Genomic DNA, 72,089 nt, shown 5'->3' with positions numbered 1-72,089 from the left:
TGGCTGAAAACCCCTCCATTGTTGATTGATAACATCTGTTTTATGGCAGAGGAAATTGGTAATTGACAATTGTAAAGGACACTTCAAACATTAGATAAACCTCTTAAGCCCTTTTTGCTTACATGTTACTGCAATTCAAACATGATTCTACATCTTGCATATATGTATCTCGTCCTGCAAAGTTTCATATTTATTCAAATGTTGGTAAAGATGTTCTAAGAACACGCATGTGCAGTTGTTCAGGTGCCTCTTCAGTTGGTTACATGCATGTGCAGCATTCTTCAATTCATCTAGATTTTGTCAGGTTAAGTTTGGGGTTTTTCCCCCACACACTCATTCTGAGTCTCTAAAGAAATAAAATGATACAGCACAATAAACCTTTTTGGGCAGCAGAAATTCTATACCTTTTGTGAAGCTAGATTAAATCAATACCAATCCCAAACCAATTATGTAAAGATTAATAGATTGCTGTATGGGTAACTGCAACAGTTTCAACAGACATAGCAATTATTTCTCTTACTGGGGATACTGAGCACATTTACAAATATGGTATGAGAAGTATGGCTTGCTATACATGTTGCTTTGGGGTTTTTTTAAATTATTTTATGCCCATAATAATGAAAAACTATTTAAGACAATTAATAGATAAACCAGAACTTGTTTAAAAAGTTAATAATTAACTACAAACCTCTGCATTAATTCTCCATTATATGTATGTGGAGACCGTTCTAATATGAAAATAATGACATCTATGTCATACATCAGATCCTTAAACACATTCTTTTTTAATTGCAGTATTTTTTTATTTCATGGTTAAAACTGTGAACAGTTCGTTACATAAATATTCCTCATAGAAAGCTATTTAAGAATGAAATTTATGGCAATATCATTTTCCCTCTGTATAGAGAAAATGTATGAGGGTGTAGATACACAAAAGAAATTCATCATTTGGAGTTATATCAACATTCATCACTGTACCAAATTAGTCTAAGACCAGTGAAATACTTAAGCCCAGCCTAAGAACAGATAATACAAGGTAAGTGGCTTTGGACACTCACACATTTGTAGATAAGGGCAAATTTCATGCACAAATCTAAATATACACTGATTTTGCCACACAGTCATTTAAAATGTATAATAAATAATCTTCAGAGAATACAGAAAAGAAAACAACTGCAGTGATTTATGAATGGAACGTAAGTCTTTACCAGCAATACAAAATTAGAGACAGAGGCACTCTGCAAGGGAATAGATAGCATAAAAATTCCAGAAATAGACAAATGAAATGATATAAACTAAACGATTCTTTCTTGCTTCCCATACAAAAATAAGAAAAAATGTTTTGAAATAAAAACCTGTTTTAGCTTTGGTTTTTTTGTTTATATAAAGGCTTTCAAACAGGCATGCAAGCAATCACTAGGTAAGGATTTAATAAATGTAAGTCTCACAGAGGGCACTTAAGTTTTAAAAATATATTTCTTATCACTTTTCTTTCCTACCCTAGAATCTGTTTAGTCATAGTCAAAGAAATACATAAAACGATGAAAGACTGCTTTTGTAAAATTGTCCAGTGTTGGGTATTGAATCATAGTATTTGTTATGTCTTTTAACCTTAGCCACAGCACATGAAGAGGCAAAGTAGATTCATGAAGGGAGATTTTTATATTAGTCCTTTCATTCTTCTAATGGAATGAATTAAGATTCCAATGATGTTTTGGTATATACTTCATTATTATAAAAAGGGCAAGAGGCAAAGTTTCATGGTTTGATTGTCCTCTCCAATCAAAATGTTCAATAACTGCAATGAGGTGAATTCTACTAACACTGCTCACCTTTGTTCATGGGACAATAAAAGCACCACAGATGATTGTATTGCTTATTAAGTCCAGTAGTGAAAGTAATGCAGTCTTTACACTTGGTGTCTAAACGGGTGAATTCCACCTGCAGGCAACTTTGGCCTTTTGTACTAGCAATTATATTATTATAAAATATGAATTTTAGAGATGAACTAAATCCCATCTAGAATCTTGACCCATAAAAACCAGCACTGCTGTGCCTTGGTCAAAATTTTTCTATTCCAGAGCTGGCATCCAGGTGTGTACTTGAAAAATATCTTTGATTTTATATTTACAATAAGCATAACACAATTTTAAAGCATAGATGCCACAGAGCTTAATTTAGAAACTGCTGCTTTTATTAAATTTAGCTACTTTCCCCCTGCAGCTTTACATCAATATTGACTTCAAAGTGCTAGTAGCTTTCATTAAATTGAATTACTTTCTCCTGTAATTTGAAAAGTAATGAGGCAGCTACTAAATGAAGCTGTTGACAAGACAAGAACAGAGGCTATAAAAAATTACATGGCAAAGTGTAAGTCATAAACAATGATGGTTAGTGTTCAAGGGTGGTTTCTGAATAAAATTACACAAAGTTCACAAAACAAGCAGTTCTTCTAAGTCATCTCCTCTGTGCATCTGCGAAATGTGATTAATTATTATATTTCTGTTCTGTTTCAAACAGGTTCTATAATGATGTCCTGGTCATTGTATCTGAGTATCTTCCAGTTGTGCATTAAGTGATACAACTGGTATCTGCTATGACTAATTTCTGGTTTGTGTCTGTACTAGTTTGAAAACAAACCAGTGGGAGGCACCAAGTCAGAATAACAATTTAATGGGGAAATTAAAGAAAAGGAAAAAAAACTAAAAGAAAAACACTGGTTCAAACTGACAGAGTCAAGATACAACCTGACACTCTGTTAGTCAGAGTGGTGGTAGCAGTGTGGTAGAAATGGTGGCTGCAGTCCTCTGAAGTGGTGATCCTGTAGAAAAAAAAAAAGGTCTGCTCTTCCTCCGGTCCAGTGGTGGCTGTGTAGCTCCTGTCCTCTGGAAATCCAGTAGAAGGGTTGTCTCTGGTGTTCAGACTCTCAGATTATATCCACGATGGGATGCTTGGTACCTCCCTCTGGGTGGAGCATCTCACAATGGGGTAATGAGTCATGAGGCCAAGTGTTGATTAGGCTCATTAACAGAGGATAGTCCGGAGGGAGTTATCTCTGAGTCAGGCGGCAGGACAATGATGGGCCATTAACAGAAAGATAGTCTGGGGGGAGGAGGCAAGGAAACACTGCCCCACCTGGTTTCAACAGCTCATGAGGATGGTAATAGAATACACTGCAACCCAGGACAGTGTCAATAGTTCTTTTACTAAAGGTTGGACTTGATGATCTTAGATGCCTTTTCCAACCTAATGATTCTACAGTTCTGTGATTCTCCCCAGAGAGAGAAGTGGAGTTTGTTACAGAAGCATTTTTTCTTTGGAATTGCCTTTCCCTTTTCCAAGGGAAAGTTTCTCAGATTTACAGACAAACATGTAAATATGATGTTCTATAAAACTGATTAAAAGTACTGCAAGAAATATAGGAAGAGGATGAAGTACAGTGTACCTTCTGTATTCTTCAATGATTTACACATAGCAGCATTCACAATAACTGGAGTTTTCCAAATCCTAAGACCTTCATGTCTGATGATTTTCTTGGATTCTGTAATACTTTCAAAGCTGCAAAAATGGGAAACTGAGTCCTGTTTTACCAGGTCACAAAGAATTGCCCACTCAAAAAGAAATAATCTGAGAAATAATCTTTGATCTTGAATCTTGAGCATATTCTCCTTTGATCTTACTTCTGTCTTGCTTTTTGGTTGCTAATTTAATGCAGAAATTGACTTTATCTTTGCAAGTGGTCACTTGATTGTAGTATAGCAGTCCAGTATGATGGAGCTTTGTACCAGGAGCTCATGATGAATTGAACCAAATGGAGAAATTCCCCGTCGGCACTTTGGATGTCTCCCTTTGCAAATGGTGCAGACAACAGGTTTGATTTCCTATGATCTGTAATGGTTTCAAGACCAAATGTCTATATCACATTTTTGCCAGCAGGGAAGTTTCTGTCAGTTCCCAGTTCTATTTCACACCATATATTAATAATGAGAAAACTGATGAAAAACTTTACGTACACATTGGAAGCAGGGCACTCTAGATAGCACTTAGGTAGATGGCTTCAACCTTGTTTCCATCAAAAGGTGCATCTTCAGGGCAATACACTTCAGAGTATTCAGAAAGATTCTAAGCCGATATACAAAGCAAATTCACACCAGACATAACCCTTCTCTGCACTCTGTCACTAATATAGGTATGCCTTTTGTGAACATTCCTTTCACAAAAGCTCAATTTTATCATAATATATTGTCTAAATGATTAATTCTGTTTCTGGAGACCCAGCATTCTTCTATAATCAACTCTATAATTAAGTGTGAAAAAGAGGTTTTAGAGATTAAGAGTAAATATTTGCCCTTTTTGCATGGATAAAAAATATATTTGTTGTGGTCAAGAACTACTGTCCCCTGGGCAGGAATTTTGTTTTTGTGAAATTCTAGTGCCTACTATTTCGGTGGCCAGAACTTAGTGGGAACCAATGGAGAATGCTCCTCATGCAAAGCAGGGCAAGGGCAGCAGTGGCCTGACCAGAGCTGGTTTTATTGCCCAATAACTTTAGTGCAACACATCACCTCTCCTGTCCCGAGTGATCAGCATAACTGATGGACCCCAAAGCAGTGAAAAAATTCCTCGTTTTGGTTTGCTTGTGTGGCTTTTGCTGTCCTTACTAAAATGTCTTTATCTCGACCCTCAAGTTGTCTCACTTCCACTTTTCTGATTCTGTCCCTTATTGCAATGCAGGGGAGTAAGTGGCTGTGTGGTTAAACACAACATATGCAAAACAAACACAAATTACAAAAATCAAAGAAAAATAAATGTTTATTTAGATTTGCTCCCTCTTTGTGTTTCCATAAAAATTTAAATTCACAAAGAACCCCCAGTGCTCAACAGCAGTGAATGTTGAGTTAATCACTCATTTGCCCAAGAATGCATTCAAACACCTCATTTTTGACATTTTCTTTAGAAAAGGTAAGATTCTGTATCTTGCCTTAAGAGTTTAAATTGAGGTCAATGTCTTGCTCAAAAGAAAGGACCAGCTGGTGCTTTTCCATTAACTAGTGCTAACTAAAATATCTAAGGGAATCAACTCCCCACAACTGCCCCCACCCCAAGTATTCACATTACTGTTTAAAGGCCCAGTTTAGTAATGTGACTCCCACCTCAGATCACTCAAAAATATTTGAACTAAAGGCAGTAAATGCTGTACTATTAACTAATGCTGAAGACCTTGTCTGTTAAACAAGAAACCAGTCCATGACTTCTAAATAAACTTATATCACAAAGGGGTCTTACTAGCAGGTATTGCATGCTTGGCATTTGTCTCTTAAAGTTCTCTGAAACGGGCACTGAACACAGTAGTCAGTAAGTATGCTTATTTGCTAGGCTGCATGGAGGAAATGAAAAATGGTTCTTAATTGTATGTTTCACGGGTGATAGCCAACCCCACTATAACTAAATGAATGTATATGATGATATTATTGACTCTTCTTTCCAAAAGACCATGTTAAATGCTTACTGTACAGCCCTGTACCTGTAAAGGGCTACGGATCTGACAGGAATTTCAATGATTTTTCAGTAGCTGGCTTGTTCTGAAGCACAAAGCAATAAAGCTGAACACAACTGGATGCCTGTTCAATGCATGCTCTACAACCTTAGGAAAAAAGTACCAAAGAGGGGAAAAGAAAATGAGTAGTAAAGTGTCTAATCTGTCTCCCAGTTACTTCACCACTTCAGTGTAATTTGATAGTTAGATTTATTTATTTACTGAGGTTTCGTCAGTATTAGAGGGGATTTTAAGTACCAGAACATAAAAGTTTTTTGAGCAACTTTACTAAGAAGAGAAGCTCTATATTCAGTGACAACTCAACAGGCATTTAAAAAACTCCACCTCTTCTGCTAGCTGAACGTGACATCGACAGTAACTGGTTCTCTTGAGGAAGGGCCTGGTTGAATACTTAACAATTTACATTCCGATAAGTAACTGCATCTCTCAGGGCATAATGCATTCTGCAAAACCTAACTCTTCGTCATATGTATCCTCCCTACTTTTTAATGTTACAAGTCATAGGACGCTAGAGTGTAGATAGAATGAAGAAAAGAGAAAGGAAGGAAGTGTAGCTTTATATACGAAAAAATTTTCTTAGTCTTGCATGAACTACAAGAAGATAGTAGAAGGTAAATATTAATAATATACTTGGTTCAGTTTCAGAACAAAAACACTTTTCAAGGGACTCTGTAGGAAAATGATAACCTGCAGAAGTTGTAGCAGATAGAATGGGAAAAGTCAATCTCCAAAAGCAAAGCACTTACTTTTACTGAGTAATTTTAGGAAATTCCTTATGGCAGAAAAAATAATTAATTCTGTTTTAGAATTGATGCATTTTGAAACTGCTGCAGCCACCCATCAGCTTGTTGCTTCTTTGTGGTCCTCCATCTTAGCATAGCTTTAGGGCACAGCTGAGATCCTTTTGTAGACAGCTTCAAGATCATTGCACCTGCGGTCTGATCACAGCAGATGAAATCTGGCATGGTGCAAGAAGCTGAAGCTTTGCAGCCTCACTGTGACCCTACCCAACAGTCTGAAAGACCAGAAGTTGATGATTTCCTGGTGGTCGGATAAAAGGGAGTGGTTAACATCAGTGGCAGCCTTTTGACCCACCACCAGTGTATGATACCTTTTCTAACTGGAGGAGTTAGGCTCCTATAAGGGAAGGTGTGTCCTCAAATGACACACCTGATGGACATACTTATCCCTGCCCAAGCTTCTTTGAAGGTATTGGTTTTGAAGTTATTGATGGTAATTTTAATTATGCCAAATTCAGGAATCTCATTCTCAGATAAGGGTGGGAAAAATACATTAAGATACTAGTAATTCAAATATATCAAGATAAATGTTTTGTTGTAGCCAATAAAACTTTGCCCAGGCAAGTTTCAGTCGAATGGTAATTTTCATTTCAATAACTTTTCTTCCTCAATAGCAAGTAGTGGTTTATGCAGGAACTGTAGATTTCTTTTCCTTCTGTGTAAAATTTAAGGGGTTTAAAGAGATTATTAAAAAGGCTAGTGTACTTCCTGGCCCCCCCCCAAACATTGTTAGAGATTCATCTTACCCCATTTACAAATGATTTTGCCTTCATTCAAATTTGCCTATTTGCTTTTACTTCTCCTATTAATACATCTGCTTTTGCTGTGCATGCAAACTTTGTAGCTCTGATTTTATTTTTACTGAGCCTGGCAACAACAAAGTCAAAATTATATTGGATTATTATGGATTGCTTATGCATTCAAATAAAAAGGAAACACTGCCAGTGGGGATAGAAATAATCACATGCAATTTAAACTACCCCTTCAGGACCCTCCAAATATTGAGGATGTTAATAATGTGTGGACAAAAGACTGTGTGAGTGATGACATTTCAGAAAAAGCAAATGTTGGCATGGGAGTATAGTCAGTAATGGAAAAGGAAATAAGTAAATTCTATTTCAAAGTTGATCATGAGCTCCCACTTATTTCTCAAGCAGGAGAATTTTCAGTTTTGCCCCTTGAAAGTGGTGGTGTGCTGCATATATTGTTTTCCATCGCATGTCTGCGTTAAATGATGGAGCACTGGCACAGGTTGCCCTCAGAAGTTGTGGAGTCTCCATACTTGGAAATATTCAAAAGCTGTCCTGGGCAACAGGCTCTAGATGGCCCTGCTTGAGCAGAGAACCAGAACACCTCCTGAGATTCCTTCTGAGCTCAGCCTTCTGTGATTCTGTGAAATGTGATGTTAATAGTGCTTATATGGATTACAGTATTCCATGTAAAAAGTTATTACTGAAATTTGATAACCATCTCAGCAGATAATAGTATAATATTTTTCCAGAGTTCAAATGGTTTGATTTCAAAGAAGTAAACGCCAGACCAATTTTTAGCACATTTTACTTACTGTCTGATTAGAAAATGGCTCTGCTTATGCATTCCAACAGAATGCAACAATTGTCACACCTATTTTAATACAGAAATAATTCTTCCAGACTATAAAAGATATATTTCCTGTTTTTCTCTTTTTCTCTTATTCTCTTCCTTTCCCTACTCCTTAATATTTTCTGCATATTTACATACGTATATATGTACACACACATACGCTGGTTTGCTAAAAAGCTGATGGAAAAAACCAAGAAAAATATGACTATCATATTGTTTCATAATGTAGTTTAAATATGTTCATGATTTAGTAGCTATTTTTCCCCAGAATTATGTACTGAAATGATTAGGTTTTCAAAATACCTCTGATCTGATCTAGTGCCTTCTACAACGGATAGATTTTCCAAAAGACTAGCTGCATTAAGTATTGATTTACTCTGATTTTATGTACCTACTTGTAGTTTCTAACCCTGTACTCCAGAAATCAGATTTTTAAGAAAATTTGTCCATAAATGTACAGGTTATATACCAACAAACACATATGAGTACCCCTATGTACCTATTAAATAAAAACCCACCATTGTTACTTCATTCAGTTTCACTTAGGACCCTTTGCATTATTAGATTTTTGCCCTGATAAAGAGAAAAAAAAGAGGTGCATATATTTTGCCCTCTGAGTGTTCCCTGAAGCAATGCTAAGGAGGAAAGGTTTTGGTTCTGCAATACCATACATATTCATAGGATGTAATCTATATTCCACCAAATAATACCAGACTAAATCCACACAACTAATTTAAAGAGGTTCTCATTCAGTCTCCCTGAGTATTCACTAGATGCAGAGAAAAAAAATGAGAGCACTCCCATGGGATTTGGCACATTTTGGTGCCAGGCAAAATATCATCTGGAACTGGCTCACCAGGACACACTTGTAAAAACAAGTACCTATTAGTTTGTATGAGACTGCTCTAAACACCTGGCTTTCTACATTACCTATTATTTTTACTGTGCTTAGCTTAAATTCTGGGTCTGAGTTCAGCTTGCATAAATAGGTTGTGTGCTGGGGGCTCTGCAGGGGTTGCCAAAGGAGCTTCTCTGTCAGTCAAAGGAAATTAGTGACAGTAAAATTACTTCATGGTGCAGGCTAGAGTTTCTGTCCCATCCATGCAGCAAATCCAATTGTCTCCTGCTTTATTTCCTGAAACCTTCATGCTGGAAGAGATATACTCCATTGTATAACTAGATATTTATGAAACATTTATTTCAACAGCAGTAATTTTTTAAAAATACCATCAATTTAAAGAGAGTTTTGTTTGCTTCCTGCATTACCATTTTGTGATGTTGACCAGGAAGTGAGCCTGGGAACAGGAAATCATGCATGCTCTGTTGTGTAAGTTTATGGAGGTGACAGACTAAGAAACCAATTTAGATGTCCTTTTAAAAAGCTTTGTCAAAGTTTATTTTCTGTTTGTTTTGAAGACTGTAGCTTTAGAATTCTAAACTATACCATTAGCTCAGGTAAATTTGCAAATTTTCCTTGAAGTCAAGATAGCTGGCCTTACTGACACCAGTTGAAAATTTGGCTTGAGATTTCAAAAATCACTGTGAAAAAATGTTGGTGTTGTTTTTCTTGACTAAGATTGTTTGCCAAAGTGGAAAATGAAGCAAAAGCTTCAGGGCTAGAAGAGTTTCAGCTATGCATCTCAAAGACAGCTGGGACAATGGGCCATTACTGGCAGTTGTTTCTTCCACATGACAGTAAAGTTAGTCGATCCTTTTTTTTTTACTAAATCTGTGTCCTTTAAACCAGTAAATCCTGCTCGTTATGCCAGGGCATTTACACCCTGGCAGAAAGAGATCAAGGGAGCTGTTAGCTGTTTCAAGCACAGAGATTGTCTGAAAGCCAAAAGAGCTGTAACTACATCTCCAAACTTGGCACGCCAAGTTTGAGACCAGCCCACATAAGAGAAGGCAGGGAAGCTCAAGGCTTATCCCGGGCAGACAGGCCTCTTGCAATGAGACCGTTCCCCTGCCTGTTTTATACCTTGGGTTGAAATAAATTGTACCTTGCTTGGAAGAAGATCTTCCTGTGTCTTTGTGTACTATTCTTATTCACAGTAGCAGAGGGTAACAACATTACTCAGCTTGCTGTGCAAAAAAGCTGGCATACAGAGAGATACACCCAACTGGATCATAGCATAGCACCCCAGAAAGACATACAGGGTCTTTAAGACTGTTGAGAAAATGTGTGTAGTGGAGAGAAAGGAGCAAGATCTAAGATTAAGCCTCCTCATGGAATTATAAACACTTCTACTCAAGCTGTTTGAAGTAAAATGAGAGTTAGTCATTCTCGTGCGATGGAGAAGCAAAGTATTTTGAATAATCTGTACATCTCTTTGTTAATATTTTTTTTCCTCTGAAATAATTTCTTACTGTTTTGAATGTTCTATAATTCATGCTACTTCCTCAAACATTTCTAAACCAAAGTACTTCACTTTCTCTGTTCCACATAGAGCTGTTCTGGTGAAATCAGATAAATAACATTTTTCTTAAATCAGTTCATTCATCACACTCAAATCTCTCTGCTTAATATATGGATATAATGTAGGAAAAACATTTGCTTTTTACAGAGTTTTGTCTTATCTCGTGGTACTGCAACACTTCCCACTTCTACATTGTCTTCTCTGTTGTGCCTTTAGCTGATGCAAATAGGCATGAATAGACTGACACAATGCTTCAAGTTTGAATACATCTGTCAGTGATTAAAAGACTGAGTAACAGCCCCCTGAAATAGCAAAACTGGTCATCACTTTCAGCCTATTGTTCCATTTTGTAAAGGACATGTCCTGAGGTGGGTATTTTGGGCTCCTGACAGTGGAAATCTGGGACACAGTTTAGAGCTAGATGAAGATCACAGACATACATCCACCTTGAAGAGTCATATGATGAGACTGAAAGGGTTTTTTAATGGAAAATGGTATGAAAATATGACTGCATGTGTATATATATAAATATAGTGCTTGCCAGTGTCTGTAGACTGCCCCCACCGAAAGAATGAAAAGCATCAACTAATCCCTACTAATCCCTGCATTAAGCTTCCTGATCCTGCAACCACTGGTTGAGCAGATTAATTGCAGACTAGTAAGAAGCACTAGAGGCAAGGCATAAAGAGGATATTTTCTGTCAATAGATCAACACTGCCTCCCTCAAGACCCTTGCAGAGAAGCTTAATGAATTACAGCCTTGATGAGCAGAGTGAGGTAGATTAAAAACTGGATGAATAGCAGCATCCAGAGAGTTATGATCGGCGGCACAAAGTCTCATTGGAGGTCAGTGTTCTCCAGGCATCTGTGCTGGGTCCAAGCCTGCTTAACATCTTTATTAATGATCTAGATGAAGAGGGACAGCATATTCTCAGCAAATTTGCTGATGACACAAACTGGGAGGAATGGCTGAAGTGCCAGGTCATACTTCATAGTCCTACACTGAAGTGGAACAACTCTATGCACCAATATATACTGGGGGACACCCAGTTGGAAAGCAGCTTTGAAGAAGAGAACCTGGGGGCTCTGGTGGACACCAAGTTGGACATGAGCCAGCAATATGGTAGCTAAGAAGGTGCATTAGGAGAAATGTTGCCAGCAGATGGAGGGATGTGATCCTGCCCCTCTACTCAGCCCTGGAGAAGCCACATATGCAGTGATGGGTCCAGTTCTGGGCTACTCATTATAGCAGAGACATGGACATACTAAAATACCCAACAAGAGGCCACACAGATAATTAAGGCACTGGAGCTTCTCTCCAATGAAGAACAGCTGAGAGACCTGGGACTCTTCAGCCTGGAGAAGAGAAGGCTCAGAAGGATCTTGTCAATATCTATGAATACCTGAAGGGAGAATGCAAAGAGGACAGAGCCAGGCTATTTTCAGTGGTGCCCAGTGACACACTGAAACACAAGAGGTTCCCTCTGAACATCAGGAAACAAATTTTTACTGTGAAGATGACTGAACACATGGGTGCCCAGGGAGGCTGTGGAGTCCCCATCCTTAGGGACACTCAAAAACTGTCCGGACATGGTTCTCGGCAACCAGCTCTAGGTGGCCCTGCTTGAGCAGGGGTCTGAACTGGATGACCTCAAGAGGTACCTTCCCACCACAGCCATTCCCTGATTCCATGATCATGCTGCACTTGAAGGTCCCAGTGAAATGGATTAGCTACCTTTCTATAAAGGTCTCTTCATATTAAAGCACCTATGTAGTGGTTTGGTCCAAAATACTCATTACTTACTTATTTACCTTCTGTGAGATAAGAATTAGGAGAAAGCAAAGCAGGCACAAAACTTAAAAGAATATAAAGAAGTTTCTTAACAGACCTAAAAGAAGAAAAAAATCAGACCACACCTTCAGAACACTTCTCCTGCCCCCACCTTTCTCCCTTCACCCACTGACAATGTAAAAAGACAACCCTTGAGATTTTCAGTCAGTTTACCACTTCTATAATAACCTTTTTTAGTTCACTTAGGGAGAGGAGTCTCTCTTGCTCATGCTTATGGAGACATCTCCACAAGAAATTCTCTCATGTCTTCAGTATCACAAGACAGCCGCCCATGTTGGTTCTCTGCTCGCATGTGAAAGTCCCTTCCCCCATCTTAGAAAGGTTTTCCCACAACTGTTTTCGAGGGTCCAATCTTGACCTATTGGGGTACCATTTTAAGGTTGAGCTGTTCAAAAACAAAAGTTCTCTTCACCCATCTCAGGGAGCATCTTCATCTCTAGGAATAGAGGCCCTCCCCCTTCCCTGGGAGCAAAAAGGTCCTCATCATCTTCATCTCTAGGAATAGAGGCCCTCCCCCTTCCCTGGGAGCAAAAAGGTCCTCATCATCTTCATCTCTAGGACTATCTCTGGGAGCATCTCTAGGAACAGAGGTCTTTCTTCTTCTGATTTGCAGCAAAAGGGTCCTCATCACTTCCATCTCTCCCTGTTCAAACTTCTCATCAAATTACAGCTGCTTCAGCATTTGCTTATTTCAGCACAGGTACTTTTGCTCACAAGTACAGTTTGAACGCTCCACCCTCCGTGCTTTCATGAAATTACAGCGGGTACTCTGATGTATCATAGTCCATCACCACCATAGCTTTACAACAGAATTTCAGCTTTAAGCATCTCCTCTTTCTCCTCCCTCAGGGTTTCAGCTCTTCTTTCTTTACTTAATGTCTGCAGGTTTCATCTGTTCTGGAGGCAGCTTACAGCACTAAAAGAGTTAATCTCACCCGGGCCTTGCAGCTGAAGTTCGCTTATCGCTGTTGGTCACAGGATCTTTGCCGGGCAGCGGGGCAGCTTCAGCTGAATCTTTGGCAGCACTGGAGGCGGGGGAGTGTGGAGCCGGGCTGCGCTGTCTGCATGTAACAGGGATGTGGGGGGGGGGGGGGGGGGGGGGCTGTGGATGGAATGGGGCCACACGGCTCCAGGATGGCTGTGTCCTGGCCCGCACCCGCTGGGCCCCACACGGGCCCAGCCCAGTTACCTGTCCCAAGGCCGGAAGCAAGAGAGCTTCCCGGGGTTTGTCCATTCTTATATGTGGACCACAGAAGCATGTCAAGCTTTTTAAGTGGCTTAAAAAATTGTCAATATTCAAACTAGCCAGTTGATAGGCTCTGTCAGATCATAGAGGAAGCTGTAAGCACCTCTTTGCAAGAAAATCACTTCCATAGCTATGCTAACCCATGACAACCTAGAACCAACATAAGACATCCTTCAGAAAAGGCAATGCTGACTCTTTTATTAAAGCGCTTGATCACTTCATAATACTTTTTGCTAAATTTCCTAGTGCACAAAAACTATCATTTTTATTACAGTGCTGAAGATACCTTTGTTATCATGCTTCCTTGTACATGTTCCTGCTATGGCAGGACTCCTTCCCTCCCTCCCTCTCTTCCTCTCCCTGTGATTTCTCATGAGCATTTCCAGTGACAGAGCCCTGCACGGAGTCTGCCATCCCTCCAGCCCTGCTGTGCAGAGTGATATCACTACAGACATCCATCCTCTCAAGATCTTCTCATCTTTTGAAACTCTCACCTTTGACTAGGAAGGAAAAGAGGCATTTATGCTCTTGCTGAGACACAAAGCAGCTGGGTTAGGTGGGAGGAGAGACACTGCATCTATGTCACAGTCACGTCTGTCACTAGGCATGAGTTATGAGAGTTGGGTAGCAACTTCAAATGTGCAGATACTTTTTGTAACTCTGGGGTCAACCCCACAAGTTTGACTAAGTAACAAGTCCTTCACTAGCACATATCAGTTAGTCAGTAGGTTGAAAGATTTACACTGGCTTTTGGGAGAAACCAACTCCATTCCCCAAAAGCAGATTACTTTCCTTGCACTGTGAGGATAACCCACATATTATTACAACTTTTGTAACTTTTTACCAATGCATATTCTCTGGATTTTCACTCCTAACACACTGCTGCCTAGAAATACCTATATCAGGAGAGTATTTCTGACCAAACTGGCAGATACACAGTGAACTAAAGTTGAGAAGAACAAGCAAAGCACAGAGTTTTGAGTTGAACAGACTACAGGAATATACATTCATTTTTAAGTTCTTGTGAATTATTTAAAATAAAATTATGGTTTGGCACCTTTATATCTACAAATTTAAATAATTAAATATATAACTCTAGAAATCATGGGATTGTTCAGTTTAGAAGACGTGGAGATGTACTTGCTAACTAAGCTAAGCAATTTGGGAAACCTATTATGGCAAAATTATAAAACAAACAATCCTCCATCTCATCTTTGGAATCCATCACTTCCTGACTCTTAGAATAGTTCTTAAAGGTGAAAGATCCACAATAGTCTTTATTTCATCAGAGAATACTGAGAGCTGTAGCTCTGTATTATAAGCAGTTTCAAGGCATAAAGAAATATTTCTGAAATACAATGAAGGATATTTCTTATTTCATCTTACAACTGTCACTAAATGACTTCAGACCCACATTTGTTAAAATTAATTGCAAATCAATTTCTTCTGCCAGTCCTACAAAACAGGGAAATGTAACTCAAATGGATACCCATTTAGGTGTTTTGTTGGCAGAAAGAATAAACCTCACAGGAAAACTGTTTTCAGAGAGTTTGGGTTCCTGTGAGTGAACTTGAAAATTTGCATCAGATTTTTGTGCATCAGTATACCTCACCAAGTTCTTATCCCCCTACCAGTCAAACTACAGAAAAGTTCTCATTCTCAGGCCCCCTGAACTCAGCATGTGCCTAATTTTACAAAAAAAAAAAAACCAAACCAATGAGCTTTGAGATGTTACTTAATGGTTATTTGGTTTGGAATAGTAAACAGACAGTTTTAAAGTATTGAGATCAATCTTTAGTAATATTTACTCGTTGTTTTGTAGTAGCATCTACCAGTTCTACTCATGGATCATGTGATACATGCACATAAGTTCATCTCCTAATACATCAAAGTGTCCTGCTTTCCTTAAGAGGCATTTGTCACATTCTCTGATATCTCAGCTATTCTAGCTTTCACTGCAAATTTGTCTCACCTTTCTTGTTAAACCTTTTTCCATGCCTTTGACTTAAGTAAGAAGCTGGGTTGGAATCTCAGCCTTCTCAGGTGTCATAGACTTGACATTTTTATAGGAGTGGTTCTGAGTTGCTGTTTTGGTGCTGTACCGATGTGAGATAAATAAGAGCTTACTGTCTTCTGAGAGACTTTGGCAGAGATGATGATTTTCCTCAAGGATATTTAGGTGTTTTGATTTGACTGTACTTCTCCAGGAATTGTAATGAAAACTACAAATAGAATTGAAGCATTAGCAGAAAAGAAAGAACAATACTTTTATTGTGCAGTAGATGCAACAGCACAGCTCAGTCAAGGTGTGACTTCCTTATTTCTACGACAAACCTTTACACATTACAAAACAGTATGTTCTAATTTGTAATTAGAAGTTAATTGCGTTTTAACTTTAGAAAACTGCTTTAAAATGCTTTAAAAGCTGCCAGAGAAGTGTCCAAATGTAAATCCTTTTAATACTAGTGCCAAGCAAAAAAAAACCACAGCATCTGCACCCTCTGCGTGTCACTGAACATGTTTGGTATAACATGCATAAACCCTCAATCACTTGCAGAAGAGCATGTCTTTATTTATAAGCCACCAAACACATCTGTCTAGCTATTTCTGTTGTTTAAAAAGGCAAACTGGTCTACTCTACCCCACAACTCTTATTGGATAGGAGAGAGGGGCTCAGAGTATTTCACAAAATTACTCCTTGGCTCAGTTTTATAGCTGTGCTGGAATAGGACTATCACCTCCTGTACAGTAAGTACTAAATCAATTCATACAATGCACTTCTTTGTGTACTGAACTGAGCTAAATCCAAAATCTGAGACTAAGTCCTTTTGCATAAAATGATTGCTCTGTTTCTTTGTTCAGTGCAGCCTGCAGCCCCAAAGGTCTTGGACTTGTTCTGACACAATGAAAGAAAAACTTATTCAGAGGACATGATCTTCAGTAAGCAAACAACCACCAACAAGAAACAGATGGATTTCAACGGATAAATACGGAACGAAGATTGAACTGACTACAGGGAAATTTATTTAGCAACTGTTTCCAATTTATCTTTGGGATGTACAGTAGCAGCAATTCATAAGAAGTCAGAGCCAGTGTGATATTTACATTGCATATAAACAAGCCTAAGTGAATAATTAAGCCACTGAAGTACCTGTTTTTCAAACTGTGTAGGTTGTTTGGAAGCCTTACTACCTCCTAGCACTTTTAATTCCTTGAGGATCCTAAAAATAATTAGCATTACTACAAAGTCTTATGAGTTTCTCAGCTTGCAGATATGTGAGCAAATCTAAATGCAAGCTCTTGTATTTATTCTAAGATAATACTCTTAATACAGATACTGTCATAGAAAATCATTCACTCAGAAATAACTGCAAACACATCAAAAAAAGTTTTTTATACTGCATAGCCAGACTCTATATTAAATAGATCTCAAGATTATTGCTAATATTGTTATAAATGCTTATGCTTTAAATTAAATTTGGAGATTTAAAAGCTCAAGAGTTCCTGATATTGGCAACTGAAGTCTTTTGTGTGCCTACTAAGACATAGTGTTGTTTGGCCAGCATATCTCAGTTTTTTAACCAACAGCTTTGCTGCCAGCCCTCAGACACTAACCCCGTTGTTAGCAAAGACAAAACCAATATTGGATAGAGCGCTGGGGGCAGATACTGAACTGAGTAACTGGGGTGCTTATTGCAGGAATCGATGCAGACAGTAACACAGAGGAGCATCGTGGCTGGCCATTTTTGTTGCATGTTCTTGACTTTCCTCCTTTGGTCTCTTATATTTTCCTGTGCTTTATCATACCAAGCTGGTCTGACTGGGGGTCTTTGCTACCTTCTGAATATTTAACAATCATTATTAGCACTTTTTACAAAACACTATGATGGTTTAATGATGTAGGCATCTGTCTCCTAGCAAGCAGGCTAAGATGAACAAAACAGTGCAGATCATTGAACAGCTGATGGCAAATTTCAGATGTCACATTATCATCCTATGCTAACATGGAACAGGAATCACATTTTATTGTATTTTCACTTGTCATGTCAAGGACTTCTGCTTTACTAACAATAATATCAATAATATAAATAATGACCGTACATAAAATACTATTTCCATTATTCATTTCTGACAGCAGAGACAGGTTAAAGCTAAGACTGACAGCATGGCTTCTTTTTCCATATTCACAGTGCATGTTTTTATAAAATCATATGCAATTTTCTGAATGTTAAACTGTGCTGTCATTTGTATATCTAAAGCTCTCTAAGATGCATGTTATACACTGAATGAAACAAAAATCTTCAGGCTTTTCACTCCTTGTATAATTCCCTAGAGTTCCACAGATGCTATAAAAACCCTTAAGCCATAGAAGTGCGACAGTACAGTATTTCATACAGTATTTATATACATTTCTGAACAGAATATTGCACTGTATGAATAATGTTTGCAACATATTCCAAATATTTATGTTTCTAAATCTTTCCCTTTGTATGACTACAGAAATTGCAGGAAATATACCCTCCCTTGTGTATTCACAGGAATCTGGGTTATCTGACTTTTAAGCCAAATTCAAAACATACTTCAAAAGCAATTGCCACACAGAAGACACTGTTAATGTAACTTAGTTACATCTCTGCCATGTGAAGTAAAGGCTCATGCATTTTCCTGAACATACATATCAATACATATAAAAAAAACTGATGTTATTTTCCTCTTTCAAATTCACTGAGAATCCATAGACAGCTGACACTCTTTACATTTACATAAAGCTTGAATCTATGTCTTCAGTTAAAAAACTGTGAACTTACACACAGGTTATCCCAACCTGTGTTTCAGGCTTGATTTCAAAATCATTTTATGTAAAATTTTTAGATCAGACTGTCCCCTATGCAGAAATCAGACAGAAGGAAGTCTGTGAACCCTTTAACAAAAAATCCTCAGCGTCCACATTTTAGGAAATGTTTTTTATGTCCAGCTAGTACTATGAGTCCCAAGTTCCCCAAAGCCAAAGTACCTCACATAGCTCTCAAAATGGTGAGCAACTGTTGAAAGAGTTGTCAGTTTGGGTCTGACCACTTTAGTTATGAAATCAGTTACTTTGGCTGGACGGGACGCAGCACAGCAGAACAATTCATCAACTGGTCCTTACTGAACAGCTCACCAGGCAAATGACCTATGCTTGACAAATGCTTGACTCCTCTCCAGATAATTCCTATGCACTTCTTTGGAAAAGATTCCTCATGAAGCAAGTCTTAATGGGAAATACCAGAAGACTGCAGGAAAAGGTTGATATGTACCCTTTGCTGCTCCATACATGCTTTTAAGCAGCTGCTCATATATGCTGCTCATATATGCTACTGTATTGACCAGGCTTACATTTCCTGGAATTTTAGCCCTTTCAAAAATTATAAATGGCAAATATTAGAGTATTAGTGTATTAACACATTAACAATTCGTATCAATGTATTAATACATTTTTGTTACATATAAGTTACATTCTTGTTGGCTATTTCTAGGTCTTCCCTGAGAGGAAAGCTAAATATTACGAATAGCATTAATTAAGCTTTACTCTCTTACTGATTATCCTTTTTATTTCAAGTTCAGACCACAATTTTGTAACCGCTCAGTTAGCCAAAAATTCTTCAGAATTTAAAAATTGACTTTCTTGTATGTTTTTTCATTAGGCAACAAATAAGATTTCCAGTATCGTTAGTTACTCTTTCAGGCTTTCTGTGAATTAGTTGTGAGCATTTGGCCTAAAATTGCTTCTGCTGCAGACAGAAATACCAAAGTGTAGCTCCCACTCTACAATTGTCTGGAAATGTCTACTCATTGACTAATTACTTACAGTAAATACAGAAGAATATTTCTCAAGAAGCCAGTGTTAGCTGAAATATTTAGATAAGAACAGGATAGTCATTGCATGTGGGAAAGCAACAGAACTCCAAAAATCTGGGCAACACAATATGTGAGGAGAAAGGGTGGTGAGTAACTTTCTTCATGTCACTCTGTTGATTAGTAGAGCTGCTCACAGCAATTATTCATACATGGAATGTTGCAGGTATCTCTCTTTCTCCTCACACCAAGCACAAATTTTATTGTTATGGCCCCAAGGGTTCACCCCCGCCTCATTGCACAGGAACTTCCAGGAAATGTAGGCTGGACTTAACAGATGACAGAAAAGAGGAAGCAAAGACACATAGAAGAACAAAAAATGCCACCAGAAAAAAATGGAGGAAAAAGACAGAAATTTGCAATGGCAATTGTGTTTCCATGTATGACTCCATTCACCCACCAACCCAAAGCAAGGAAGTTGTGGTTATGACTGAAGGCCTTGCTTTTTCCTCCCTGCAGGCTCGGCACTGCCCACAGGAAGGGAAATGCTCTCCTGCCTGGTGCATGGACCCAAACTTCACAGCACCCCACAGGCTTACCAGGGGTTCTGAGGAGACTGCTGGGCATCAGATGCCAGGCAGGAGACACGGAGAGCTGCTGGATGGCAAGGCCAGGTTGCAAAGAAGCATCCTGCCTTTTTGGAAAGGGACACTACTGTTGAAGTCAAAACGTTTTGTTCTGAATGCCTCCCTCAGTAGTTCTGTGTGTCCTTAATTTCAGGGGTGGCCTTACTGCATTTATGTACTGATAATCCCAACTGCAGGTACTGCAAGACCTTTCTGTGTTACTGCTTTGGTGCTTTTAAGAAAAGGTGGTGCAAGTCTATCACAAGCCTTTGACTGACTTGGAGATTCATCACAGTCGAAGTCTATTTGCACTTGGGTTTCAATCCTGAGAAATGGTTAATGCCAGTATTGCAAAATTTGTATGAAAGCTTCTTTCAGTGGCCACCATTTACAGAAAAAAAAGGGTTTTATATAAAAGACTCTTTGTCTCTCTCATCGATTTGATCCTGGTCAAAAAATGAGATTTATCCATAAGACTTCTGATGCAATTAGTGGAAGTTTTGTGTCTAAAATGCCTTTACAGCTTTTAGAACCTCAGACTATGGCTGCTTGCAATATTCAGGTCAGAAAACCAAAGAAAGACATACATTTTGGGTGGCTGTTAATTTTTTTCTCTTGAATCAGGACAAACAAAAAATAAAAGCCGTAAAAGGTATTCTTACAATGTAAATTAATTTTATTCAAAACAGATTAAAAAAACTAACAAAGCTTGCCTAACTACATGAGGTAGTACATGTAGCAAAATAGAAGGCAGAATATAGTATTCTGAAAAATGAAGAATATGAATAAGTTTACAAGTTGGAGTGAAATAAATTCAACAACAGAAACAAAATACATCAAAAATAAAGTTTAACAGCTTTTCAGTCTTAAAAGCACCAATATACTTTTCATAGAAAGAAACACAGTATCACCACTACATGTTCTTCATATACCATAATATGGTAAAATTAATGCACCAAGCTGTTCACCATAAATGAATTCTTTAAAATTGTGAAGCAACAAATGACGTAATTGTCATTTGGCTTCATACCACTATACTTCCTGGCCTGCAGGAGTATTTGCCAGGTCACAAGGAGCAAGGTTAGCCTTTGTTACCATTTTCTTTGGTTTTTTTGAACATTTACCTTCATATTAATGTGTAGTATTTTGATAACATTTATAGCTCAAGGCTACAAGCTTGCAAATTTTTATGTATGTGTACAATTCTACTTTTTTTCTGGACCCAAATTTAGGTAAATTGAAGTAATCACATGGCAAAAATAAAGCATGTGTATGTGCAGAACTGCAGGCTTATTCCTTAATTTCAGGTTACTGCACTTCTCAATACAACAATTTTATCAGATCCTTCAAGGTTATATATGTCTGTCTCTCACACACCCATCCCAAGACAGTGGAATATCTGTGAAGGACTGAACCATAATGAATTGTGGTTATTTGAACTAAAGAGCTTACCAGCATCCAATAAATATTTTATTAATCTATTTAAGAAATAATAGACATGAATGGCCCAGTCTCTTAAAAATATTTTTTGGAGGAAAACATGATAACATGAACCAGGGCTTCTTCCTATATTTTGTATTTCCCATTTTACTTCAAAATAGGTATTTTTACTTGTTATGGTTAGTGTGAAATTGAGAACAATCTAGATCTTCATTTATGCTTGCATGGCTAATGCTACTACAAATCATCAAAAAGTTATATATGTTTTTATTTTACTTTAAGGCATGATTTATTTTATCAAAATATTGGGATGACTTCTTTAATGTACATTGAAAATAAAAACTCAGGCCTCCCTAAGGCATAGTTTTAAGGTTACTGTTAGTGGCATATATAAAGCACCATATAATAATATATTCAGATGAAGAAAACAAGGAACATTTGTGAGCTTTGAATTAACTGTATAGGAGTAACTGCTAAGAAAATATAGCAATATTTAACACAGGATTCAAAGTATTCTTATATATCATTATAGATTTTCAAATGAATTTTTCTCCCATGTTTATTTTTACAGATTTTTTCCATTAAGATTTATACGTAATTTAAACTTTTTGGTGGAAAGCAGTATACATCTTCTGTACAATAATGTTACAGCTTTATACAAATTTTAGGAATTACAAGAAATGGCCTGTATTAATCTTTTCCAAGTGCTCTTGTTTCACTTGCCTGTTTTATGTTTTACTTGCTAGATTCAAACAACAGCAAATACTCTGAAAGCCTTGCTTCCTGGAGGATTCTGTAAACTGGAACATAAAAACATTGCTTACGTTATTTTTAAGACTGTAACACTCCAGTAACAACTTTTTTTAAATTTTAATTGTTAATTCTAGTATCCTGCAGCACTTCTTGTGACAACTCATAAATTTAGCTATCTAGGATTTCTTTAAAACCGCTGCAAATAAAAACTACATAAATTTCAGATTTTTTTTCCCTAACATCTTATTAGGAACAAATCACAATATAAAAAAAATTCAAATAATCCTTTGTGATGAGGGATTCTAGATTCTAGTGTAAGGAATTGAAGCAAAATGTAAAAAGTGTTTTGGAAATAGAGAAAACATACATCTTATGCTTACTATTCTAGCAACTGTACTTGGAGAGAACTTGCAGACCCAAGAGATTACTTGTTTGTTAGTTGCTTATACAACGAAGCGTAGATTTCTACAGAGACCTAACATCTAAGAAAAACAAAGGGAATTCCTTCTGAATGGATAAATATCTGGCTTCAAAAGAAAAGAAACAAAAACACCCAACTCCAATGAAATTTTGATAGGATAAGTATTTTTGCCTTAAGTTGGACCAGCATGTCCTATTTAATGGTCCATTGTTTTTTCTTTAGCAAACCCTGTCTGAAGATTATCTGGGAAGGAAAGGGAAATGGAGGTGAAAGCAAGGAAAGGCACAATGGAACAGGTTGGCTGCAGCAGCATTAGAATTCATCATCTTCTGCTTCACAGAAAACTTGCATGGGACTCTTCTCCAAACTGCTGACCTCCCAGACTTTACCAAGATGATTTATGTGTAAATATATGTGTATTTATACATATTTTAAAATGTATATTTATAGATATTATATAATACATATATTAGATATAAAGTATAAATAATGATCAAATTTGCAACATTCTTCCTGTCTGCATCTCTACTCGAAAAGATTTATATGGAGAGCAAAAGTGTCAGTAGGGAAGCACTCTAAGGAAACTGGGTGATCACAGAGAAAAGTAAAAAACTATGTGAAATAAGTCATCCATTGAGTAAAGAAAATCTGTATTTTACAAGCTTCCAGATTTGTTGAAAGGTCTGAGAGAAAGAGAGCAGACATTCCCCTACCCCCAATTAAAAGCAAGACAAAAGTACTCAATATTTTCCTATTTCTGGGTTTTCTAAAGAAACTTTTTGAGTTTTTTTCCCACTCAGATTTCTCAGAAAGACTATAGTCTGGGTTAGGTAACAATCATTTTTAGTCTAAGAAACATTCTTAGCTTTAGAGGATGAGAAGAGTGGTACAATGTTTTTAAAGTAATTTCTCTTTCTTCCTTTAGAACTTGGAGAACCCTTTCAGGGATTAAATTTAATCTGCAACATATTAGCCATGTGTTATCATCATACAATGCACAAATACACTCAATACAACTAGTGAACTTTCACAGCATCTCCATGTCTTTCAGAAAAACACTGTTAACAAATTATTAAAAAAAAAGGTTCAATGATTGTGAATTTTCATGTTTGTGACTATTAAGTATGATTCAGGATCACTGGTTCGATACCATGTAAATCACTAATGAACAGTTCATCAGGAACCAATGGAACTGCATCATTAATGTTAATTTTTAAAAAATCCCTAAGGATGTAAAGGCAATTTTCTTATCAAATATTGTGTTAGTCGCTACAGAACCAGCAAAGCAAACAAGAGGTTTACTTTATTTCATAAGCAGCTTTTCAGGGTAATGTTTTATGAGCTTAGAGGAGGCAGGCAGCTCCACTACCACAGCTTCTCCAAAGTCACCACAGCTGTTACACAAGCTCTGTAAATCACCCCTTGTTGCCTGCTTGTTTGGCTTCTAGTGCTGCCTCAGGTACAAACAGACACAATGCAAGACTGTGAACCTTATCGAGGTCAAGAGTAAAGTGTAATCTTTGCAAATGGGCTCTGTACCTTTCTGAATATATCCCATTTTGAAAGGAAGCAACATAGACCTTTCTTTTGTCTACTGGCATAACATCAACATAACCGCCCTGGTTGCGGACCACACCAGCGTGCACTGCTGCCCGGCAGATACTGGAGATCTGAGGAGGGAAGAAGAAGATTAGCTTTGCAGTCATCCTTTTATTCCATAATTTTTAAGAAGAAGACAAATAAAGGTATTTAAACCAAGTTTAGGAAACATAAAATAATTATATTTATTGCACGACTAGTTTTAGTATTTAAATCTGCTTCATAGGAATTAGGCCAATTTACAGGAATACAGACATTGCCTTTCAGGTCACTTTCACCATGATGTAAAAATAATTTATTTCAGGCTATTTCTTTTCAAAGATCAGGAACGTTTGAATTCTTGAGCCTTTCAAAATGAAAGAATCTATCAGCCAAAACATCAAACATCAGTGAAATGATCCATATTCAAAGGGAGAATCACAGTTTCCTATCCAGGCATGGGTAAATACTAAAAGCTAATTAGATGAAAGGTATAATGTGAGCATGAGACTGAAGATAAGAGGTCTAAAATGAAAATTGTCTGTGAAGTTAACAGCACCTGCAGTTTCCTGAAACCTCTATTCTCTGGTCACTAATTCCCCTCATGAACCCATGAAGAATAAACTATATCCACAGAAGCATTCCTCAGTGACAATCTTGTTAATGTTAATTTAAATAAGTGATTTAATCTTGCAGTACTCTGTTACTCTTTCAGCATTTTAAAAATTGTCAGAAGAATGAAACTTTTTAAATATTCCAGAAGGTAGATCCCAATCTTTTATACATAGCATAGCAAAGTGCAGTTCCAGCTACAGTGAATCTCTACTTGGAGACAAGCTTTTTGGTGGAAAAAGTCTTAAATGCAATAGGTTTCTCCACAAGCAACCTTAAAAAACTTAGTCAATATAAATATAAATAGCTGGTCAAACAGGCCACTATTTAAACAAAAATTGCATTTTTTCCAGTTATAACTGGAATAATTTATACATGTTATCATAGCCATTTTGCAATCTCAATGCTATATAAAATCAGGAATTTAAAATAGCAATGATTTTCCTACTGTCACTCTAAGTGCAGGACTTGCCGGGTTCACCCGTATTTAGTTAGTCTTTTAATGTTGCAATATTTAAAGGAGTAAAGATCTGAAATACTTCATGCAAGTAATCTTTTGCAAAGATACTTTAGAGGATTTTTTCCACGCTGCTGGGTGCAGTTTTAGAACATGCCAGCAAGAATGCCATTTAAACCCCTCTGTACTTTTCTTCCTCCCAAGGTTGTAAAACTTTTCTTATATCCTGAACACCAACAGATGCATTATTGCTACGATTATAGCATCCCTTATTTATCCAGACTGTGGAGTAACTAATCATGTGCAATTTCAAATACCCAGGGGGAAAAATGGCCTCTGCAATGCAGGATTACAGTCAGAAGAAATAAAAGATGATATTCACAAAGCAGTTAACTACACTCAAGAACTAGAAGAATACTATTCATTCTATTCATTCCTAGTACAATAACACAGCAGTAACTTTGTTTTCAGTTCCCACTAGAGATATAAAAAAAGGCTAGAAGTACAATTGGGGAAAAGAAAGATCAGCTTTTTCACCTCTGTAACAGTAACCAAAATGCTACACTTTTTACACCATGAGATAGGGATGTACCTTCATAATTACAGTTGAGGGTAGCTAAGATACTGGCTGTTCTCATGTTATTTGAAATTTCTAGTCAAGTAAAAAGGAAAGAAAAAGTCAAGGGATGTAGATTTTGATCAGAAGAGGCTGACTAGTTGTTGGAAATGATCTCCAGCAAGGGATGGGGCCACTGTTAGGGCTGGTATGACAAGTGGACCAATCAAGTATGGCTGGGCTAATGTTCAACATTTTAAAAGTGAAGGCAAGACATGGAATATGTGAAAAAGGAGAGGTCAGAAGACTGGGGTTGATGAAGCCAGTTCAGAGGCTATTTTCAGATGAAAAATAAACTGATATTCTGATGCTACATTCCAGATGAGACTGGACAACAAATGCACATACTTTTTCAATATATGAACAATTAAATGAGTATAAATTCATAGTTATGAACTAGTTTGTAAGAATAGCTATAAATATATGTATTTAGTTTTATAAACACATGCAGAATACATTTTTTTCAGAAAGTATTATCTACCCTTATTTCTCAAGAACTTCTTGTCTTGGAATGAGACTATTAGACATTCATTTAAATGGAATCAGATTCCAGAAGTGATGCCACAGTGTTTCCTATGTTCAATATTATGTCATCGAGATCACACTTCCTTGAACCACTAAGGTAAGCCTCCTGTTGATTTAAGCAAAACAGGATTTCACTATGTCTATCACAAATTTCAGCGTATTTTTTGTGGTTTACATCAGCACCCTTGTGTCACTTTCTGGAAGACTTCAAAGATTTGGGGTTGTTTCTTTAATTTTGATGAAGAAATTCCAAAGGATATATAAGGTAGTATTTTTAAGTTAGTATAAACACTTCATACAGCATTATATGGCCGTGCTTCATTGCTGTGTTGTGAACACTCCTAAACTTGTTAGTATTTTTAACAGGTCATAGGATCTGAATACCAAGTTGCCCAATTATTTCCCTTCTTTGGGTACTCCACAAATACCAATATCTACCACAGCATATCATTACTCTACAAAGGCATTTAAACCACAAGTGTCTTTAGCATACCATCATAGGAATATGGAGCTATTTAATAGCTTTCTACATCATAGTCTCTATATTTTACCATAGCAGAGAATTATGAATACTCCTGCAAAAGTTTCAGGGAATATTTCCATATACAGTTACTGAAACAAAAATCAGTATGACCAAAGCCCTCAAATGGTATAAAATTACACAACTCCATCAAACTCTTTAAATAAAAGATATTTGTTGCTCTCTAGCCCCCAAAAGAAGTTAGGTAGACACTCTGAAAAAGTAAAATTAATTCTGCTCTGCAGATACCTATTTATCTCCTTTACCACTCTAGTCTCTGTACTACAAACTACTACAAACATAATCTAGAACAGCACCTTCTGTGTAAATATCTACCCTGACAGCATGTGAAGTTGATAAGATTCCCATCTCTGGATTCCAACCTGTATTTATGTCCATTTTTTCCTAAAAGCACACATTTCTATACAATGGAGATGAATAATGAGATAGTACACCTAAAATAATTTTAAACTAATTAAATTCTAATTTAAACTCTGTAAAACTAATTAAAGTCACCTGGGACTTCTCCAGCCAAAGAAAATACATATTCTGAGATTTCCTCCTGTTAAACACATGCATGTCTTCTTTCTCCTCAACAGTCTCTTCTAACTCACTGGGAAACTTTGTCTGTAGCCCTTAATTGCAACCACAGAGCTGAAAGAAAATCATCTTCCTCAAACTGCACTTGCATTGAGTCTATTTTCACTGCCTCTTTTATACACATTAAGGATCCAGCCAACAAATCAATTATCTTTCTAAAGTGGAAGTACTATTCACACTTGTGACACTACTTATGGACAAGAGCGTTTTCAGGACAACACACTCAGGTAATCTAATGGACATTAGTTAGTTTCAAAATACTGATGAGTAAATATTTGCATATTATTTTCACACATTTCAAAGAACTGGAAAGTAGTGAAAATCATCATCTGACCCAGCTGGTTGCCATACTACTCTTTATGGCATCCATAAGACAGTTAAACCATAGAGTTTACTGCCAAAAATGTGAACTGCTTTCTCTGCCACTACATCCTGGCTTCTCCATAGAGAGATGACAAAGGAGGGGCATAAAATAGAAATCTCTTTTCAGGTTTTCTATCCACCTCAGAACTAAACATGTTGTAGAAAAGACAGGGAAAAAACTTGACTAGCAAACAGAATGACAAGAAAAAAAGTCTGTTAAAATAACATGACAGTGTGAGATATTTTATACAAAGAGATCAAAACTCTGTTGCAAATATTTAGCTATCCACACAGATAAGGAATATTCAAAGTAAGAAGACTGTGGACATTTATTTTAAGAATAATATTTTTTCGTATAGTCTGACAGAAGTTAAGGCTGCATCAGGATCTAAAGTGAAAAGGTTTAAAAAAGTATACACTGCTAATGTTGAACAGTGGGATTTTTGATAAAAAACTGAAAGTGGGTCCAGAGACCAGTGAAGCCTACAATGAGTTTTCAAATAACTTTCCGTATCTTCAGCAGGTGAGTACTGCTAACTTAAATGGGAGCCTCTGAAAAAGAACTTTTGAAAAGATTGTGTGAAAAATCAGCATACAAAAGAAAACTGTATATCAATATTCTTCAATATTCTATCTTATAGTTACATAATAATTTTTTTCATAGAATTTTATATCTCATTATATAACACAATGTAAATTCCTGTACTTACATCAGAATAAATTCGTGTACCAATTACACGAGCGTAGTGTGGATTTGCCTGCATACAGTTGTGAGGACAATACACCCTGAAAGATCAAAAACAAACCACATACAGTTAGGAAGAGTATGAGGATTAATATATCATGTTCAATGACAGCATTAGTAAGTATAAATCAAGTTGATTATCTGTACATATGGGTCTATAATGCTATTTAAAAGCTGTCAGTTTTTAAGGCTTTGACCATACAGTTGAAAGCATTGCTAATGTGTTAAGGTTCATAATGAAGTGCTTAAAATCATACTTTAACAAGTTTGGTCTTCTTTCCTTTCATAAGCAGATGGTGTTCTTGCTCAGCATGTGAGGCAAGTAGGAAACTCAGTGAGAAGAGAGACTGTTCATTATTCTAGAATATATCTGATTCTAAGCGCCCTATACAAAATGTACAGTCAGATACCTTCACAGAAGAGACAGATCTGAGTGAGGACCTGTTATGATACTGATGACTGGTGACACAAGCCAATTTAGCAACTTATAATGAAGGTGAGCATTGGCATCTGTGGTTAGAATGAAAAACTTTGGAAAGTAGTGAGATTCCTAGCTGATTCTGGGAGATCAGAAACCTACCAAAACAAAGACTGTCTTTATTAACTGCATTTTGTTAACCTTTGAGGAAAACTTGCTCTGTGATTCATGTCTTCTATAGCTTCAAAATGCACAGGAAAACCATGTGGGAAGCTAAGAGTAGTACAAAAGGTGTCAGCATCTTATTTGCTAATTGTGATATGCTTCAAGCAAGAACCATGATTCAACTCTAGGACTAGTCTGAGTTATTTCATTTCAAAAATGGAGCCACCCTACATGGGGCAGCCCTGAGCAAGTGCTATTCTCCAAGATGTTATCCAGGCTCCAATCGGTATTTGGCAAGTCACATCACTTGGGCATACTAGAGTCTTGCCAGATGGGTAACTAAAGCATGTTGATAGAGTCAAGAAACATACTTTTGTCAGAAGGAAGCAAGAAGTCAAAGAAGCCTTTTGAAGACCTGCTGATTTATGAGTCAGGAGTAAGAGGGAAAAATGAGGTTGTATACTCAATGCCATGGCTGATTACTGCTTGTAATTCCTGAGACTACATTTTCAGAATTAAGAGCATGCACAGAATCTTGAATGAATCTCTGCTTTTGTGAATTTCCTTAAGTTGACACATCAGAGTGATGTAATTTTTAACCTTGTACTTATTTTTTAATTTTCCTAAAGACAAAACCTATTTTTCTCTTAATGAAGCTAGCTTTAGTTTTTAATAATGAAGAAAAATAGACAAGGATTGAAGTACGAGCTTGTACCCATCCATTCCTGTGTTCTGCTTCTTACCTTACATCTTCACATCTTCCAGTTAGAAAGCCAGGAGTCATAGCCAAACACCAAGTAAGTCCATGGACCCAAGTGCTACATGAAAGGATGTTTTACTAGCAGTTTTGGCTTTGTACTTGTTTCCTGTGTTGGCTGTAGGATTGCTATGAAAGTAATCCTGTGGATATCTCCAGCTTAATTTGTGGTAAATCATGCTACAGTGTATTTACCTTTGACTCATCTATGGTTTTAAGAACTGTTACCGAATTCCTTTGTAAAAATATTGCAGTACAGGCGCCTTTCAAAGAGTTAAAACACAGTCTTCAAAGAAATGGCACAGATATTTAAAGCCAACCTGCAGACCAGACATATTAACCAGATATATTTCAATTTTATTTTATCGAGTTTCTCCGGAACTCCCAAGCAAATTGGTAACTTCTACAATAAATATCTGAATTTTATCCTCCTATTGTATCTGTTTTACAGGTATATAAATTGAAATAAAGTGTACTTTGCCCAAGATGCATATATATAAAAATGGACAATGAAAAATAAAAATACACTTTTATTCACAGTCTTTAGTCTAATGATTTCACTAAGATTAGCAAGAGGATCTTAATGAGTAAAAGAAAAAGAGACTTTCCTAATGAAAAATCCTGCAGATCATCTTTACCTCCTTCTACTAAGACCAAAGACTAAATATCACTTGAACATTTCTGACTTCATTTTTACAGCTACCGTTGTCGCCTTTCTCAACAACTTAAGACAACTTAAATTAGTAAATGGCAGAAAATAGAGCAGCACTTTAAATTAATGACATTTTATGAATTTTACCTTGGACAGTGTGAGGCTGGTTTTTGAAATGGGCACAGCTGTTCCACTGTGGTTTCACAGGTGATAGCCTGAACTGAAGAAAATAAAATAGAAACAAGTAAATGTGTGCTATTTAGAAAAAACAGAGTAGTGCTGAGCTTGTAAGAAATAAATACTAACCTGTTACTTTAGAGACAGTGAAGGAGTTAGCAGATTGGTATTTTCTAAAGAACAAATATTAGAAATTACCAGTAAATAACATATTTCGGTGATTTCTTTTAGCTAGAATAATTTTTATTAGACAATATGGAAATAAACCCGAGACAATGTCCCCAGTCAGTTTTTACTCACTGCACCCCCTTCTCCCCAGTTGGGAGTCTATTTATTGTAATGACACATTTACTTTGTACTCCCAGTGAATCTGTTTCTAAAACAGGAATGTGTGTTAAACTCTTTCAGGAATTTAATTTGCTAACAGAATGTGCGGTAGATACCAATTATGCAACATACTGCTCCCTCATAGTGTAGCATATGGTTGCTCAGAAGCTTTCATCTACCAGAAGAGATCATTCACTTTCTGCTGAAGGTTCATTCATATAAACAGCTCCAACACTGAGAAGAGTTTCTCCTAACAGCCTTTCTGAAACATTTCATTAAATTTTTTTCTTGGATCTTGCATCTCCTGTTATCATGAGCATCATTAAAAACCCAGTATAACATGCAAGAGTAATTTTTTCTCAGTAATTCTATGGCACCCAGATGTATCTGCTTCCTGTTGTTATAAAAAATCAGGTATATAGGTTATGTAGCTTCACTACAAATTGATGAACATTTCTATTTTACTCCCCTTATCTTCTGTTTTCCTCATCATTTAACTCCTGGGATATGCCTCTGATTCTGATATTTTTCATCTGTAACAAAGCTGATGATGCTTTTGGCACCATAAAGTTACTTATTAAAAAAAGAAAAACAAACCAAGGAAATGATTCCCTATTCACCTTTGGAGCAAATTGCTCCAGTGGACTCTCACTGTTTGCCTGCATTGGTTTATTTACTTGTATGACCCATCAATTTCACATTGCTCATTTATTGGATTCCAATTTGTTTTCACTGAGGTAGCTCATACTTCTGTTGCCCTAGCATTGTTGAACACTGATGTAGGAATATGTATTCTATTGCTGACTAGCTTGTTGAGATACTGAGAACAGTACCCTATCCTAAAAAAATCCAACAGCTGAAAAAACATTGTATTAGCAATCCTGATAAGAAATCAAAGGAGCTGAAGATTAGGGCATTTGCTCTATGCTGCACTGACATTTACTTTTCTGTACTCTCTATTCTGTTTTGCAATACACAGAAAAGGTGAGATCCACTTTATTTCATCTATTCTTGAGTAGGTATCTAGTTCATGCAAGGCTCCATCTACAGACACTGGTGAGAGTCAGGTAGCGGCAAGGCATCCCCGGCTTTATTGATGGGCCTTTTTGAAAGTTTGAAACTTTGGTAAATGATCTTTATTTATTCCATAGCTAAAATACCTTGCCTTGAGTTCCAGTTCTCAGAGGATAGGTGCTAAATACACTCTCTAGGCTGGACACTCATACAGTTTTGTCTCATGTAGCACAGAAACACAGATTTCAACTCATGGGAAATCAACTGATTCCAGTTTAAAGACTTTTTTACAGGTTATCTACTCCTACATTTGTAAGAAAGCTGGCTCCTAATATGTTAGTATTGATATAATCAAGATTTACTTCCCTGTTTGTATCAAAGTAAGTAAAAAAAGAACTATTTGTCTGTATCTTCATTCTTAGGCAGGTAAGTCAAACCACAGTCAGGTCACTGGATATCCAAAGAAGGTGATTGATATCAATGCCTTAAGTGCTACCCAGGTAGAACAAATTATACACCACTGAATTTAGTCTACCAGGTCAGTGCTCCTCTCTATGCTGGATTAGACATATCTGTAGAAAAGAGAAATTATGACAGGAGTCATAGCCTGTGTCATTTGTTTGCACAGTACAGAGTGAGAGCACAGCCTCTGATGATTACCTATCTCCTTGACTCTTGGGTTTACACCTGAACCAAATATCTCACTCAGAAAAATTCTGTTTTCTTTCAGCTCAATATTACTCCTATGAGCTGTACATACACCACTATTACACGTATGTTAACTATAGACAGAAATAAGGACAGCAATTTACAGTTCTTGAGAATACATTATGATATAGTGAAGTGTAATTTGCAAATACTAATAATATCTTAGATTCAAATATACTAATACTGATTATCACTGGATAATTACATATGAAACTGCCAAGCATTCTTCACTTCTATGTGTTGCTTTTCTGGGTTTTCCTTTAGCATGTCTACAAGTATTTGGAGCTGTTTTCACATACCAGTCTTAGGGAAGGCACCTCAGCAGTGCAGTACACCTCCAAATGAAGTTTCCACAGTATGGAATATTATTCCATCACTGGCCAATGCAGAAATAGTGCAAAATATTTGTGCAAAATGTAGTATGTAGACTGTGGAACTGTGCTGAAATTACCGAACATACTGGAAGAGATGTATTTCTTCTTGGTTCATATGCACACTAAAAGAGGCTTATTTACAAACACAAACTTGTAATATTATTGCTTTTTTAATTGTCATAGATTGCTCTGCCCATGTCCAAAACACATAAAACAATCTGCCAGTATGTACTAGTTTTCGACAACAAATAGATACTCTTACCAATTAATTAACTGAATACTCTCAATATTAAGATTATTTAACTACAAACACTAACTTACTGCCCAAGTGACTCTGTAAAAACCTTCTTTTGCATTATTATTGTGCCAACTCTCTGTCCACCGTTAAACGCTGGCTAAAGTTTCAGAATGGATACAATACCTCTATATCCACATGCCTTTTTATAGCATTTTCATATTCTTTATGACAAAAAGCATAGCAAAATGTTATTAAAAATGTGATCTATTTTGTATGAAATAAAAATAAACAGGTGAAAACCTTTTCATACATTTTAATTTTAAGAAAAAGCTTACCCAATTGACTGAACGCCATTTCTGTAAGACTTAATGAAGTAATTTTTCCTGCCTTGCCTAGTGACATCAACCCAACCACCTTCATTGTCTAGGATGCCATAATGTATGGCAGCTTTACAAATACTGGATTGCTGAAAAATAGAGCAGGAAAAGCAGATCCATGTCAGACAAAAAACAGGTTTTAATTACAATGTGCATTAAAAACTTGGCAGAGAGTCCTTTATGTGTGACTTGGTCTATGTAGGTGTTATTTCAAACAAATAAACCACCGCTTTGCCTTACTCAAAGATAAACTATTCTCATTTACAGCATACTTGTTCACAGTAGGTGTCATTTCCTCTACTGTTTTCCAGTTCTACAGAGTAAACTATATACTCTCAGCTAGTAGTAAGGTTACACAAGCAGGCCCATCTTACTGAAACAGTTCATGCAAGCATACTCACAAAACACTGTACTTCTCTTTTAGTTGCACCATCACATATTTGCACGTAAATATGTGGACACAAAAATTCTACTTCTGTGTATGTGTGTGAAGTACATTTGTACAGTACATACAGAAAAGCAGATGCAAATTTAGGTCATCTGATGCTATCTTAAACATTTGGTGTAAGCTTTTACTTTTGGTGAATGCTGACATCCTCAAAATCCATTCTTAATACGATTTTAACTAGTATGCCAATAGAAAAGACATTTCATTAAACACTCTACTGGTACAAAATCTAATTTAAAAGTATTTACCATTTCATAATGTACACTTCCAATAACTTTGGCTTTGCTATCCAAACAGCCAGCAGGACATTCATACCTAAGAGAATTAAATACAACTTGGTCTTAAATCCTGGGATTACAAAAAGGGAAAATATTCCAGCTCACATACAAATATAGCCTTTGAGAAAAATCTCAAAATGACAACTGTAAAATTTACCATACCTATTGCAAGTTGTTCCTTTGCACTGATCTCTTAGCCTTACTTCACATGAAACAATCTGAGCTAAAACAAGCAAAAAGCAAATTCACTGCAATGAATTTGATACTAGATAATTCAATTTTGTTGACACCTTGCAAATCAGGTAAATTCCTTACACATTTGCTGTGTGCTTATTACTTCATTTTTCTCACTGTCATCAGTGCCTGTGGAGGCTGAAGGTTGATGTGTTCTTGGCCAGCTTTGCACAGTTGCATCCTGGGCTTTGGATCTCTGACGTTCGATCTCATTAGTTTCCTCTTCTGGTTCGTGGGGGGAATAAGGTCTTTCTGAATCCTCTGTTTCAGAAAATGGGCAAAAAATAAAAAATCTCAGAAAAAAAAAATCAGTGTGGAATGTAAATCCCTTACCGTGTTTCGGTAATATGGCTTTGTTCTCAAAAAGTGGTGGACAAAATGCAGAAAGCAAGGAAAACTCTCCACAGCTTCATAAGATGGAAAACTCAAGATTAATAAAATACCTCAAGTGTGTTTGTGATAGTGAGCAAAGATATACTCCTTTTTCCCAGCACTCACAGCACAATTGAAGTATGAAACTGCTCTTAACGTTCCTGTTTTAGTATCTTTATGCCATCAGAAAACCAATGGAACAAAGGACAATCTCTCTTACACATGGGCAGAGTTTTACCAAGTTCATAGATAACTTGCAATTAAAGAAGCTTATTTCATAGTAACATACACCTGAAAATGAGGCCCTTCTATTCATACATAATGAAAATAATTCTGAAACACTCATAACTGAATCTACATTTCTTACTTAGGCAAGAACCATAAGGAAGATATTTGGGCAAACACATGCAGCTTTCATATGGTCCATACGAAATCTCAGAAGTTATTAACAAAAATTGCTAAATGAGTTGTTCAGAGTAGAAAAAAAGAAGCAGCAGCTTCATAATATGCTGTGTTTCAATGCTATAAAATATGAATAGCATTTCAAAAATTTCAAGAAGTTAATAATCATCCTAGCTGACATTTTCTTTAATTACTAATGTCTTCTAGCTTTGTTACTGATTTTTCACACACCACATGACAATGTCACTGAGATAATGTTTCCCTATAAACAAATGACTGCATAGAATTCCAGTGTAATTACAGAAAGGCATATAAAGAGCACACAATGAGTCTCCATCTTTGTGTACTAAAATCCCTGAACCAGCACTTACCAGCAGGAGTTCAGTGCACTCCATTCCCTCTGGTGAGGCTCAGCCTCACGTATCACAAGTACATGCTCCCATTCATCACAGTAAAGCAGGGCCCTAACTGGTCTTTGGGCACACACATAATATATTCTATTCTACTATGTTAAAGTACAATGAGGAAAGAAATCAAAAGGAAAAAAAAGACATTTCTATTCCCATTTATAGTTGTAACAGTGAAATAGTACATACCTCTGTAACAAAGATTTTCTCTACAACCTCCTCCAAAACTAGGGGGACATGCAGAACAGGGGCGGCCAGGTTTATAAGGAGCATGACCCCACCAGTTTCCTCTTTAAAAAAAAAATTACAAAAAAAAAACCCCAAAAAATCAATCAGTGAGCATATTAACATTAAACAGTACTTAATATGTCAACAAATAAATTATGAAAACCAGAGGCATATAGACCATAACATTTTTCTGATATTCCCAAGTTACAAGCAATAGGATGAGAGGAAATGGCCTAAAGTTGCACTAGTGGAGGTTTAGATTAGAAGCATTTTTTCTCTGAAAGGGTTGCCAAGCACTGGAATAAGCTGCCCAGTGAAGTGGCGGAGTCACCATCCCTGGAGGTATTTAAAAGGTATGTAGATGTGGCACTCAGGGACATGGTTTAGTGGTGGACTTGCCAGCATTCGATTACTGGCTGGAGACAATGATCTTAATTGTCTTTTACAATCCAAATGATTCTATGGTTCTACACCAAATACACAGAATATAGCTGAAAAGTTCATGAAGAAAAAAAATGAAGAACTGACATAAATTGCTGTAAGATCTTTTCAGACTGGCATAGCACATAAGACTAAATTCCTCCACTTCATGAGAGCAGGCTCCACTCTCCTAGATGGAATATCATACAAAATCTGATCCTAACCATGGGCTTCCTGTTACACATTTCTTTATGTCACAGTGGGGAGATACATTTATTTTTCAGAAAAATATCACACTACAATAAAGATCTCTGATGCTGTATATGTACTAAAACACAGGCCAGAAAACTTAGAAGAATATTTGTGCAGAGAAAGACTGTTTGGGAACAATGCTCTATTTCATAACAGTACAAAAACCAGAAAATCCAGACTGATTTCCTTGCAGATTATTTCCTGGACTATAATAAAGTATCTCGCCCCCTCAAGATATTTTTGGGTGTCAATCTACTTACTTAGGAGAATAATTGCATACAAGATAAACTGCTTTTGGCCAAATCTGCCCCCAGATGTTCATATTATGACACAAATTAATTGCACAACCGATTCTGCTACTTGTAGCCCAAACAACCTACGGAAAAGAGGAAAACATGTGAAAACCAAAGATGATCAACTTAAAATCAAAACTATCTCCAATATAAAAAATTCAAATCACCAAAGCAATGTATTCCCCTCTGTTATAAATTGCTTCAAGTGACCTAATTACAACTGTCAAAAGGCCATTCAGTTATACCCTTATTAGAGAGAAAAGCTTTACCTTGATAGAAAAGATATGTCTCTCATTTTATACAAATGCTCTAAGCATATATTTGAAAGTGTAGCAAAACATTTACTAAACAGGATCTGAAGAACTGGTTCTTAGAATTACAATTAATAGATAATTGTGAGTTAGAAGTTATCTTCCCATGTGCTGGAGTTCCTAAAGTACAACCTAAAGACCCAGAGGGGTTTGGATTGGTTTGACTGAGACAACAGAATTTTTCAGCAGTAAAAGAGGTAACAAAGGATAAAACCATTAACAAAATCACTCATATAGTGAATAGACCCAAGTCTAACGGATTTTAAATGAATATGCTTTCGTGTCATTGCAATCTAAGGTGGCTGTGCTCCTGTATTCACCTTTCATCGCATATCTCAAAAATAATCAGAATTATGAAGTCTGAATTGTTCAAATGAGACAAATATGACAGGTGTTGAAAATGTATTCATTCAAGGTAAGCCAAGTCTGTAGATCCAGCAGGATTTAAAAGTTGAAAGAAGCAAGTACTATGAAGAACTAGTACCACAAAAAAGCTGTATATATGTACTGATCTTGCATGTAATAGTAAATGTAATTACAGGTACTTTCATAGAAATGGTAAATAAGAACATAGAGGTAACTCTACTTTAAAATTAGATACAATTGTAAATTACGTCAGTAAACAGAAAATTAGTGTTCAAAGAGCAATTATTTTTAAGTTTTCCATTATTATGTCAAAAATTATATGTGGACTGTAGTATAATCTGAAGATTATGTATTTCCCATACACTGAAAATACGCTGATAGCCTTCAGAAGAAATTCAGTCTGGATACACAGAATTCAGAAGTATGAGGTAAATAATCTCTATGCTATCTTAAAATCTTCCTGAAGTTAAAACAAGGTCTTAAAAACTAGTCTGATCTGAGGAACTCACCTAAGAAAACTTTTTTTTTTTTTTTTAATGAGCTGTTCCTGCAACATATTATGGGAAGGACTATCTGGATTATGCAAAGTGCACTGAGCAGTAACACTCAGTTAACACTGGGGTTTGCGACCTTTTTCCTCATCCTGCTGATATTTATGAGGATGAAATCTAAAGATTTGTATGACAACCCTACTTTGTGACTGATACACCCAGTGGTTGTAACTATGGAGTGTAAATAAGCCCTTGCTGGGCTTTTGTGCTGTGGTATCTACTGCAAGTTTAGTGTGCTCCAAGTGTCAGACAGCAACCTAGCTGGAAGTCTCTGCCATTCTTTCCCATAGCTGATAAAAATCAAGCACACCTACATACCTGTGTGTAATGTGTACAAACAGGACCAGAGCATCTGTATGGACAATATGGGTTGCATTCATGAGGATGAGGATATGTGAAATCTCTCACTTCATCATACCATGCTTGGACATGAAATGTTGGAGGTCTGTACCTAGGGAAGCCAGTAGCAGTGTATTAGATCATTCAAAAGTAGTAGCTTCTACCATTGTTCCTTTAAGTAACAAGCAAATTTTGTTAGATTTTAAAAAATCTCATACATTACATAAAACAGTATCTTAAATTACCTTCCCCAGTGTGCCCCCAGATTCTGTCCAATTGATGGAAGAAGGCTTGCTGGTCCATGTTCCCAGAGACAGGCTTCAGCCCATGACTCTGCAGATCTCTCCAGCTCTGTATCCCATGTCTGAAATTTGAAAGGCAAGAAAGGGAAATTTTCTTAGAAATATTTGGTATGTATCTTGTTCTTAAAAGAAAAAAAAAAATTGTCCTTTTTTCGAATTTTTGAAGTTTCTTTTACTGAGGCAGAAGACTGAAAAGTAAGACTTGAAAAAATGTCTGCTGCATTTGTGTTACGTAAGAAAGAAAAATGTTTTCACCAAGAGAAAAAAAGTTTTAATCCCTTCACAGCATTCCCTTTAGAAACCATGTGCAGCCATGCTGCAGTGAATAAAGCACAAATATGAAACTGAAAGGCTTAGTTCAATTTTCCAAGCAAAATTAAGTGCATTTTCTGTCTCGTGAGCTTTCTTTTTGGTAATGGGCATTTTTCTTAGCCAAAAGGGTATTTTATCCAACCTGCTTTCAAACAAGGCTTTATTTCCTCTAAACTAATAGTTTATGTGAAATGAATGCAATTTCCTCTTCCTTTTCTATAACCAGCTTTTGTTGAAATAATGCACAATTCAAACACAAATTATGAAAACTAGAGTAAGGTTGTCGTTCCTTGATTTTATGGCCAGGTTGGCAAAAAAGAGACATTCATGATAGTAAGAGGCATGCTTAGAAAAGTCAAAGAAAGATTATGAACTGTTGTTTATCCTTAATTTTTATTCTTTTAGGGAGATGGAGGAATAAGCTTGCAGCTGAAAGGCAAATCCAAGTTTCTTTCTTTCAAGAGCATACTAAGACACACTCTTCTTGAAAAAAATCATACCATACTGTGTATGCATAGTTTTTACTGCAGTAAGCTGGGATTTGCTCAAAGTGGTCCATGGCTCTAGTGCAACGTACCCATACTTCTGCTTGACTTTTGGAATTTCCTGATAGCTGCTGAAATAGTTTCCAGATACTTGACTCTCTAATACCAACACTCAGGTTAGGAAACTAGAATATTTCCAGGAGAGAAACACGTCTTGATAGAACCTCAAGTCTTTCATCATACGTTCAGAGTAAGTTTTATAAAGTGAGACTATGCTATCTAAATAACAGTAATTCACTATTTCCAGATCCAAATTCCCATGCAGACACTGGAGATCATGTCTACTAATTTTTGGCACAGATAAAAGGCAGAAAAATCCTTAACACAGCCAAAAACTACACAAATATAACAGACAAATTCCACATGCTAAAATTTATTTTTCTATTGATTTTGACATGCAGTTTTCAAATTATTAATCAGATAACTCATTAAAAACAAGTATGTCCTTGGTTATACAAGACCATGATTATGTAAAGAGTTTATTATCACTCAATTTAATCCTAGAATATCTGTTCTTGCTTCTCTTCTTCAGAAGTTTCTAACATATTGGACTGCATTTTGTCTGTTACTATTAATATTACCAGCAAGTAAAATACTTACAGGGTACATTTTGGCTCCCAAAATTCAATATTTATTTTGACAGAAATACTCAAAACAGTATAATAATGGCAGAATAAATCTTTTAACCCACCTATGGATACAAAGACCATTGACTTTAGAGAACAGTATGAATTTTCTATTCACCATCCTAGGCCATTATTTCTGTGTCATAAACAACAATTTTTTTTAATCTCCATAAGAAAATATTCAAATCTTAAACCAGGAAGTTTTATATGACAGTTTGTATAATTGTTTTTCTCCTCCCTTTAGTTGTCACACCACCATAAAATGTTCTTCTCGCTATTGTACCCATTGTAAAAACACATGAAGGTTAACATACTTCCTCCATGAGACTTCTACTTTGGTCTTATAGACTTTAGTACAGTTGCTTCATCTTCTACCACAAAATCACAAGACCATAATATTTTAAAATAAAAGCCACTACAGTTTGTCTTTGTTGCATATATTGTATGATATTAAGTCACCTCAAAATCTTACAACATGTAGATTTAGCTCTTGGGATGAACAAATCATAAAGTTAACACATTTGCCAAATAACTGCTATTAAGAATAGTTTTGCCAACTGGACTCTGAAATACAAATTTAGAATAAATTAGACTTATGATGGAGCAAAATTTGGGCACCTGCTCAGTTTTAGAACTTCCTACCTCCAAGGCTAGTTACCATTTCTTATAGCTCTTATAGCTATTCAGAATATCAGAAGATATTCTCTTGTAAAGCTTCCCCCCACATTTTCAACTCTTAAAACAGCAGTCATGGTTAAAGGAATTGTACTGTTTTTCTATTTTTTTCACCACACAAGGTTAAAAATATTTTATGCATATATTTTAACTGAAATAGTGATACTTTAAAAAGTTTAGAGCTAGGCAATCAATAGTAGCTGCTTGAATCAACTCTTCAAGCTTGTGAAGTAGTTACCTTTAACAAAATTTTCTTTAAAGAGTGATGAAAGCTATGCATGACAGAGCCATCCAGAACTCTGCAAGAACAACTTTTTGATGAAAAACTTAAATTCATCATTAATCCTCCTGACAGATGGACACCCACACTGCAAGCGCTGTTGAAATTGGATATGGTCTTCAAAAAAAGTTCTGTCTTCTTTAACTGTTTCTCTGCCTTCATCCACAGTATAAAATATTGTCTTTACTCCCTTTACCCTGCCTAGCCAGAGATAAGCACACTTCCCACTTTCTAGGCCTCATCATAATACATCTTCCTTGAAGCAGCTGCATTTATGATTACCAAGACGAAACTTAATTTCTTTCTCATTTTAATCACTAAAGTATATTTTGAGATGTGATGGAGTAAATAGCAAAAGCATTACATATTCAGTTGTAAAAAAAATCAGTCAAGTGTAAATTGCACTATAGGATAAACCCTCCTTAAGTGTAGTATTAATGTTCAATGGGCTCATTTTCTCAAAGCCACCACTTCCTGAAAGGTCTTTAATGGAAGTTAAAATTAAAAAAAAACCAAAACTCTACTAAAGAACATCAATTTTATGAAACATTCTGGAAGAATTTCCAAATGTCCCAGTTCCAAAGAATTTCCTAGAGATTAACTTTCTTGATTACCACAAACTTCAGAGAAAAAGTAGAAATAAAGCACCACTTATCTCCTACAGCCAGTAGATGAAAAAGAGATAGAAGAGCTAGAAGTCACAGTTGCTTGTGTCTCCAAGGCCTACCAAGACAGAAGCCATAAAACAGAAACCCAAATCAATGTAGAAATGAAAAGGTTTCCCAATCTCCAGGATCACTCTAATGACCTTTAATAAAAAGAGGGAAACTTCATATTCAAGGACAATCTTCTCCAGGCTCAAGGATGATGCATCCCAATGAGCAAGAAATCAGGCAAAGGCATCAAGAGACCTGTGTGGATGAATAAAGAACTCCTGTCATTACTCAAGCACAGCCAGGAAATACACAGGAGATGAAACAGGGTCAGACCACTTGGAAAGAATATTGAGAGGCTGTCAGAGTAAATAAAAATGAGACAAGGAAGGCCAGGGCCCTTCAAGAATATGGTCAAGGACAACAGGGACAAAACAAAGGACTTGTTCAAATACATCAATAACAGAAGGAAAACTAAGGATAGTGTGGGCCTGCTACTAAATGGAGAGGGGATCTTGGTAACAGGACACAGAGAAGGCAGTACTGAACACCTTCTTTGCTTTGGGCTTCACTGACAAGACCAGCCTTCAGGGATCTCTGATCAAGGAGAGTACAGTAATGGAATGCTGGAAGGAAGACTTTTCCTCAGTCAAGGAGAACTGAGGAGAACACCTAGCCAAACTTGACATCAACAAGTCACTGGGCCCTAACAGGATGCATCCACAAGTGCTGAGAGACCTGGCAGACACAATAGTGAGGCTGCTCACAATCATGTCTGAAAGCTTGTGGAGATCAGAGTGGTGCCTGAGGACTGAAAGAAAGTAAATGTCACCCCAGTCTTCAAAAAGAACAAGAATGAGGACCCAGGAAATGACCACAGTCAGCCTCATCTCAATCCCTTGAAAGGCAATGGAGCACCCCATTCTGGAGGCCATCTCTACCAACATGAAGGACAAGGTGATCAGGAGTAGTAAGCACAGATTCACTAAAGGTAAATCATGCTTGACCAATCCAATTACCTTCTATGATGAACCAACTACTTGGCTGGATGAGGGGAGAGCAGTGGATATCATCTACTTGACTTCAGCAAGGCTCTTTACACTGTCTCGCACAGCATCCTCACAGGCAGATTCAGGAAGCGTGGACTGAATGAGTGAACAGTGAGGTGGGCTGAGACCTGGATGAACAGCAGATCCCAGAGGTTTGTAATCAGTGGCACAGGATCTATCTGGAGGCCTGTCACTAGTGGTGACCCCCAAGGTTTAATAATGGCCCCAATATTGTTTAACTTTTTATCAATTACTTGGATGAAGGGGCAGATGTCTCCTCAGGAGTTTCATTGATGACACAAAGCTGGGAGCAGTGGCTGATACCCCAGAGTGCTGTGCAGCCCTTCAGAAGGACCTGGACGGGTTGGAGAGATGGGCAGAGAAGAACCAGCTGAAATTCAACAAAGGTAAAGGCAGGGTCCTTCACCTGGGGAATAATAAGCCCAGGTACAAGGCTGCCAAGAGGCTAGAGCCAGGCTCTTCTCAGTGTGCCAGGCAACAGGACAAGAGGCAATAGGTAGAAACTGATGCACAGGAAGTTTCGCCTGAACATGAAGAAGAACTTCATTGTGGGGGTGACTGAGCATTGGAACAGGTTGCCCAGAAAGGAGGCACAGTCTCCCTCACTGGAGGCATTCAAGAATCATCTGGATGCAATCCTGTGTCATGTGCTCCAGGATGACCCTGCTTGAGCAGGGAGGTTGGACCAGATGACCCACTGTGGTCCCTTCCAACCTTACCAATTCTGTGTTTCTATAAATGGTATCCTAATCCTTGATGCAACCACTTGGAAAATGATCTTAAATATATATCTGACTACTCCAGTTATGCAAAAATTATACAAAAGTGCTAATAAAATTATGAATAAGTATGAAATTTCTGAAAACAAATTAAAAGTTTGTACAAGAAATCTGTACGATTGCAATGCCATATCACAGCTCACTCACATAAAATTAAGCTTTAAGGTATTTTTAAAGGCCAATTCTACAGCTACATGTAGTTGGAATTTGAAGAATTCAAAAGATTTTCTACTGAATTATCAACATGCCTAATCATTGCTTCAGAGATGGGATCAAAAACAGGAAGGAGCCTCTTTACATTTTTGATACCACCTTGAATTTTGTCCTTCTCTTTCAGTAGTTAAAACAGGAGATCCAAATTTCTCTCCTAAACTAATTATTCTAACTGAACTTATATGAAAAAAAACGGTGTATCTTCATTCTAAGGATTAAAAGACTGTTTATTTTGAAGTTTTTTCGTACCAATCCTGTCAGATTAGTTCTAAATATAGTGCATTTTGTTCACAAAGCAGGCTAAATGAAACAAACATGTAAAATAATCTGCCTAAGTATTTAAAACATACCTCTTTACTGGAATAGGAATTTTATTCCTGTGCTTTTAATAGCACTCCCTTGTTTCACTCACATGATGGCAAGCTTTTGGCTTCAAACAATGAAAGCATCTTCATATACAAAGAAAGATAAACACCTATGTTTTCATGTTCACTCAGATCAAGTTACACAATGAAGAACTTCAAACAAATAAAAAACTAATTAGTGATCTTTAAAATGCCAAGATGCTTGGCATTTTAAAAGAAGCCAGAATAAAAATAGAAGAATATGAAGAGTCACAGCAACCTATTTATTTTACATCCTACCAGAACTAAGCATTTCTCAAATTTTAACCACAGTGTCTTTAGTGATATTAAAATCTGGCTACTGAAATATATACTGATCTGACCTGAATTAAGCTTTAAGCTTAATTCAAAAAGTTCTCCCATAATACTCAGAAGCAGTTGGCATTTTACAGATTTAAACTAAGGACACTTTTAAAACAACTCTTTGAAACAAATGGTAAAGTTAAAAAGAAATCGCTGCATAGCTATAGGCAAGGATTTTTTTGTTTGACAAAGGATGAATTAAATCTTCAAACACCATTACTTAAAAATATAGGATATTTCTTTTCATAAAAAGGGAGACTATAGTTTTTTGAAATGTAGGTGTGCACAGCATCTGATATCTCATCCACTAGTTCCCTCATCCATGCTCTGACATGACCAGGTTTCAACAACTTTGCTCTATCAGATTTCTTTGGTCAATACAGGGTACTGAAAGGAGCACAAGAAGATGAAAGTGCAACAAGGCAGCTGATTCCCAGGTCTGACAAGCACTTTGACTGGGAATTGTTTGGTACTACATGCAACGTAATTCAACTTGTTTAATCAAGAAAAAGTATTGCCCACATTGTCAGAAAACTACATGATGCCTACCTTTTGGATAAGGGCTCATCATCAGGGTTGGCTTTCTACATTGAGACAGGCACACACTGAAAATATCACAAACTGCTCAGAAGTATGAACCTCCTTGAAACTATTCCTTTTGTTTTGCAGAACACTGCTAGAGTGCACTTTGAAGTTGTCCATGGGTATTCATTCCACACAGAAAGACCCAGCAGAAAATAACCCCCCTGAAAAGCAATTAGCATGAATGTCAGGTTCTCAGCATCAATTCTTTTGCTCTACAAACCTGTTTCAATGGCACCACAACACTTGTCAACACAGGCACTTCTTTCATCAGTATCCTGTTAAAACTAGTGCACCATCAAAGACACACAGATATGGCACTATTAGTGTTTCACAAATGTTCTCAAACACTACCCTGGCTGAAGCCAAAATCCAGCTGTGCAGGTTAAACTGAATGGTAGCAGCAGTTACTGCTTCCAGACACTGACTCTTCCTCTATCCCAGAAGATTGCAAGACATTTTGCAGCAGGTATGTTGCAGACAATATGGATCTGACTGCTTCTGGGTTACAACATATCATATTAAAATAAACCACAGCTAATGCCAGTTTAGTTTTATAGACTAGACTACAGATTTAGAATTTAACCTCTCTCAACATGGGGTTCAGGTAGAGTGTAGACCTAAACCCATGTTCTGTTTATTGGAGGAGCTTCTGTTTCAGTGAGGCTATCTACCACATCTTAAAATTCATCAACAGCCAAACAAATTACATGGGGTGGCATTAACGTCCCCTGAATTTATACAGCCTCAAAACAGATACCGACATCTGAGCTGTTATCTAAATAACTTTTGCAGTTACATACACAAATAAGCATCTATAGGGGAAGATAATTTTAGCTACCCACCTTTAAGTGAGATAAACTGGGTGTTGGAGATTCTCATTTTTCTCTACTAATTATAAAGGAGACTGGCTCAAATGCAGACATCTACACCACAGACATCAGAAGCTCGGAGAGATGAATCCCACCATTTGTGTTGTGTAAGTGTTAAATCAAAAGTGTACATTCTCATCCAAGCCACAGCAGCATGAGTCCACCTACTACACCAAAAGGTATTGCAATAGAACTGCAAAGGCCAGTAGCTCAAAAAACATTTTCCAGTAAAAATAATTTTTAAAAGCCCTCAACAGTGGTTACATTTTAATTGGAGATACTTTCTCCAATACATATGTTGGAAGGCAGAAAAAAATCATATGGACTGGGACTATATGGAAATTAAAGAAGAGCTAAAATTTAAGCTCAGTAAAGATGGAAAAGTAAGTACAGTGGGCACCACTGAAAGTAAACATTTACCATGGCATAGTATAAATACCTCATTGCTGTATACATTCTAAATATAGGGAAAGAGTGGTAAAGTAAATACCACAGTACAGTATGGGTATTTATTTACTTTTTAAAAGAATCCACTGTATTACGACTAATGACACTGAGATGGAAAAAAAAAATGAAAGATGAAACACAGAATGAGAAATGCCATGAGCAAATATGCCAGAAATACAGTTGAAAACTAGAAATCACCTGCACAGCACCAGCATGGAAAGACAGAAAGGTACAGTTAAAAGTTACTTCAAGAGACTGATCCTGACTATACCTAGCCTTTTCTACTTAGACAAATATATGTGTATTATCCAAATTTTTGTAACTTAAAATTAGTAATAGTATTTTCAGAATAATATTTACTTTCATTTTCTTCTGGATTTTAATGATTGTAAGAGTAAAGAGGATCTCCTTGTTATGCAACCTAAACCTCCTGCTCTACAAATGCTATCTGACGTTTTATTGCCACAAAAAAAGAAATCTCTCTCATCTGTAACTACCATTTTTATTTCCCAGATTAACCAAATTCAGCTGCTTCATTCTTTCAAACATCTCATAAATCACATATTCTGTCTTAATAATCAACCTCATTAATCTCTTTCATTATCTCTAGAATGGGTAGACCATTCTTTAAAAATTACCAAAAATGGATGTTGTATTTCAGACAAGTTCTCATCCATTTCACACACAAAAGTCTCCCTTAACACACTGGTGCCGCATATTATTTTTTAAGTCAGTAGAACTCCTGCATCTTTTTACTGCATTTTTACCTCTACATTTTATCCCTTGCATTTTACCTGTTTGATTTCTGCCTTATTCCATACCTTGCAGTTTAGTTTCATCATGTTGATCCCCAACCATTACTTCTACTTCTCAAGTTCTAATTTTGATCATGTTCTCTAAAACAATCCCATCCTGTGCCCACATTATATAGTATATATATATACATATACACACACACACACTGCAGTTTTCAGGTGTACTCTTTGCTCACACAAGTCATAACATAAATGTTTAACCAAAACAGAAGAGGCTCCAACACATCAACACCTTCAACCTTCCACCTATTTAAAAGGAGGTTATGTCAATTTTCCCTCTCTCACAAAAACGTCAGGGTAGAGAGTGTCAAGAACTTTCCAGAGTCAAAATATGGCACCTAATACTTCCCTAATTACTGGGTCATTCAAAAATAAAATGGATTGGTTTGACAAGATCTCTTCTTGATGAACAGACATTGGCAGTTTTCATCAGCTTGTCTTTCAGCCTTGCTTCAGCGAGGCAATCTCATCAGTACAAAGTTGCTGAAGGAAGTCCATGAAAACTATTGATAATTAGCACATCTGAAAAGTAAGTAAGTTGCACTCAACTGAGATGCTTACCTCCAGTCATTTGAGTCAGAAAAAAATGTGGCCTCCCCATAGCCTGAGGTCCCTCACACAGCAGTGACCACAAAACCTCAGGAGTACTGTAACACCAGGCAAAATTCCCTTGAAGATAAAAACCCAACAATACTAACTAGTAGTGATATAGTCTTTAAGCACAAAGAGAATAGCTAAAACTGCCAAACTTTCCTCTACTGAGAAAGTTAAGACAGGCATTTTCTGCTGGAAAACTACTACCTGGCTAGAAATGAAATGGTAAGGAACTTACATGCTACCGTGTGGCAGACTGGAGTTTATAGAGCTTTAAACCGGGCAGAGATCCCTGAATAGACCTTGAGGTTTCGGCTACTCTTTTGGAAAAGAGTGAAAAGCAGGAAAACTGTGGCTTTTGCCTGGAAACAGGAAAGTAGTATAAGGCCAAAAATATTGTTCCCAAACACTGAAAAAATTGCACCAATATTTAGAAGTATCTCCCTATTACAGCTTCATGTGTTTGAGCTTTTTGTGTTCAAGAAGTAAAACCAGGAATAGGAACCAGCAGACATGACTAATCACGTTTAATTCTCTGTGTACTCTAAGCATGTTAAAAAAACCTTGCTGGAATATTCAGCTTTCCAAGGTGTTTTTAAACAGTTCATTTACTTAGCTGCTTTTAAAAAGCAGTGCATTAAGACTTTCGAATAGAACATGACTAAAAATCATCTATTCACTTCTATATTCTAACAGGAATGGAAGCGAAGCAACAGCACGAAAGCTGATCTTGATTTCTCCAGTTTGTCCATTGTCAAATCATGAATTGCACACATTCATTACAAATAGCATTCATGAATATTTATAGCTAATCACAAACTGACCAGAGCACAAGTCCTTACCTCAAATCCTAATAGTGATTAGCGGGTTAAACTCACTGTAACTGATTGCTTTCATACAGCAGTTTTAGAAATGCTACAGAATTTCCTGGACTTTGAACAGGAATTAGCCGTGGTATGTCAAATATGTGTCAAACTAAATGCTTTTTAAAGATGACCACTGTGATTTGACATAACTGAATTGAACTTACTGCCAGAGAGCATCCATTGATCATATGTGACCTGGCATTACTGTCAGACATATTTTCAAACAAAATCTCAAAAAAGCATTGAAAAAATGTATTGAAGGAATTCCTGACCATTTGAAGATCCAACAGGGAATTCAGGACAAATCTATTGTGATATTTATCAGGCAGCCAAATTCTGGATTTAACAGCCTCATTTTAAGAAACTGTTATCTTCTTTCATAATGAAGTGACATTTGTCCATCTTTAAATGGACAGAGGATAGTCTTTTGAATGAATCACACTTTTCCTATGACAGTCACTCTACTTACGCCAAATCTAAGGCTGATTATATTTACATATAACAGGATAAATTCATATCTAGCATTTCAATGAAATAATATTAAGAAATAAGGTTTTTTTCTCAATTAAAAGTAAAAAAATAAGGAATATTTCGAGGCAAACATCATGAAGATGACAGGCAACAGGGAGCTACTTTTATAAATCTCATTGATCCTTTCTGTGTTCTGTTCGTATTTTGTACTTAAGCTTAGATTCTCCTACTAGTGATTAATATTTAATGGTCTTTTTTTATATGAGGACAAAGAAGTTCTCTGACAGCAAAACTAAAAGATGAACAGTGTCTGTCCTGTGTTGCTAATTATTTTATTTTGGGAAGGCTCCCTTAAACTTTGAGACAGTGAGCCTTTTTGCTACTTTCCACTTTCAGTTTCTTTACTTGGAGTTGCTTAGTTGTTGTTGGCATTACATCAATAGAAGTCATACCACTTTTTTTTTCTTGGCCACTTCACATTGCACAATCCTTTGCTAGAACTGCCAGGGAGAATAAGAGGATAAGTCAACGTCACTGTGTTCTTTGATGCAGAGTCAGTAGCCTTTGAGCACAGGCAAAGGAGCTGAAGCACTTCTACCAATCTTTGAAGTGGAGCAGAAAAGTGGAAAACCAGAGGGAAAGCAGGCAGGTTCACTCTGAATAGAGCTGCTCTGTTCTTGGCACCCAAAGTGCTCTTCAGCCACTTAGGGAATTCCATAAACCAAAGCCCTCTGCTCAAAAGGAACAGGAATTGTTTTTAATCAGGCATCCCTGAAGAGTTTTGGAAAGATGGGTAAAATACACTAAACAGAGACATCAAAAAGTTTTGTCAGAAAGGTCCAGGAAATTTAACAGGGCACTTGGGAGCAGAAAAATTCACCAAAACATGTATGTCCACTACAAGGTCTTCCTTTATGTTTCCTAATGCTGTTTCAACTCTCCTAGTAATACTATAAAAAAAAAAAAAATAAAACCTCAGCTGGGAACTTACAGATACCCATAGAAAAAACTGCTTCTCCCAGACTTAAACTGATCATAGGACCTACATGCATCACAAAATAGCAACAAAATTTACTTCAATCCTTATTCAGTCACTATGATGCCATGAATGACTTTTTACTATCATGCAAGAGCTCTATCCACTAATGGGTTCATATAATCCGAAGTCCAATGGCTTCAATTTAAATATAACAGAAGATTGCCTACTGAAAAAAAATTTAGAAAAATCTAAATGAGCAATATTTCTTAATTTTTTTCTTCTGAAGTGCTCCTGAAGCTACTGAAATGGAGAGGCAAATCTTCAAGCCTCCCAAAATATAAGGTCCCATAGAAGTTATGAATTAGTCATGGTTTTGAAAGGAATTATATGGTATCAGCACTTTCAACACATCACTGTCAAGGTTTTCAAAGACCTTCAGAGGTAATACACCAACACAAACTAAGAATAAAAATATTTCTTTTTTCCCCCCCTCTGTGAACAAAATACAGGTCCAATACTGCTGCCAGATACCCATCCACAATTTTCCTGAACAACCACACAGCTATACCAAATAAATATTCTAATCTGAACTGTTTTAAAAGCACCTCTAGAACTTGGTATTTTCCTCACTAGTTTTCCAATATAAAACTTTATAGAAGGAAGGTATGGGCTTTGCAATGACACCTCTAGTATTTATTGGCAGGATCTGTCCAAAAGAGTAGAGATACCAAAATAAGCAAAGACTTCCTTGCCCTAGAAGACACTGGTGTCTCCAATTACAATAATTATAAAATGCAGTGCCTGGCTCAGGGCCAAGAAATACCAGGTTGAAATGCTCTGCTATCTATCAAGCTGGAAACCTGAATACTCTTAAGTACAGCAAAGGCACATGCATGGAATGAGGATCTCACATGAACCATTTGACTTCTTTGTTTGGGAGAATAAGTATGAGATCAAGGAATGAATACTAAAAGAATGGTTTAAAATAGAGTGCATTATGAATTCATTAATCAAGATTACTTTTGTGAATATTATCCTTGATGAATCATTTCATTTTGCAAACTACAACTGTTTGCAATAGAGGAATTAACAACTTCCATTATCCAAATAATAATGACTATTTTTAAAGTCTTGACTGCAATAATCATTAAGAAAATCTCAGTTTTCATTAACATATTCAGATTTACTAAGGAGCAATGTTACCAATTAAATTACTGGGAAAAAAGTTTTTGAAATTTCAGTTCATGACACACAACCAACACTTCCAAAGGGAAAAAAAAAAAAAAAAAGATTAGGAGTTCAGGAAGTTTCAGGGTTATGGTGTGGTGCCAAAAACAAATAATTTATTAATATGCAGCAAACCCTTTCTGACTGAATAAGAGAATAAGGGGACTATTTCACATAAATCCCCAACAAACCATTGACAAATATATGACAATGCACGATGGTTCCCATTTTTTCCTTAAAGGATAGGCCTTTGGCAAGAAAAGCTGGGCAGGCACAGGCAGCTCCAGCACAGTAGAAGACCAGACAAGGACACCTGAGCAGCTGCAGAGCAGCTGAGCCACAGCTCACAGACCTGATCTGGTCAGACTGAATATGGCCAGCAGCACTTGGCTGCAGTTTCCAGTACTCGCTCAAGCATCTCTTTCGTATGGATGTACCCCAAGCGCATACATGGTGTGAGGGCCACGGGGGGGACATTTCACACAATGCTCTTAGCTCTGTTCAGGTGCTTTAGAAGGGGAGCAGGGAAACCTCATTCCTCTCTCCTCTCCTTCCAGTGCTGTTAAATTCATGTGCACAGCAAAAATGTTCCTTACACCTTTCTTTAAAAGGAAACAATACAGGTAAAAAAGTATACAATACTCATTTGCTGTGCATTTTCATAACACACTGTTCATCATAACCTCAAAAAAAGATTTTTCTTTTTCCATTTAAGTCCTCATGTCAACAACCCAAAAACTATTTCAGCTTTGAAGGAAGAAATCTAGGAAAGAATGATCCAACATGCAGTCATAAGGTCATATAAAGCCATTGCAGAGGAGTTTAATGAATTTTTGCAATACTGCTCCCTACAGAGGAGCTTATGCATGTTCTCACACCAGAATTCTTCTATACAGAAAAAGAGACAGAAGATGAGGTGGAGGATCCATAACAGCCTCAAGAAACAATAGCCAAAACTGAAAATACTGAGAGTAACAAATTGCCAGGGCCAAATAATATCCTTCAAGAACCTGAAAAAACTGGTTCATAAAACTTCTGATTACTGTGCATTACACTGTCTCTCTTAAAATGACCTTGTTACCACATTAACAAAACCCAGCACATTGTTGATAATATTTTTAAAAGTTTCTAGAACATCCTGAGAAACTGCAGACTAAAAACTGACTTCCACCAGGATGATTTTATAGGAGAAGTTAAAAAAATATGAAATACAGAGGTAATTACTCCTGAATATATTACACCCTGAAGGTGTCAACATGTGGAAAATAGTTAAGTACAGTTAGGTTTTCCACAGAGTTCCTAAGTTACTTAAAAATCAACAAACAAAATTAAGATATCATAAGGTAAAGAGAGAAGTGACAAATGACAAAAAAAGGTTTAGGAATACAAAATAATTTTTCAGGTTCCCACAATACGTTTCCATGGTCTCTGCAGAATACCTTCTTCACAACAGCCCAAGGAAAGAGAATGCACTTTACCTAACTTAAGCAGGATTCACTACTTAAGGTAGGTAAAAACAGGATAGGAAAAATAAAACATAAAGACAGGAGATTCACTAATCGTAAGTGATTAGAAGACAAAATGATTGATAGCACTGAATGTGAATACATACAAAGTAATAAGGACATTGCTGGAGATAATAGCCAACTCTATATACACAGTAGTGTATATAACATCTCAGTAGTAAATGACAGCACATTAAGAAGATCTTGAAGTCATTGTGAATAGCTCTATGAAACATGTCAGCTATAGGTCACTAAGTCAAAAAGTAAAAGAATGTTAGAAATTATTAGGAAGTGAAGAAAATAAATACAATTGTAACAATTTGCAGTATGCCATGGCTATACTTTCTTTGTTCCCTTTGCATTAAAAGGCAAACAGGAGAATCATAGCAGATAAAGACCAAAATTCAGACAGAATAGTTTTCAAGTAAAGGAATTAGGATTCTTCAGCTGAAAGCCTTGTGATCACGAGGAAATTATTATTTCTCACAATAAAGAAAAACAAGGCATCATATAGAAGAACAAGTTTAAAGCCAAACAAATACACTTTTTTACCCACTGCATAATTTAATTTATAGAGCTCTGCAAATTGATGCCATGGATTCAAAAAATATAAGTGGACTCAGAAGCGTTCAGATTCATAAAGAAAATTCCCTCTGAGACTTTTCTATCTGATGAAAAAAGTGCAACGGCAGATTCAGGAAGTCTCTAAGCTGCTGTTTGCTGAAAGCTGGGGTGCTTCATTGCAAAAGTTTCTCTTTTTACATGCTCTATTCTTATCCTCTTATCTTAGGAATTCATTACTGCTTACCACCAGAGCTACAATACTTGGGAAGATGAACTTTTCATCCAGTAAGTTCAGCCAGACAACCATGAGAATACTTTGTTCATTAGACCTATCTACTGTGAATCTTACTGCACTGTAACTTTAGGTCTCTGAACTATGACAGCCCAGTAATGTTTTCTTTTTCAAAGCATATGGTAAGAATATACAGCTCAGTAAAGCAACTTTTTAGTTTTCCTTGGGTTTTTTTTTTGTTTGTTTGTTTGTTTGTTTTTTTGCTTTTAATACAACCAAGATCTTATATGCTGGAGACCTTATCTCAAAGGTAAGGCTGGACTTTTTAAGGAGTAATAAAACCAATAGCTCCTAACCAATGTGGTTCTCCATCCCACCCATTCCTTATTTATGCATTCCAACGTTCTTTTATCAGCACTGATACTCATCTGATTCTGCCATGTAGGGAGAATGTCATGTCTCAGAATGAAAAAAAACCCTAAAATTACATTGTTTAAAATAAAATCTGATTCTTTAACTACTTGGATCAGTCTCATCATCAACTCAGGTACATTCCATTGGCAGGAGCAGGTAACCTAAGGTAACCTAACAGTGCAGTGAGAGCATGCAGCCCCCACCCACCTTCTCCCAGCTCCAAGCACTCTTGGAGATCTTAAACTTCTCAACTATACAACAGATATATAGAGACACAGGTGTATCAGTGAGGCATGTGGACCTTGATCATCTCCATTCAGGTTCAGTGAGACATACATCTTCACTCCCCCAAGCAGGACTAGCTCTATTCACAAGGAAAGGGTTTACTAACACAAAGGGCAGTTTACAGGGACATGACTGTGCCCATAGCACAGCATGTCTATATTAATAAACCAGCGTGTGTGTATTAATAAACCACAACAAAAGTGGACAAGGTATTTCAGCTGCCCTTACCTAGCTTCCTAAACATCAGGCAAGCATTTAGAGGGATTTTTTCCCTCTTCTGGAGCACTGATAATCATCTTTGGTAAGGCGTTGAAAGGAAAAATCTCTAAGAGTACCATAAAAATATATGTGCAAACAATCAGAAATCCTGTCCTTTCCTCCTTCTGTTCAAGCAGCGTGTGGTTCCTACTGTCTTCTAAACCATCCTGTCTCCATTCCCAATACTGACTCTCACCTGATTCCTCCAGATACAATCTTCCTCCCTACTTACAGACTTAGACTTTTCAAATAGCCTCTCTTCACAAATTTCTGTGCTCTTAACCTCCTTCCATAAACTTCTGATCCAAATCACAGTCACAGGTCTTACCCTAACCACATCTATTCATCGAATGCTCTTTCTCTCCATAACACTGATTTCTCAACATCTTCTTGACCACTCAAGCTCTCTCCATGCCCTTCTCATGGATCCCCGTCCCTCCACAGGTAACTGTCCCTGACCACATGCTTTACACAGACCCTTTACCTTCACAAATCTCAAACTCTTGCCTATCCTAACCCCTGATTCCCTTGGATATTATGCCAGAATTGAGTTCCACCCGCTTGAAAGCTGCTGCCCTATTCTGAGTAACATCCTTGATGTTAAAACTGGGTAATTGCTTTTCCATGCTACTTGTACTCTGGCTCAGGCATCATTGGAGAGCATGGAAAAAACAACAACAAAACCAAAAAAACTTGTTCCAGATGTAGACCTAACACAGAGTCCAAGCCCAAGTGTGTGCAGTGCTGGAGGAATCTTTGAGTAAAGCTGTCAAAAACCTTACTTCTTTGAGTATATCCAAATTCTTCTTTCCAAGATATGTAAGACAGACAAATTTAGTATGGCATTAGGAATGGAAAAAAGTGCGTAACTACAAATCAGCTAGGCTTTCACAGAATCTCAAGAAAAAGGCTTGTGGTATTTGAACCTGGGAATACAACAGTCTTCCCGATTCTTCTTTTACAAAAACACTTAATAGCTTTTTTTTGAGCTTTCCAGAAAAAAATCAACCTGAGTGACTGGGAACAAAATGTTGACCTCTACTATAACAAGGTCAGAAAAAGTCACAACAGAAAACAAAGTTTAAGGATATATGCAGACAATTGTAACTGAACGGGTTGAAGGGGTTTCAGGTATTATCATCCCTTTTTTTGGAGATGATGTGTGGCAACATATCCTGTGATTCTCTGAACTAATTCTCTGATGGCTCTAATATACTCTAATACAGTAACACTCACATAGATAAGTTAAACTGCCTTTAATGGGGCGTGGACTAGAGAACCTTTAAAGGTCCCCTCCAACCCACACCATCCTATGATTCTACTGATGGTTTAAGCAAGCATGGTTTTTCCAGGACATATATATGCTCAGTTCAATTAGATCTGCAAGCTGAGAGACACCACTCCAGTCTGGGAAAAATATTTTCATCTGGAAATGTGTTAATATAAACCTCTGTCATGGCAAGTATCATGAAACGTGTGTAATATTTGATATAAACAGCTCTATCTATACCAATGCTATTTCTCTGGTGCATGAACAGATAAATCAACAATACACCATGTGAACACAGGAAGAAGGTGCAGAAAAAAGAAAAGTTGCCCGTTCTTATCAAACCTCTAAACTTCTTAAAAGCTCTAGTGACCTGATTTCATCTACGTAGCAAGGAGAGGTAGAATTTGCCTCGAATTATGGCATAAAAACAAAGTTCAGAAACATGGGACTTAATGCCACTAATAATAGTCTAAATATTAGAGGCTTCTTAAGGAAAAAAAAAATAAACAGAAATTATGCATTACATTATTAATCTGAACACAGAAATATACAGCCCTCTAGTAATACATGCCAACTTAAACAGAAGGCTTTCTTGTTGTAAGACCCTCATTTTGCTCGGAAATTCCATCCAACCTAGAAGCATGGGAAAGAATACATGCATGCTATTTTGAAACTTCATAGTTCAGTACTCTTCTTAGACAGTAACATTTTAGGCCACGGTTACAATCAACTTTATTGAGTACTGCAATTTTGGAAGTTCGCCCCTAACACTGAGGAACTGCCACTTAAAGGTAGGAAAGCTATGAGAAATTAAACACATTAATATTAGTAGAGCATGACACTTGATCCACAAACAGGCATTTTTATCTCACAGCTCATACCTGTACAAAAAAAAAAGACAAACAAGTGACAAGTTCTGTAAGTGAGAAAACAAGCAAGCTAAGACTGAAAGTATGCCGTTTTATAAAGTGATAGCAACTATTCTAAGAACATTTTTTTCTGCATGTCACTATCCGTTTTTTCTTACCATATATTCCATATTGGAAGCTGGTGGATACACCTGACCCCGTAATTTATTATGAAGATCCAAGATACTCTGCATATCACTGTCTGTGATAGCCCTTTTCCCTCTCTGCTTGGCGATCCACCACTCACCATCTTCATCCATGTACTTTTCCAAAAGTTCCTCTAAGAGCGTGGCATTGGGAAGAACCATTGCAGAAACTGCTTGAGCTATGAATAGCAAGGTAGTTACTCTGAGCCATTCCTGTACTACATACTTCATGATGAATGATCTCAAAATGCTCAGGAGTTAGCTCCAAGACAAAGTCTTTCTTCCAGGTTTGTTGGCTGTAAATGCATAAGAGAGAGTAATGTAATTTGTAGACTGAAGGACTGGCCTGTATGAACTTACTAAGCAACAAAAACTCTAGTTCATACAGAGTTTGTAACTGTTGTTCTAGGGGGAGAAAGCAGATGCTGCATTTTTTACTCTGGTAAGTGCATACTGTTGATTTGGGAAGATAGCTTATCTTCAACCTTATGAACTTCAGTTTGTTCAAGTGGTTTTATATATTACATTGGCATGCACATTTCAGTGCCTGCATGCAGAAAGCATGCTTTTCATATCTACTTTAAAGGAGCCAGACATCAATGAAGATTAGATTGTAGATAAGGTCTTCCAGTATTGGAACTTAAGAACAAAAGAAGGTTAGAGGCTTGCACTCATTGCCAAAATGTAAACTGAAATACACTATTAACTTGATACAATATATCCCCTCTTGGTGCATTTCAAAATATGACCTTGATTAAAGCTTTTGTTTCATGATTTCCAAAACCCTAATGAAACTAAAGGTATTCAACTCGGACACGAAAACGGGGCAGACGGGGTTATTCTAGTCAGCAAACAAAGGAAAGCACTGAAAACTCTCAGAAAAAGTAGTACCACTTCCAAGAATGCGGTGTTTTAACAACTCCTGCTACATGACTGAGTGCTTTAGGTAGGAAAGCCGAGGTCAGTCCTTCACCCTGGGTGAGCACGCGCGAATCCCGCCACACCGGACCCAGCCGCTGGGAGGGAAACACAAAGAGGCGCACGGGCAGAACCGAGCCCTCCCCAGCGCGCCGCCGCCGCCCGCACCCGGCGCCCCGGCCCGGCCCCGCTCTCTGAGGGGCAGCCGACCCGGCCGGAGCGCACCGGCCGCCGGGGCCTGCCGCCGCCGCCCGTCCCCCCGCCGCCGCGGGGAGGATGCTGCGGGGAGGATGCTACCCCCCGCCAGTGCCCTTACCCCTCCGGCGGCGGCTGCCTGCTCTCCCCGCAGCCAGCTTCGCTCCGCCGCCCGCCTCCTCGCCACGCCCGCGTCGGGCCGGGGGGCACCGGCACGGCCTCGCCCCGCTGGCTGCGGCGAGGAGCCGCGCTCGGAGCCGCGCGGCGGGCGCGGACGTGTCCAGCAGCGGAGCCGCGGCGCGGGGCTGCCGCCGAGCTCAGCCGCCGCGTCCCCCGCCCGCCTCCGGGTCGCCACCACCGCCCCGAAAAGCTTCACGCTTCTCCTGGCGGCCCCCGCCCCGCCGGGCATTTATCGCGGGCGCCGGTGACGTGCGGCGGACACCCCTCCCCGGCACCCCGCGGGGCGGGACGGCCGCGCTCCGGGCACCGCGCCCGGCCCCGGCACCCGTGCGCTCCCTGGGGGCGGTGGAACCCGCACCAGCTCCCGGGGCGATACCTGGAGTCCGGCGGGCAGCAAGGGCTCGCTGGGACCGCAGCCTCAGCCAGAAGCTGGCCTCGGTCCTGCAAAAGTTATGGCCCAGAAAAGGTCGAGGGGGGCCCCGTCGCCAACCGCCTCCATCCCTGGCAGGAGGCAAGAGGATGCTAAGCCGGCCTGCTCCTGCTGAGACGCAGCAAAGAGAAAAAGCTGTGAGCTCCGCAAGAGTCCAGAACATGTGAATATGGCTGGAGGTATCAGGACAGGAATTTTATTGTGGATTCAAACCAGCCACATGAGACTTCTCTTTACAAAGTAGGATTCAAAAGTGTGTAACCACTCATTTCTGTGCCAGGCAAGAATAGGCATCAGATACGTACTTTTTGTTTTCTTCTAGCCTGAAATTTTTTTGCGAGCTGATGGGGTTGACGTTTCATTTACTTAGTATAATTTGTTACATTGAGCTACCGGCAGGATTGACTAACTTCCAGTCTTCACAGGACTGCTGTATCAGCTTCCAAAAGTTTTCTGTATTTTCATTTTCTGAAACTGAGAGGCTGAGGTTAAAATCCATCAGAATCCAGCTGGCTTCAGACTGGCTCTATAAATGCTTCCAAATTTCATGGGCCCAAGAGAAACAATGCCATGCAAGTAACATACTGCTGCTTCTTGTGCTTTCTCTTTCTTGGTTTTAGTTATAATTTCCCTAAAGACTTTGGAACTAAGTGCAAGATGCTATAGGTACTTTGTTACTTACGCGCTGTGATGTGAAAAAATTCTCATGTTCTATATTGGTTGATCTTTATAACTTTTTTCCTTGCAGTGCTGGAATTGGATTTCTGCACTCAAGTATTGGGTAGTAAACATTATTTATAACAAAACTATGTGAGGTAAAATGCTACTGTGCAGCTGGATACACAGACTACATGCAAGTTTTTCAGTGTTTATGCACCAGGATGACTTATCACTTGTTATTTTGGGTACAGAAGAATGAGCCATAGCTACAGACTGGCCATGCAGAATAGTTGGAAGAAACAAGAAGGAAACAAAAAGTTAGAAGAACTTGCTGGAGTCTATGTCAGATCTGGATTTTTTTAATACTCACATCACTTTTGTATTGCTGTACCTTGCTTCTATCTTCTTTAGGCCTCTGGAGGCTAAGATGCAGACTCCGTGCCATCACGTAGTAAAGAGGATGTGTCATTTATTCTGTGTACAGGCACAAGTGTTATTTCATTAGAAAGCAGCCGGATAGCTTTATTATTAGACCCAGTAATGGTTGCACACAAAGAACTGAAAAGTTTTGAAAGAGTGAGGATATTTATGGGGTTCACATCAACTGGAAATTGCAGTATTTACCCCTTTCCATCAGCACTGGATACTTGCTGGGCTTCAAACAGAATATACATCAAACATCACCTACTGTCTTTCATTTTGAGTATTCATCATTCTTTTAGAAAGCACTTGATCAAATTTGGTCTTTGTCAAATTGAAGACATTGTTTTATGATGCAAGTTTAGATCATTAAAATAAATATTCATGCAAAAAGAGATAGGCCCATTGAAATTGATTTTTTTTTTTTGTTATCAATGAATTTTTCAGCAAATGAATAAACCCTTTGCACTCCATGACTGTGCCTTTTGCATTTGGTTTATGGCTGTCTGGTTTGTGGCCACATAAAAGTGTTACAATTTTGACAAATGATATTTTGACACATCCACTAATTTTTGTGTATTAATATGATTAAATATTGCTGGATCTCTTTTCTTAATTAGCTTGGGGGAGGCCATTTTCTCTTTTTTTTTTTTTGTTTTTCTGGATTGGTTTAGACCTTTGCCACTGGAGATGTAACTGCCACCCATAATTTAAAATTATTATAATAAACAGTTAAGTACCATTGCATCTCTTGAAACAAAAATTAAGTATCCTTCCTTACCAAAGGCACATGAAGAGAGTGCATATGCAAACTGATGGACTGAGTAACTGTTTTCTGAATAGCTGTAGCAGCAACAACAAAAATTGCAACCAAAAACCCACTTGAAAGAAATAAGTAAGAGGTCACCAGGTACGTGCTGCACAAGCACAGAGAATATGGCACTAAGAAAATCCTGAAAAGGAAGATTTTAGCCTGAACTTTGGCTAAAGGAGATTTAAAGTGTGAAGGAAAAAAGCATCTTCTGCTGTTTGAATCTTCCTGCATTTGATGAGAGGAAGTTCCAGCAGTCATTATAAATAAACAAGAGTATGAATAAAAGATATTTTACTTCATCATCAATTTTTTTTCCTAATAGAAAAAATACGTGGGGTATGCAAATATGGATAATTGGGCTAAGAAAGAGTGACACCACCAATTAAGGAAGACAGACTGTAATACATATAAAGCATATTTAACAAATCTGCTAAATTATAAGAGCTGGGCTTTTAATTGAAAACTAAAGGGAGAATCGAAATCCAGGCTATTTTTGTGTTGATTTTAAATGTTTTTACTTAATCCACCTTGTGGTTTGCTGCTTGATGTTACAACATCACAGCACTGTATTGACCAAAAGTAGCCATTAAAAAGTCTGATCCATTACAGCAATTTGGGAACATCTTACTTTTTCTCCAAAAATGAGACTCGCAAAAGCAGTATTTAGTTGTTACCTGGTCCTTTCGGTGACTAAAAGGCAACTAATAATCATGGGAACGTTTTTTGCCAGAAAAACCTGCTGTACACCTGAAGTTCAGCCCCTGGAGGTGTACATTACTGCGTATATCACAAATCTGCTGTCAGACACATGAACTTCAGTGACTCCCAAATCAGGACCCCCATCTGCCTGTGTCTACTAACAATGTGGCCAATTTCTTCAGACTCATGCAAAAATGGCCAAGCAGGAGACTTTTCAGGAGAATTGTCTGTGAGGTGGGAGACCACTTTTCAGATATAATCTCTTCCAGACCTGGAGTAGGTTCCTGAATTCTCCTTTGCTGAGATCTAATATGCCTGCCATGTTGCTGAGTGGTCTGAATTGATTTTGCTTTTGGTGTCTTTTGTTTAATCTGTTCTTGTTCTTTTTTTTTTTTTTTTTTCCCCCACAATTAAGTATACATAGAGTTAGAGAAGGTAAATATATCCATGTGAAAGTTGGTGACTAAAATGAATGAACTCTGCTCAAAGCCTTGCTTTAAGCCTTTGCCCAAACAGTCCCAAACTGTGGGGTTTTTTTATTTTCTGCTCAGATTCAAAAAAAAAAAAAGCAAAAGACTTATGGAAAGGACAACAAATGAAGAAAAGAGATGATGGGTGTCAGTATTCCTGCTCTTCTGGGTGTAGTTACAATAATGTGCAAGATTATTCCAATGTTGCAAAATCTTTTGATAGATGGATTCTTTCAGCCGAAAATGTCTTGGCCACATCCATTGTCAAGGACTTTATGAGCTGTTTTCTTCTTGAGAAGCACAACTATATTGGTAATTCAGAGACAGAACTCAGGGGAAAAAAACAAAAAACCACACACACACACACAAAAAAAAAAAAGAAAACAAAGCCAAACAAACAAAAAAAAACCCTATAAAATAATAGGGCATAGCTTTCCTTTGGCTAGGTTTATCAGAATAAAAAGATTCCTTAAGATGCCATACCATCTATCAGCAGTTGTGCAAGTGCCTGGACATATTCCATGTACCAGGTAGCCTTTCCTTGCATTTTCCTTTATCTTCCATGCTTTTCCTTTTGGTATTACTGCACATTCCCTAGTAAAGTTTGTGCTACATGATGTTCATTCAAGTGGTGTAGCATCATAGAGAAAATTTCGTATCCATTTCTTTAGGTATTGTACCAGAAGAGTTCACAAAGATCAGGTTTCCCATCAGTCTCTCAGAAAAATATTTAAAAGAACAGCATTTAACAGATACTTGCAGCACTTCACAGTTCCTGGCCTTCAGGAAAAGGAGCTATATCTAGTACCACATACTATCCATTGCTAAGGTAAAGAGCAAGATTGGCAGGAATGTTTTTCTGCACCATTCTCAGCAGCTATTTCACAAAAGTAACTGAAAAAGTAATCATAAAATTCTGTAAAAGTGAATAGTCAAATATAAATTGTTATATAAAGATACATGAAATCTATGAAAGATAGTCATGCAATGATTCCTAGAACAATAGTTAAACAACTTTTTTATACTTGTTATGGATAGATGGCATTAAGCTTTTGTATTTTTGTTACTAGTTTAAAAAGTTTCATTTAAAAATTTTAATACAGTGATTGCATGAGCACAGAACTATTATTTTATATCATTGTATTACTTTGAAAAAGGCATTCTTGTGTATTTAGAGGGATTGGAAGCAATTATTTCTGCTAAGGGGAGGTACTCCTCTGCTTCTAATTGAGACTAAGAAGAATTTATTTTTCTAGTTTCATTTTGTCTAAGATCAACAATGAATGAAAGTTATCATCAATTAACATTCTTCAAGTGGTATGAAATCCAATAAAGGTTTTAACCAATGGAGAAATGTCAGAGCTGCAGGCCACTGGGGAGCTGGGGCGAATGGAAGGCAGGATATCATTAAAAAGAAAAATGTCATTATTTAAATTACTTTGAAGATACATTTTAAATGAAAGATACAGGAAATTTTTCTGATTTCTGAACTGCAATTTATTGTAAAACTGGTTAATTTGCTCCACTTGCCTCTTAAGTGCATCAAGATCAAAAAGTATTTTGTTTACCAAACAAAAAGCTCCTGAAATAAAGAACAACTGGACTCTTTTGAAATAGTCTCTGACATTATATTTTAGCACATAGAATCATTATTTCAATATGCTTGTTCATAAAATATAACAAATAAATACTGCCTTTTCCTTTACACAGTATCACAAGAGATAACCAGCCAGCATCTGAAGGAGTAGGTTTCCATTTCCACCCCTCTCTAAAAGAATTTGAGCCTGAGTGCCCATGATTAATTTCCCCAACCTGTACATTACAGTGAGTCAGAAGAACATTCTCTCTGTCATTTCTATTGCATAAAATAATCAAGTATACTTTGAGCCAGAAAGACGTGTAGTAACACTTCTGTAACCCAGTGATGAGGGCACTTCTGGTAAAATGAAGTCACACTGAAAACCAATATTTACATTTAATGTGTCTGAAATAAAGTACTAATTGGGGGAGGTTTATGGTACCATATATATCTTCTTGGTGTAGTCTCACTTTCATGCTCACTCTCAAGCTTACAATCATATGCTTTTTTTGTTTTGGGGGAATAGGGGACTTATGAGCATGTTGTGTTTTTCTGCCTAGACAGATATATCCAGACAGTTCCAATAAATTCAAGCCTTAAGCTCAGAAACACTTTGTTCTAAATCCCTTTGCCGCTGATTGATTTGGAATACAACTGAGAGCTTTGTTGGAGGTTATTGTCTCCAGCTATTTGTCCTGTAAATTTAACTGAATTAAATGTTGCTCTTGTGCCCAGTGTTGCAGCAGAGAGAGGACTGGAGCATTTTGCCCAAAACTAACTTGTATTCCAAGAGAGGAGTTTTGTCATGATAAGTTTGGAACAAAACCTAATATTAAATTTCATTATTTTTCTTATCTTTTATATGAAATGTGGATGAAAATTTAATTACATATTCATAAGTATTACTCACTTGACTTGCATGTATGAGGAAGCAAACTGAAGTTTGAATCCCTTCCTGCCAGTTAGAACACAGCATTTAACGATGCTGTGGGATAACAGTTTAGCAGTTTAATTGTAATTGCCCAGTCTTGTCCAGTTTGACCCTGTGAGTTTCATTAATTACTTGTTTACTCTCTGGAAAAGAAATGGCTTGTTTTAGCCATATCAGACTTACTAAAGTAAGGTAGAAATATCAGTAATTTTTCAATACCCCGGTTGAAAACAGAATCTTTATCAATGTATGAATTACAGCCAGGAGTCAAAATAAAAAGGGAGAAAAAATGTTTACAAATGAGAGTTTGTGGAGAGGCATGTCACTGGACCAAGATTTTTACAATGAAAGCTCTCAAGGTTGGGGTTTTTTTTCCATTGTTTGGGTTTGGGTTTTTTGTCCCCACCAAGCAGTGAATTCCTTCTCCCCAGGCATCCTAATTGTTTGTCTGAGTTGGCTGGCACAGAAGCAGTATTGCAGAGATGCTGTCCCTCTAGCCCTGTACCCTGAATCCAATGCCAGCCACAGAGGAGGCTGTGCAGGGAGGTGTAGGTGTAGGCTGTGTAGGTGAGCCAACCACTTTCTGCTGTGTTTCTCTTGCAGACTGAGGTGCCAGACAGGGGTGAAGGACAAGCGCTGCCCCACCGCCTGTCTTCACAGCATGGCCTTCATGGCAGCACCTACTGCCTTGCAGGGGGCTGAAGGGGGAATCAAACATTTACCATCTTAGCTGCTGCAACCACTGTCACTATTGCCAGGAGTGATATCTCCTGCTGCACCCAGACTCCTCAGTTTATGTGCCCTTGAAAAGGAAATGACAGAGAAAAATCCTTCCTGTTGGCTTCTGTCTTTTTCCCACCTTGCTTCATCTTTCTCCTTTGTTCCTTCTGAGTATCTCAATAAATTTAGTTTGTTTGATTGCTTGTTTGGGGGGAGGTGATGTTTAAAGCAAATTTTTACCCTCATTTATCCTGTTTTCTTGCCCCAACCTAAGACTCGCACAGACATTGAGGAGTAGATGTGGTGATAATTCTCTAAAATAAAAAAGAAGATGGTCTTCTTTGTGTTGGGGAATAAGACCCTGACATCAGTGGAGAAGGAAATTTCAGCATATACTATCACAACCTCCTTAGAGTTTCTATGGTAATAAGTAGTCTTCATCCCTCTTCTGCCTTTCCTCTTCTCCCTCCTCCATGAGGCCCTTGCCTTCTACCACATGCTCTCCTTTTGTTGGCAAAACATCATCAAAGGCCAGTGGCAGCACACAGTGTGACAGAGCGAAATAGGAATATTGTCACCCTTTATCAAAGAGAACTATCGCTCAACCCAGTGAACGGTTCTGCAAGAGCAACTTGCCAGAAAGAGATGTGGTCTCTCTGGGGAGACTTCCAGCATGGCCTGTACAGCTCACTCTGTGCACAGCTGTGGTACACACAGTCTGCAAGTATGAGCCTCACACGTGTTACCCATGGTGATGTCTGCAGGGCCTCGTCTCTATTCTGTTTTGAAAATTATTGGGAATATTGGAGGACAAATGACTGGTGATCTTTACTGCATGGGAAAAATGATACAGGTCTCTGTACCGAGCTACTTTGGCCACTGAACAAACTAGAGGGTCCGACTGACAGTGAAGAAGATGCTGTGGGTATCTAGAAGCCACCATCTTGGGATTCCAAATATTATACTGCGAGCAATTCCATGCTGACCTTTACTGTGTGACTGCATATGAATTATGCATTTTGCTATCTGGAAGAAAGGTAAAGATGCATTGGTGTCAGACTAGATGTCCTACTAATGCTTGCGTGCTTTGTCCTTCACAGTAGCAGTAAGGCAGATGGTGACAAACTGTAACTTCATGTGAAATTGTCAGATTTCAGCAGCACTATTACCCTGTCTCTGGGAAAAGCAGAAGTTACACAGCACTGGAATGACCAGCACTATGAGGTACCTTGAACTAATATCAGTGCTCCAAATCCTGCAGGTTCAGAGCTCTTGTAAGTAAGCTGGGAGAGATGCATGGGTGAGGTGATGAGAGGTATAGGAAATATCACTGCCCTGCCCCAGAGCTAGAAATGGTGCAAGGCATAAATATTTCCTGCTGACAGAAATGCTTGGGTCTGTTTTGTCCCTGTTATGTACATACTTATAGAATCATAGAATCATTGGTTGGAGATAACCCTTAAGATCATCGAGTCAACCGTTAACATTGCACTGCCAATTCTACCATTAGAACATGTCCCTCAGTGTCATTTGTTTGGTTTTTAAATCAAACACGTATGGAAAAGGACCTATGGAACTGCTTCTACGTAGGCTGCTCTTCTTTACTCACAGTTTCCTGCAGCATGATTGGAGGATTTCAGATGTCTTGACTGGTCTGGAGTAATCTGTCTCTAAAGAACATATTTTTGCCCTGGGAGAGACTCTGCCATGTTTGTGCCCCTATCTTGGATTCATCTTCTTCTTCCCACGTCATCCTGGTTCTTAAAATCTGTGTGCCATGGTGAGGATAGGAAGTGGAGAAGAACCAGCCTACTTACTTAGGTCAAACTTATGACTAGAGGAGAACAACAAACTAGGCTGACGGTGACACCACTCTTCCTGTGAGAAACATGTTCAGGTGCCAATACAGAATCATCAGCATTGGCACCTGTAACATCTTACACCGTCCATGCCACCCTAGTAAGCGTCTGTTTGGCAGCAGCCTTTCTCCTAGAGATCTCATACATCCAGCACCTCTGTGTAGGTACAGATATTCATTATCAGATCAGGCAGTGAAAAACAGTCTGATTTACAAGTCTCAGGCCTTGCTTGATCTGAATTACATGTCTTTTCAATGTGGGCAAAATCAGTAAGAATATTTAATTCTGATTTTAAGTTGCCATGGATAAACATGCTAAGTCTTCTATTACAGGTTTTTAGTAATGCTTTTTTTTCCTATATAAAGCACTCATACCCTGCTGTGCAAAAGAGGGTCTTTATAAATTATACCAGTATGGGCAGTTATGGGCAATTTATTAAGAATTAATTTATGTCATCCTACATATCACCTCAGTTTCCAATACCAACTCACTCTAAATGACAAAAATCAACACAATGTTTAAAACAAAGATTTTAATATTACTAATTTTTGTTATTATTGTATTCCCTGTAAATTTCCAGATAAGTGTAATTAAATATAAGTTTCCACAAGCTCATGAGAGGAAGGAATGGTTTAAAAATTGATTCATAAAGGAAGTTTTAATTAGAATTATGAAGGACAATGAAAGCAATGAACTTTGTCAGTAGGAATATGCCTGTTTCATAAGTAGATCTTTGAAGAAGGTGGTCATTAGCATATTTCTATATTTTGCCCAGGAGCACTTCAGCCAGACTTAGTCAAGTTTCATTAATATTTTAAAATTTGTGGCAAAAATGTAACTTTAATTATGGGGTTGGATTATTTGAAAATTAAAATACTGCCTTTAGCTGTACTAAAAGAGCACTCAAAAGAGACCTTGTGAGAATCTTATTTCTCCTTAAATCCCACAAGATGGAATCAATTTCTATTTTAATTAATAGCTTATTTGCCAGTCATTTACAATTCAGTGCGTAGCCTTGACTGTTAGCACCTCTAAATACTCATTCCTCATGCCGGGTAAATTATTTTCCAGCATCAGGAAAAGGTCTCTGCTGCAGTGTCTTTTTTGAGGCAATGATGGCTTTGGGAATTGATCCATGTGGCACATTTGGTTGTATTAAGGAGTTACAGATATGAACATGGAAGAATAAAACCATTGCAAGGATACCATGATGTGGATGGGCTGCCACCCTCAGCAGCAGCAGCTTTCAGCTCTGTGCCTCCAGTGCAGGTGGTGCAGGAAGAACAATTTTTCCCTCATTTCTTCTTTAAACTAAACAGTGTCAAATGTTAATTGAAAGAAATCAGTCAGTTCTCCTCTCTACTTCCTTCTGTCCCAGTCCCACACTTCCCCCACCCTCCACATGTCTGCTGTGTCCTTCCACCCACAAGCAACCAGACTCTGTACTCTCTCACAGCAAGACCCAACCCTTTATTTTATGCCTCTTCAACTTTGTTACTGCCTTTACTTACCTGCTTCATATTGGGAAATCTCACTACTCCTCAGGAGCAATGTCTTTACAATTCCTCAACTTCCTACCTCACCACTCAGAATAACTTTGCACGTTTTTAAATAGATATTCCATTTGTTTACCACCTTTTCTACCTGTATAGCAAGGCTGTGCTCTAAAAAATCCTACATTTGGCAGCAGTATGGGCCTGGATATACAAGTGGCTGAAAAATATAAAGGGATGTTTATTGGAGAACTGCTTTTTCCTAAGAATCTTTCATTTCATCAGTCTTCCATATTCTGCTGTTCTGCATCCCGTAATCCAAACTTCCTCTTTCCTCTAACCTACTGTTAAAACAGAGCACCACAGCCAAGGACTGGGAAAAATGCTGCATCCACAGTTGCTGCAGTGGAAGGCAAATCCACAAAACTACTGCTACAGCTACAGAGGGTATGTGAGGATTTGAGTGCTGCTTTGAAGGAATAGCACCTTTAAAAGAGTGCAGGATATACACATCAAAATACTGACCTGTTTATGTTATAAAACATAATTAGTTGCTTACAGAATGTGGGGCTCCAGCAGAGAAAGTTCAGGCAAGCAGTATAGTATAAGCTTTGCAAAGAAGCTTTCAGGTTTGCAAAGTCTATTGGTGCTTTCCAAAACAGCGTCGCCAACGTCAGCCAGGTAGGTGCCACTGCAAACACCACCAGGGTAAATACTGAAAGGTCAGCTCCCCTTTTGTGCCAGTTGTGTGTGCCTGTTCTTCAGCTTTTTCACTCTAAACAGACTGATATCTGTATGTGTGCAAATATTAAAACATACATTCTTACACTGGTGCCAGTGTCTGTTTTTCTTAAAGAAGCAGTATTCATATGTGCAAACAAGACAGTTACAGAGGGCATGGGCTGCAATATTTACACACCACAGTTCCTTCTTGCTTTGAAAAAAAGGGGAAAAGGGACAGGTCTTTCCTGATGAGGAGAGCTTTGGGATCTTGGCATCTTTGCAGTAGTACCTGACCAATCTGAGGAAAAACTTTGTGAGCCATATGGTCTTTTGCAACTGATCTTTCAAAGGATGCTATAAAATTCAGTGCAGCCAAGTGGAAGCAACATAACAACATTTACTCGAAGTCCCCTTCCTTTGGGAAAGTAATTTGATGTGGCTTTATTTTAATTAGTTTGTACTATTTGAGAGAGGATGTGTGAAATGTTCAAACTGTGGCTGGACTGCCGGAATCACAGTCTGGATCCTGCAGGAGACAGAGGTTTCTAAGGCTTCCTCACATCATCCTTTTGGCACACATCAAAGAGGTTGCCGAGGTGTCTGTGCCTGTCACAGTATGATTGTGCTATGGAGATGTGGTAATGTCAAGGAGCTGAACATTTGGGCTACTTGGGGAAGAGATCACAGTCTGCTGCTGTTACCACTAATGAACCAGATCTGCAACTTCCCCTCATGTGAGTGCATGGCTAGAAAGGGGAAGGTTTGATTTCTTTTTATCCTCTGTGCAAATCATATTGACTTACTAACACAGGAAAAAAAGGAGCTATCCCTCACATGTTGTTGATAGTATCTCCTTTGCAGTTAGCAAATCAAAATACCGCTGTCTTTGTGTTCCTTGCTATTGCTTGTCAGTCTCAGAATAGCACAAAATTTCTGGTCTCTGGTCAGTTTTTAGGAAGGTGAAGTTTTAATACTTCGGGGTTTGTAATATATTTTGCAAGAAGTGTACAGCAGTTTGGTTTGGGTTTGTGCTTTTTTGAGTCTCATCATAACACTTTGAAAAATAGTAAAATGGTAAAATACTGCCACTTACGTGCAAAGTTGTCAGGGTGCATATTATATTAAGGAGGTTTTCTTAAAAGGTGCTTATGCCTGGGTTAAATACTTCTCAGAAAATTCTCAGAAGTTAAAAGTTATTTCGGAAGATTGTGAAAACTGATCCTTGTGGTTTTGGTGAAAACTTGTGGATGACATTTTTTATGTATTGTGGTCTTTTTCTCCTAAATAATTAACATCACATGAATTTACAATGGAATTACTATGTAGGAATGATAGCGTATCACATACTCAGAATAATACTATCATAATAAAAAGCCATACAGCATTAATGTGGTGACCCACCTGCCTCTGGGCAAATTTTAACTCTACATGTTTTCTCACTTCAGCCAGGTTTCCCTTCGCAATCACTTCCTGACATCAGGACCACCCACTCATTGACATATGATAAGGTTTTGAAAAATGACCTGTCAGCAAGACTCACATCTATACTTAACAAATCATGATAAAAATAACTGAAATTTCTAAGGTTCCCAAAATACACACTAGAAAAAATGTTCTGAGGTAGCTATATAATGCATTATTTCCAGATGTATAATAAATATGCTTCTTTACAAAATGCTAGGAAAGCAGTTTCTTCCAACATTTAAGACAGCTTAAGGTACAAAGGCACATAAAGTAAACAGCATTAAGTGCAGAAAGATGTTTTGGAATTAGTAATGTCTGTAGGGATTTCTGTAAAGAAACTAAAGCCCAAAGTCCTCCTAATTTTAAAGCTTGTAATAAGTAGCTTTAATTATAATGTATATATTCCCATGTGTAGAAGAGTTATTTAAAATATAGTGAAAATATTTCTATTATATTTCACATTTCCCACAACCAACTGCTTATTCAACTTTCATACCCTTCCAGGCTGCTGCTCTCAGTACAGTGCCTTTGTCAGTTCTTAGAGGTCCCTCCATGCCTACTCACAGCCTTTTCTTCTGCATGAGATGCTACTCCCAAATCTCTTTGGGAAGCCTTGATTCTTTCTTGGACTGTAGATATACTTGAAACCGAGCTTTGGACCTCTGCTGGTTCAACATTTTCCTTAATCTCAGGGTACATTTGGTACATTGGTACAAGCCAAGGCAAGCTGCACATTACCAACTGCAACTGCACCTCCTATGAAGGTGAAAAGTATCAAGTTGACATGGAGAACGCTCAGGAAGGCAAGCTCCAGTTCAGATCTTATGGACAACCATCTATCCTTGATAGAGCCTAAAATATGTCTAACCAGGACTGATACATTTTGAAGCCTTTCCAGAGGACTTGTTTGAATAACACATAAACAGCTACATACCATCTACTTAATACAAAGAATCCACTAAGTTTTACTGGAATGCATTGATTGTTTTGTGTGTGCAGCATTTGATACTATACCCTATATTTTGTGTGCTTACAACTGTCTTTTTTCATGTTCTGTATTTTGATCCAGTTAGCCCTTTTAAAAATATTTCCCACAATATTGTTCCACCTAGTTCTTGCCTGCTAGAAGGAATTTTCTCAGTCTCTTTCATTCCATAGTTTTGTTTTACGAGCCTGAACTCTTCCATGTTGCCTTTCTTATGCTCACTGTCTTTTTCTTTTCATTCTTGGAACAGGGCAGGCATTTGGTTTTTTGTCTCTC

General features: G+C 37.6%; 1 protein-coding gene across 5 annotated transcripts; it reads right to left on the bottom strand.

Moving 5' to 3' along the window:
- Positions 1-20,596: 20,596 nt before the first annotated feature.
- Positions 20,597-58,637, bottom strand: CRISPLD1 (cysteine rich secretory protein LCCL domain containing 1). Of its 5 annotated transcripts, XM_032127833.1 has the most exons (15): positions 58,508-58,634; positions 57,247-57,569; positions 38,922-39,040; positions 38,656-38,788; positions 37,077-37,192; positions 36,106-36,206; positions 34,817-34,996; positions 34,664-34,724; positions 34,472-34,538; positions 33,734-33,864; positions 30,867-30,910; positions 30,708-30,780; positions 28,534-28,609; positions 24,092-24,222; positions 20,597-22,178 (listed from the first exon to the last, which is right to left on the bottom strand). In XM_032127833.1, the coding sequence occupies exons 2-15, from the start codon at positions 57,502-57,504 to the stop codon at positions 22,127-22,129; spliced, it is 1,542 nt and encodes a 513-aa protein (XP_031983724.1). In that variant the 5' UTR covers positions 57,505-57,569; positions 58,508-58,634; the 3' UTR covers positions 20,597-22,126. The 5 variants fall into 5 exon arrangements, with proteins under 5 accessions (XP_031983724.1, XP_031983707.1, XP_031983716.1 ...); XM_032127816.1 differs by lacking the exon at positions 20,597-22,178 and having other exon boundaries at positions 23,839-24,222; positions 58,508-58,637; XM_032127825.1 differs by lacking the exons at positions 20,597-22,178; positions 58,508-58,634 and adding an exon at positions 58,165-58,279 and having other exon boundaries at positions 23,839-24,222.
- Positions 58,638-72,089: the final 13,452 nt, after the last annotated feature.

This window comes from Corvus moneduloides, chromosome 1 (genome assembly GCF_009650955.1).
Source record: "Corvus moneduloides isolate bCorMon1 chromosome 1, bCorMon1.pri, whole genome shotgun sequence".
In the NCBI taxonomy this organism is placed as follows: Eukaryota; Metazoa; Chordata; class Aves; order Passeriformes; family Corvidae; genus Corvus; species Corvus moneduloides.
The sequence above is the reverse complement of the archived record's forward strand: the minus strand, read 5'-3'. Positions and strand labels throughout refer to the sequence as shown.

Bases quoted from the DNA above. Each gene is read 5' to 3' on its own strand.
- CRISPLD1 (XM_032127816.1), bottom strand. From the start codon at position 57,504: ATGAAGTATGTAGTACAGGAATGGCTCAGAGTAACTACCTTGCTATTC. The intron at 34,997-36,105 runs GTATGTACTATT...TTTCTGAAACAG, and splicing joins AGAAAATCTTTGTTACAGAG to AGGATTCAGAAAGACCTTAT. The intron at 34,539-34,663 runs GTATGGTAAATT...TAATTCTCTTAG, and splicing joins AAAGGAACAACTTGCAATAG to GTATGAATGTCCTGCTGGCT.